The sequence below is a fragment of the Ixodes scapularis genome, unplaced genomic scaffold, assembly GCF_016920785.2.
Source record: "Ixodes scapularis isolate PalLabHiFi unplaced genomic scaffold, ASM1692078v2 PGA_scaffold39__5_contigs__length_11793443, whole genome shotgun sequence".
NCBI lineage: Eukaryota > Metazoa > Arthropoda > Arachnida > Ixodida > Ixodidae > Ixodes > Ixodes scapularis.
In genome coordinates this window covers 1910057-1982145 of record NW_024609867.1, presented here as the reverse complement: position 1 = coordinate 1982145, position 72089 = coordinate 1910057, and the positions used below count along the sequence as shown (strand labels likewise).

Sequence of the window (72089 nt, the reverse complement as noted above, 5' to 3'; positions counted from 1 at the left end):
CAGCTACAGCCTCTAGGGGTGTAGAAAGAGGAATCTGAGAACAAGCAACTCCACTTCGGACGATTATCGCTACTCCACCAGATGAGTTTGATGTGGAACGATCTTTTCTAAAAACTTGGTGACGACGTATAATAGACACATGATGATCATTAAGGTGAGTCTCTTGTAAAGAGAGAGCTATAGGACTGAAGTTGTCCATAAAAAAGTTAACATCGTCAATATTCCTTAAAAGGCCGCGGCAATTCTACTGCATAAAAGTAAATTTAGCCATTATTCTAAAACTAAGTTAAAAATTAGTAAATCAGTAAAAGTAGTAAGGTACAAGTAAAAGTAAAAACGTCAACTCTGCCGCGCAGGGCAATAAAGAATGTACAACATCACGTTGGTGGGATCACCGGTTTTTTGCTCTTGTGCTTACTTTTAGTAGTCTGCCACTCCAAGTCGTCTTGGTCAGACGCAGGAGTGGAGACTTCACACTCATCCATGGCCTCAGTTTCCTGAGGCAAGGCTTTTTCTGCAGGTTTCTTCGGGTTCGGGGAACGGGGCGCCATGCGCCGCCCGCGACCAGACCCAGCCAAAGGGGCAGAGGAGGTGCTGGGCGAAGCGTCGCCCAAGTCCACCCGTTCCTGTCCCTTAGGCGCTGCAGGTGCGGCACAAGAGCCATGCCGCTTCCTCGATGATGCTCTCTCCAGGGAGTGTGGGCGAGAGTATCGACCCTTCTCCCTGGAAGGAGATCGCAGAGGAGGGACGGTTGCGGCAGCCACCGACCCATCCTGGGTTTGGGAAAGAGCCTGAGAAGATACAGCCTGTTGCCCTGTTGGAGTGCAAGGGATCGCACTCTGGCTGGGAGGGTCCGTAGACCGTTTAGCCGAGATTGCATGCCCCGGAAGCTGAATCTTCAGCTGGGGCGTGGGGGACTGCCGTGGCTTCCCATAGTCCAGAAAGGACGTGTGGGTTGCCACTGCAACCGTCAGTGGTGCAGGTCCCCGCTGCACCACCTGCGCATAGCCACCCTTGCGCAAGAACGCAAAGCGACGGCGCGCTTCCGGGTAAGAGAGGTTTTCTTTGACCTTCAAGTTAAGCACTTCTTTCTCTTCTTTCGATGTCTTGCATGAGCGAGAATACGCTGGGTGTGGATCACTACAGTTGACACAATGGGCTTCGTTGGAGCAGGAGTCTGGAGAATGGTAATTTTTCCCACACTTGGCACAAGTGGTCTTACCACGGCAGCTCTGAGAGCCATGGCCAAACCTCTGACATTTAAAACATCTTCGAGGATTAGGCACATAGGGCCTAACCCTGCAGTGGAGATAGCCAGCCCTAACAGCCTCGGGAAGTGCGGTAGATTGAAAGGTTAACACCATGCGTTTAGTTTTCCGCTCTTGACCGTCCCGACGCATGGAGATGCGCTTCGCAGCTACAACTCCTTGGTCAGAGAGCCCTTCAAGTATCTCAGTGTCAGAGGCCTCAATCAAGTCATCTTCGGAGACAACACCCTGAATAGTATTGAGTGTGCGATGGGGTGAAACAGTCACTTTGTGATCAGACACAGAATTCAAAGCAAGGTGTGCAGTACTCTGCTGTCTGGATTGAATTTCTACGAGAAGGTCACCTGAGGGCATCTTTTTGGCTTTGAAGTTCTTCTTGACCACACTTTCTAGCACTTTCGCAACAAGAAAGGGGAACATCTTGGAGAGTGGTGTATCGTCTTCAGAGTGAATAAGCAAAAATTTGGGGAATGTAGGGGGAGATGAGGTCGTCTCTTTCAGAGGGACTTCGGTGCGGACCCTTTTCAGGGCCCGATCAGAGAGAGGTTTTGCTTTGGAACCCATGAGAGATGGGAGGAGATTCAGTGCCCGGGTGCACCGCTTACCACGGCGCCCAACAAGGGGGTAGGTAATGTGCCATAGCAAGAAAGGCTTGGCTGACACAATTACTCTACCAGTGCTGCCCGGGCACTATAACCGAGTGTGGATGCAGGGACAGGACCTGCTTCCACTCAAGGTTAGCCCTTGCCGCCTAAGAAGGTGAAAAAGGAAGGAGAGTGTAGAAGAAAAGAGAAAGAGGTGGAACGAAAAGTGAAAGAAGGAAGAAGAGGGTAGAAGAGGCGACTGACTGAATCATCCTGGTCGGGCCAAGCCTGGACACCCGTTTACGAGAAGCAGGGGTCGAAGCGGTGTATTGCCTTGCCCGGGGGGCCCCGAAGGGTCCAAACATACCCCGGGCTCAGCTCAACCACCAGGGTCCCCTTTTCCCCGGACACGGGTTAAGCCACGCACAGCCAGACGTGGGTGGGCGAACCCACATGGCTCGGGGTTCGTAGTGACGCCACTCACCAAGCACCTACCAAAGTAGGTGCCCCCTTTGTGCGGGTATGGTGGCCCACGTGGCGGGGGTCCGTGGTAACGCTACTCACCAAGCACCTAGCACCTAAGGTGCAGGCGCCCCCTGCGGGGTTCGGGGTCCGTGGAGACGCCACTCTCCAAACACCTGCTTTCACAGGTGCCTCCTGCGGGGTGCGGTTTATAGCGACGCCCGAACGTATACCCAAATCACAATGTTTTCCCAAGTACGTACCTAACAGGAACAAGTCTAGACATGTTTGGACGTGTATCGAGAGCTCGGAATGTGATTTTTTTTATATGCAAATTAAATACGTTGTGTTGGCAATCCGCTCGTTCGCTTTTGTTTTTCAGTGTCGTGTTTTTTTTATATATAGTGTCGCACGTGTTGATTCAAGGCGAGTCGTCATTTTGCAATCCGCTTGGTATAAATGTCGAGGGTTCATCCGCTTGTCTCCGTTCACTGCTTTCTCTCCGCGGAAGGAAAGGTAATGCGAGAAAAAGCTTTGCAGGTCCGCCGTGTACAAACGTGATTATTTTCGGACCTGTCATCTCACCTCGAGCCATCGGCGCCGCCCTCTCCGCGGTCAATTCAAGATGGACGGGATCCTGAGCAAGCTGTCTTCACTGCGAGCTTCGTCGTCCTCTGTCTTCGTAAGCATGACCACCATTCCATGTAATGTTAAGATACCCGTGCTCGATGTGACGCGAATGGACACACGTTACGGACCATCAGTTTGTGTTACTCTCCAACTTGAGAGCGACGTCGTAAAAGTATTTTTACCGAAACGATTCGCCGAGCTCAACGAGGAAGACATCCAGAAGATGAAGGCAGTGACCGGACTATTAATGGAAAGAAAACATCGGTGACGAGCGGTCACCCGTTGTTACATTCTCATGCTCTGACTAAAAACTTGCGAGTCACGCGGAACAATTAGAAAAAATGGTAACCTGCCACTTGTGCGATGCGCGAGAGCGGCAGCAGTACTCAAGCGCGGAGTCGCTACAAGTTTACCTGGCCCAGGTTCGCAATATCCCGCCGCAAGATTGCCTTCCCTTCATCAACTCGCTGTGCGCCTTTCGAAACTTTACCGCGCGTTATGATATGCATTTGCACGAGCGCGACGACAAGTGTCACGATGTATCCACCCTTTTACGGCTTCAGTCCGACGCAATGGCCAATGTTTTTAGGATTGATGAAATGCCATTCCGTTTTTTCACCACACTAACCGTGGAAATGACTCGTCTCAATGGCGACGACGAATTCGAATTCAGCGTGCACTACTTTCATTCTTTAGTCCACACGGTCTGGGCCGAAGGTAGCATTCGCGATGCTCTACAGACTGCATGCGCCGAGATTTCTGCTCGCCTCGAACAGTATCAAGAACGTGGGTCCGGACTTGTCGTCGTCGTCGCCATTCACACCTGCACCATCACCGTGGGACGTTTCATTCCGCCCGCGGTAGGTTTTGCAAGCTTCGTGATGCCCGGTGAACTCCCAAGCAGACAGTGCCTAGTGAATGTGACCGAGCAACTAATGACCCTGAAAGAAACATGTGCTTTGTGTTTTCTGTGCTCGCCGATCTCCATCCCGTACCCTCTAAACGAACGAGAGCTTCTTGCTACCGAGAGCACTTGACCAAGTATTGGTTCCCCACCAAGTATCCAGTGACGTTTTCGCAAGACGTGCAGGCTTTCGAGAGGAAAAACTCCGTGTCCGTGAACGTGTACAGTTATGATCGAGAACAAAGGATCGTCTACCCGCTCAAAGTCAACTATAGCGAGCGGGAGAAGCACGTGGATTTGCTTCTAATAGACGATCACTTTGTTCTAATCACCAACTTTTCCGGACTGTTCGCGAACAGCCGCAGTCAGCGTTTTCGCTGTAAAAGGTGTATGATGGGCTTTCGCTTACGCACTGCGCTGGGGAGTCATTTATCGCTGTGGAAAGAAAAGAAGGCAGTCCGAACAGTGTGTCCTGCAAAGGGGGACGCTCTGTATTCCGGAGCCCACACACAATGGGACCTTTCCCCTACTTTTGCGTCTACGATTTCGAGGCCATTCTGCAAGCGGAAAGCATGGGTCAGGCTTACAAGAAGCACGTCCACAGTTCATTTTGCATACTCGTAATCCGATCCACGGACTCGCGCATCGTCGAGCAGTTTTTGTACCGGGGCGAGGACTGCGTGGAAAAGTTCATTTCCATCCTTAATCAATTGTCAAAGCTCATTGGCGAATGAATTTGAAGTGAGGAAGTGCCAATGGTGAGCGTGAACGAAGAGGCTCATGCGTCGGCCTCTCACTGCGCGATTTGTGGCGAATGGTTTAAAAATCGAAAAAAAAAAGTCAGAGATATCGACCACTTCACCGGATCGTACAGGCACTCGTTGTGCCAGGAATGCAATTTAAATCTGAGAGTAAACAAGAAAGTCATTCCAGTGCTCGCGCACAACCATTCGTATGAATTGGTCTTTATACTACCGAAACTCGACTTATTCGAGTCTAAAGATATTAAAGTGCGCGCCGCTACCTGCCAGCAATTTAAGCGACTCGACGTGGGTAACCTGCGGTTTCTCGACAGTCTGGCATTTCTCCCCACCAGCTTGGACGCGCTGGTTCAGGACCTCCGTTTCAACAGACTAGAAAAACCTGTGCTGTCTAAAGCAGGCTTTTCCGCAGCACTTTGAGCTTCTGGCGCGGAAAGGCGTAATTCCCTACGACTACGTGTCCAGTTTCGAGGCTTACCGGGAGCCCGAGCTACCGCCGCCCGAGTCGTTTTACAACAAGCTTAACGACAGCCAAATTTCAGAGCAGGACTACCGTCACGCCTAAACCGTCCTTGAAACATTTAATTTCAAAAGTCTAGGAGAATACAGTGAGTGCTACCTGCAACCCGACTGCCTACTTTTCGCCGACGTGTTCCAAAATTTCAGGAAAAAGACTTTAGACACGTACGAGCTCGATCCGTTACACTACGTTTCCCTCCCCGCGCTCAGTCTCGCCTGCGCACTTAAACAAACTGGAGTGAAACTGGAGCTGCTCGACGACGTGAATGCGTATCTCTTCATCGAAGCGGGTTTGCGAGGAGGAATCGTTCAATGTGCCATTCGCAACACGAGGGCTAACATGCCAGGAACCGCATGTTTCGATCCGAACACGGCGGTTTCTCAAATTTTAGACCTTGACTTGAACGGTTTTTACGCTTCCACCATGCGACAATCCCTTCCATGCGCAGATTTTCGCTGGCTAGACCGCGAGGAAATCGACGCTCTCCATTTCCAGCAGGTTCCCGACGACGCGCCCGAGGGTTACATTTCGAAGGTGGACCTTGACTACCCTCGGGAACTACACGATTCGCACGCGGACTTCCCCTGGCTCCCGAGAAACGACGAGCCATCTCGAATGGCTCTCACCCTATCAAAAAACGCTCGTCGAAAAATTTCACCTACCCCAGCGAGAGTCTGAGCGAAAGTTGCTTCTCACCTCTTACCCGAAACGCAATTACATTATCCACTACCGAAAACTCAAGCTGTATCTGGAGTAGGGCTTAAGACTAAAGTTCATTCATCGCGTTTTGAAGTTTTCGCAGAAACCTTAAAGATTTCATCGACTTTAACCACAACCTCCGAAAACAGGCGACAAATGCTTTTCAAAAGAACCTATCTAAGCTCATTATGAATTCAATTTATGGCAAGACTATCGAAAACCCACGTCATTACAATAACGTTGTCATCAGCGTGAGCGAGGAGGAAGTGCTGACAAACCTGCAGAAACCTAACCTCAGACAGTTTGCGGCAATTAGCCCGACCGTAGTGATCTTTCAGTGTTCCCAGAGAACCCTACACTTGAACAAACCCGTGTGCGCGGGCTTCTCTATCCTAGAGATGTCCAAACTGGTCATGTACGAATTTTTCTCCAAGCAGGGCAGGCGCGTTTTCCCCGACGCTCGCGCAGCGTACAGCGACACGGACTCGTTCATCCTCCAAATCACCGACCCGGATGTCGACTCGAAGCTCGCGACCCTTGCCGAAACTCAGCTGGATAGTTCTGGGTACCCAGCCGATGACCCCTTGTTCTCTCCCGCAAACGAAATGAAACTAGGAGTGTTCAAAAACGAGCTTCCAAAAGATCACATTTTTGGATTTGTTTAAAACCCAAACTCTATTCGATGGAACTAGCCTCTAGAGAGCACTACGTGAGGGCGAAAGGAGTGAAAAGGTGCGAGTCCCGTAAGCTAACCTACGAGCTGTACGTTCAAACTCTCGAGCAACAAACTGTGCACAAGATCATGCAGCGGACTATTGCTCGTAAGTTGTGCGAGAACAAGACTGTCGTCGTGGAGAAGATAGGACTCAGCCCGTTTGACAACAAGCGCTTCATCGAGTCTGACGGCGTTTCAACTCTTCCTTTCGGACATTAAAGCCTTTTGCGAAGTGTTTCTTTTTTTTTTCTCATTTCAAGCTGATGTATTGGTTTGTGTGTGTGTGTGTGTGTGTGTGTGTGTGTGTGTGTGTGTGTGTGTGTACAGAGGGTATTGTAAAGAGCCATTTTTATGTAGCGCGAGGTTTTTTTTGTTTTTCACCAAGCGTTTGATATTTGTATCAAAAGCTGTCGCGCGCCATCTGTTTCTCCATGTTTTGAGAATATCTTAGATGCATGCATATTGAATAAAAAAGAAAAAAAGATCCATCCTCGCTTTGTGTCCTTTTTGTGGCTTTATTTCGAGATCAGGTTTCAGAGAGGAGCAGCAGGAGAGTTTTAAAGCGGGAGAAGGAAATTGCTTGCGCACTAGTATGGAGATGTGTCGGTAGTTCCGTCGGTAGTCGCTCGCCCAGAAAGCTTGAATGCACTCGCGGAGCGGTACACCGCAGCACAGGCGCGCATTCACGTATAGACAGTACGTGTGCGACCGAGTTCCATGAGTTCTTCTCTTGGAGTAGAAGAAACTCGCTGCGCCTCCAATGAAGTCGTAAAATTCCCCATGAATCGGAATCATTCCGAAACTGTCAAAATAACTAATTGCCTTGTCCTTCGGGCATACGTAGAAAAGAACCCAGTGTTCACCGAACGAAGACCTCGGTGCCGTATTCACTACGTAAAGACCGGGTGACGCTGTCTTTTGACCAATCTCGTCGCACGCGAACGTGCCACGAAACCAGGGGACGCGTGCAGTGATTTCCCGCGAACATTGGGTAAAATTTGTGTTCTTCCATTTCAAGCGGAAAACTTGACGTTTCTCTCCTTGTGAATTTCCAGGACGCGAGGCGTTTCTGACATAAAGAGAATGGTGATGGCTTTAGTTAGATCTTGCTTGACGGTCAAGGTGAGTCTCACGCTCGCCGTGGAGACTGGGCAAAGACTCTGCTCTTTCCTGTCCGGAGTCAAAATGTAGAGCAGAAAGGAGTCTTTTGAGAAGACACCTTTAGAGTAGGGGACGTCACTTCGATTGAGGCGGTGTTGGAAGCTCATATAGTCCTTCACGTACAGATCTTGACCAAAATCAAACTGCTCCGTCTGCTGGCAGCCACCCACGTCCAGGACCGCCGTTTTCAGGTTGAAGTGTTCGATCTTGAAGGGGTCGTGCTCGCGACATCTCTGAAACGCCTGGCTCTTCACGAAAGCGACAAGGAGCTTTGACGGCACTTGATGCGGATACAGATCGTCGAGGACAATGTGCGACACACCGGGAGAAACGGTTCTGGTCTTGATCTCCATCCCACGTAGTAGATAAGTCGCGGGAGAGGACTGCAGACGTCCTTCGATGCCCACAAGCACCGTCGGGGCCACTTGCACGCGTCGAATGTAGAGCACAATGCGAGGAAGTTGGACGACGTGTTTCTGGGGAACCGCCGAAGCGGCCAAGAGCCTGAAATCTTCGGTATTTTGCCGCAGCACGATGCGAATATCTACCCCGTTCAAGAGAAGCTTGTCCTGGTGACATATGTCACTCATAAGAGGACAAAACATATCACAGAGCGTACTTCCTTCGGTTCTTTTGAAACGTCCCATAAGGCCCTTAGCATCGGCGGGAAGTCGAGCTTTTCGGACGTATTTACCGGGTCTTTATTGTATAACATCGCAGAAAGAGAGTGATCCCTAGTCGTCTGGTTTACGTGCAGGAGAATATCGAGATAGGAACGATAAGCATAATTCTCGTACTGGCTCACCAAAGTCTGATTCAGATACACGTGTAAGTATTGAAAAAGGGAGCTTCCAAATGCCTAAACCGGTATGACCTTATCGTGCCTGACGGTTCCGTCCGTCGCGGTGGTGCTCGCGGGATTGCCATTGGTTCGCACGATTTTTGACTGGGTGTGCAGGAAGCTTGATTTCAGATCGTAGAAGTGAGGTCCTAGAGACGGAACGTGAAATTCTAAGACGGAAGTGGGTGTTGTCATGGCGACCGGGAGGAATTCGATATATTCGGACTTTTCCAAAGCAAAAGACGTAGGCGGAAGAGAGAACAGATCGGGCTCTCCGCTGGTGCACAGACAGGAACGCTCGTGCAGGGTAAAAATATCGCCCGTCATTTTTTTTTTTTTTTTTTGCTATTGAAAAAGTTATGCACGATCTTTCGTTTCTTTTGTCGTCCAGAAACTGAACAGCACTGGCTGGACGCCTTCCTTTTTATGCACTCCGCCAGACTGCAGCTTTTGGAGAAACTCGTCTCTGGAGCTTCGATACGTGCGGCCAATTCCATTCTTTACGGCATCCTTCAGCGAGGAAGCCTGCCTCATTCGCTCTGCGATATCTCTACCCGTGGACACTAGTTTTCGACCCAGGTAAGGGGCCACTCACTTTGTAAACACTGGCGATAGCCTCTGATAAATATCTGACAGTAGTCCGCTCCCAACTTCGAACAGGGGCCCGGACAAAAAGTGCTGAGCGGTCTTTCTCCGGAACCCGAGAAATGGTCTTAACAACACGGTGGGGACTTTACGTGCATTTTCTAAAATAAAGAGTGGCTGTAACGCGACCCGATCCGCCCAGAAATGGGATGTAGCTTCCTCTCTCGCCAACACGCTCGAGACAAATGGTGCTGACTTCTTTCACGATCACCTTCTTATATTGCGGTAGATTGGCACACGCGCATCACGAGGCGCGCGCATTTTCGTCTCGTGACGCCCGGCACGCGCACATCACGAGACGAAAACGCGAGGCTTTTGCACATCGCGAAGCTTGACGTTTTCGTCGCGGTATGCGCGTGCTGTGGAGAAATCCCTGGGATTTATCCCTCGTGTGAGTACCCCTTTAGACACGGCGCTAGCACTGCTAAAATAGGCTACCATCGAACACCGAGTCGTGGCTGCGACGTTTATGACCCACGTACAGATATCCTACCACACTATCTGTTTATGCAAGTGGCAGACAATCTGTCGCTGAGGGAAAACACTAAAACCAGACGACTGCGCACTGGGCTCGGTCGTACCACACTCATCGCCTAATCCGCTGATTTTCCGTAACATTCCGTTTTACTTTGCTATACTCCTTTCACTTGCAACTGTTTGTGAGTGATGCTAACTGTACAGAGACGACCTAACTCACCCCAGTGAGCGCCATGGCGCGGTTCTCCGGGTGCCAGCGCTGCGGGAGATCGGCCTTCGAAAGCTCGGCAGCCTGTTCAGCTTGTTGAAGAGGGCTGTTGCTACACTTCGATGCTTCACGGAGACACCGAGACACTTGCTGGCGAAAAGGGGTCTCCGCCAAAAAGTAGAAAGGACCACTCGCGTCGCATATCACCGTGCTGACGTTGGGGGGGGCTCGCATCAATATCCGACCGCCGGAGACCGGGACGCATATTGGTGCTTCGTATGCTCCCAGGGTAAATTCTTTCGCGTCAAACGAAGTAACGTACATTTGGAGGTATTTCCGGTCTCTTTTTTCCGCATGCTGCGTCCTCGTTCAAGCAATGGATTCGCGAGAGCCACAGAAAAGACGTTATTCCCTGGCTGGATAGCAGCGCATTCAGTGTGCGTGATGGCTTAGTCGGTAAAAGCCAACATGCAAAGCGAGTGAGCACCTCGGCGATGAAATGCGGCATTGTTTTATCGGCAGCATCAGGTTGTAGCGTCAGCTGCGTTGCGGCTTAAACTGAAATGGAGTATAGTCCCACAAACAGCGCGGTAGTTAAAGCAGCGACCGTGCGGTAGCTCAAAGTTCTGTCGAGCCAACGTATGTACAAGGTGTCCCTTAAAAATTGACAGTACTTTCACACGCAAAAAAAAAACTACGAATCGCCGCCCGCTCACTTTCCGTTTAAATGTAGCGCTGTAGTGATCCTAATCAGATGCCGAGTTTTCGGAACTATTTGTTATTTTAGTCTAAAGTTTAGTAGTTTTCAGTTTTAGCGGTAGAATCCGTTTTGACGGAACTTTCGAATATGTCGACCACAATAGCGCCAGTAACATAAAACGGGCCCATTTCCCTATTGATACTTTCAAAAAAATCACCTAAAGGTGTTCATTAAAATGACAGTGAGCTCTGAAACCTTGGCATCTGATACGAACCGCTAACCCTATATTTAGGCGGAGAATTAGAAATTGCACTCGTGTACAATTGACTTTGTTTGAATGTGCAAAACGGGGAGCTTATGTATATTTGCTTATTATAGAAGAGATCTAAAGAGGTTTATTTGTACAATTGGCACTTCTCACTTCACTGCAAACATTGACAACATAGTCGAACTGAGGTGAAAGGCAGTCGTGGCATCTGGTTCAATTGTTTGCGGAAGATACTATGCGACGAATGCTTGAAGGGAACAGTAGAGCTTCGTTGCTATGTTCAAGCTCACGGAAATATGATATAATATATATTACCAAAATTTTTGCACAGATTATTTTTGAAGTGCGATATCATTTCGCACTGCCTTCTTTCGCCTAAACGTCTATTTTTTAAATCTGCCTAGGAAGTGCCACTCAGATTTTAATATATTTCAACGACGTCTATGAAGTATTCGGTCATATTTGAATTCAATTCACATAGCTTCAACAACATTCTAAAAGACAAAGTAAAAATGACGTCTTTGCAAAACACATTGCAACATTCCCACGTTTGTGCGACAAACTCGTAAAACCCAATAACCTCCCACAGTATCTAAGACAAAAAAGAAAAGGGGTTGGCACCGCATAGCTTAGGAGCACGGATCATTCGTATTATCTTGTATTCATTCATAAAACTATTTTCTTTTTTTCGTTTTGTTTGAAATAATTATTGCGTACTGCAAGACAATTTCAACTACGTTCCAAATAACTTGAAATTGCTATATTTACCCAAAAGGAAGTTGGCTCACGTACATTAGGGATGTTCTTTAAATAAGAAAAGTAATAGCGGAGGCTGGGGATCAAGGGACTAAAAAAAGTGAGTCGGGTAGGAATAACCTTAATTCTTTTTCGGCGATGTTGCGTGGGCGGAACATGCTGAATATCATTCATTAGCTTAGTAATTAAGGCAATTCATCGAAGTAAAACTACCGTTTTATGGCTTGCTGTTCCTTTCACCGTGTCGTAACTGCTCCTGAGCACCATCATTCGACAAGAGGTAAATTAGCATCAAAAACTGTTTTTATAATTACCAAAAAATCTTGTCTTCTGTCCATTCCACATTGACAGGTTGCATTCCCAGTGCTAGCTGACAAAAAAAAAAGTATTCCAACATCCAACGCGCGCCCCCGAACCCGGGTGAAGCCTTTAAAGTTATCGCATAAATCATCTGGGTAAAGTATCGTGCTGGAATATACCACAGAGGCGCCTGAAAATAGTAAAAACATCCCTGAAAAAAAAAATAATTTGATAAAGAATAAACAAAACGATAACTGGTGTTCCGTGTGTAGAGAACACACGGCTCCCGCCTGCTAATCGCGCACCCTCTGGCTTGCGCAACAACCCAAAGATGGCGGCAGCGCGGTCGGCGGCTAACGGCAGCTCCGCAACCATTCGGTCGCCCCAAAAAAAAACAACATTCAAAAAAAAAAAAAAAAAAAAAAAAAAAACATAAGAGGCGCGCGCTTTTTGGTGCTGCAATGATCAGTGCCTGATTTCGTTTTTGTTACCAATAAGACCTATTAGATAGACACAACACGAAAAAGCGATAGTTCGTGAAGTAATCTCAGCTAGATGTCGTTTGCTTTTGGTGCGAACGGGCGTCTGCTGAGCTGCAGCCGCCGCAAAAAAGGCTCCGTAAGCAGCCGGGATCGCTGCCACCATCTGTACGCTGTTGTGCCAGTCGGAGGGTGCGCGGCAAAAATAAAGACACAGTTATGGCGTTTGTTTTTACTTCTTTTAATCAAGCAAGTTAAGTTTTTTTGGTACAATGCATTCACCACCTTTAGACACCACTGTGGTAAATTGTGGCTCGATACGTTGCCAGGCCGATTTATGCGATCACTTTAAATGCTTAACTTTTATTCAAAGACACGCAATATATCCAAGCACATAAAACAAAAGAGCATTGTGGCAGGTTATAAAATATATAATGTCTCAGCAGTCTACAGCCTTCCACTTCTGGAGTGCAACGCCCTAAGGAACCCGGGTGAGAGAAGAAACAAATCTTGCCGACAAAACGCAAAGTATATTTATCTTCTGTATCCCTTAAAAACAGTGGTTTTCAGCCATTGATGTTTCCGGACCCCTTGTGGATTGACAGAGATGGTGGAAAACCCCGTTCGCGGTTAGGGGAAGGAAAGGGTATAGGTTAATTAGGATAATGATTTAATATATGAATAAAACAAAGGACTATAACTCTATTGAAAAATCCGGCAAAAACTTCCAGTGACATTCGGTGGAAACGGGTTAATTTCCACTCATTTTCCCTGGAAAACAGCGTAGTTTACCAGTTTTTTGGTGAATATATTACCGGCCGTTCCTTTCAGTAACCAGATTTCGCTGGACCTTTTACCGGAGCCACTTATGGTTAAAATCCGGCAAAAACTTCCAGTGACATTCGGCGGAAACGGGTTAATTTTCACACGTTTTCACTAGAAACTAACGTAGCCACTTTCGCTCGAAGTTATACCAGAACCACTTTCGATTGATTACCCGCCGCTGGAATTCTACCGGAAGCCACTCTCGTTTGCCGGACACCGAACATCACTGGAAGTCGACGGAAGGGGAACGGCTAAAGTCAAGGAAGCCAAGACGAGCAGGGGGACTGAGTTTGTAACGGCGGCCGCCAATGCAGCGACATTCTCGTGAGTGCGTATTTTAGCTCGAAACGACGTTGCAATTCTGCAAGAAGTGCGTGCAGCGAACGGTTTTGACGATCCAAAAAGGCGGACAGCGCGATCCCCGGCAACTTGATATTTGCGAAAGGCAAAAGTCTGGGCCAGAGCAGGTACGAGACCACTCGAGCGGCATTCTCGTGAGTGCAAGTTTCAGCTCGGGACAACGTTACAATCCTCAAGAAGTATGTGCAGCGAACTGTTTTGACGATCCATAAAAGGTGGGAACTTTCAACCGTTTTCACCCGAAACCAGTTTACTAGTCTTTGGTAGATTATTTGCTGGCAAACAGATTTCGCTGGGACGTCACCGGCAGCCACTTTCGTATACCAGACGACCCGGTTTTCCTAGAAATCTAACCCGAAACGGGTGACTCGCTTCCCTGTTTACTGACCTGCACTCGTAGCCGACGCAGGGAGACGGGGTAGCCGAGACGAGCCGGGGACTGGGTGTGCCTTGCACCAAGACAACGCCGTCTAGAAACGTATAAGGCCTTAGCTCTCTTCCCGTGACGTTACACGATAGGGCGGATTGGTAAAAGTGCGGAGCGCTGTTCAAGAGAGGTTGTCGCGCCGATTGACCGCGCGGACACTTTTTTTTCTTGCAATAACGAGCGTGCATGTGCTGTGAAAGAAATTTCACTTAACGAAAATTATAGAAGCGAAACATGTATTTACACAATCCAGTTTCGTTTGTGTTTGCGCTTCATCAGGAGCAATATACCTATTTCTTCTGGAGAGTTGCGGCTTTCCGTTTTTTTACTTGTCAGCAGCGTCGAGAAGCTTGTCGTTTAGCTTTCCACAGAAGTTCTTCAGTAAAACGTTCGTGCTGCACCGAAGGATGTCTTTCAGCACACACTCTAAAAAAATTTGTTCTTGAAAGGTTCTTCGCCGCCCCAAGAACTCTTTTTCCTCGTGAAGAACTGTTTTCGCTCAAACAGTGTCGTCCCCTGGCGCAGCAGAAAGGCGACCGGGCGATGAAGAACGTTTGCCTAAAAAAAATTCTTCATAACGTTTTTTTTTTTTTTTTTTTTTTTTTTTTTTTTTTTTAGAGGAAGCGGTTGCGCGCGAAGGAGTGCCGGTGGTGCCGCTGCGCCGCGCCGTTTGCCTGCGTGAGATTCTGTAAAGGCGAAAGTAACGGCGGCCAACAATTCGGGGTTCGCTGTTTACTGTTTCGACCTGGTTCTGTCGGCGGCATTCAATGGATGGGGTCACGGTGCGAGAACATACAGATGTGTCTAGATGGAAGTTCCAGGACGCGTCAGATTGGTTGACAAAGCAAAACCTTGGAGACTTCGCCCAGAGATTCCAAGGTAAGCAGAATGCTCCGTCCTCTTTGTTTGTGTTGGTTGGCGGCGTCGGTTTCGTCTCGCGTTTTCAGTTTCCAAGTTGAGGGTAACGCCGGTAACGGTGGCTGATCGGGGTCTCGATGGTGCTATCCTTCCCTACTTCCATGTGCACGCGAATATTTTTTTATGAAACTTGTAGTGCAGTGTGGATATTTGGACATGTTTTGTGAGCGAGGAACTGCTTCCGGGTCTTTCGGCGATTGGTGAGATTTGTCGTCGTTTGTGCGATTTCAGCACGAGCGGATACGAGTGTTCAAAGTTTTCGCTGTGCTACCATATCGGGAGTCATCTGACAAATCATGTCCAGATAGCTCATGGTGACCCGGACTTTAATTCTGTTTGCAAGTTGGGTGAGTACTCTCCGTCTGGACGATATTTTATTGCATTTGAGAGCTTCAGGAAGCACATGAAACGTAAACATGTCGAGGGAGGATCTGGGGAACCAGAAAATGGAAGCAGTGTTGGGGTGATACATGCCACTGCTTTATGATTGTCCCCCCCCCCCCCCCATCTTCACTCTCTTTATACTATATTTGTGTGCACCATCAGAATAAAAGGGTAGAAAATTGTGGTATAACTTCTGTCATTAACATATATAACATATATGTATGATATAAACTGTATGTGCAATATTTTATCTCCTTTTATGCAGAAGAGGTTGATGGGAACACGTTACTAAACTTGTCAGTGTGGATGATTGAGCAGTTGCTCCCTGCTATGAAACTGCAAGTCAAACTGCTAAAACTGATTGAACAGCTAAAAGGAGACATAAAAGAAAGGTGGGGCACATTACTCAATTCGAAATTTGCGTTCCATTTGTGAAATTCGAGATGCACTAATTACATTGTTACTTTTCAGCTTGCCGGGACCCTCCAATGTGCCTCGTGCTAGTGACACAGCAGCCTCAGTTTGGTCTACAGAGGTTGTAAGGATCTATGGCCACAGATATATACTCTACCATAATTTCTGTCGCTACTGTTACAGAGGCTGTGTGAAAAGAGTGAACTGTTCTTTCAACCACAGCGAAATGAAGCACGAACAAAGTTGGTCGCTTCGTTGGCAGAAGACATTTTGAGCAAAAGTCCGAAAGCAGCAGCAATTGAAGTCCTCACTTATATATCTTAAAATAGAGGCTAACATTTGTTGTTTTTTCTTTCCAGAACGCCAAGTCGGTCTTAGCTAGATGATGTCATTCGTGCCCTCCAAGCGTCATACCCCTTCCTGGCCGACTCCACTGGACGCTGCGTAAGATTTACAAGAACTTGTTTTCATTCTGACAATTGAAATGCTTGTATCGAAGTTCATTATCTGCATTGTAACAGGCTTGCTACTCGTCAGTCTCACTGTAGGATTCACTGCGGCACAGCCTTATTAACAAAATGAAAAAAGAAAGGTTGCTTCTTATGCATCTGCCAGAAGTTCAGCAAAACAAGGAAAACTATGGCAAAGGTGGTGGGCGAAAGCGAAAGGAAAAACGTCAACGCAGTGACTGTATTCAAAAATACAAAAGGACAATGGTAAGTTTGTTATAATCTGGTTCTGATACAGTTAAAAGCAATAAAACTAACCTGGAAGCGGGAACTGTTCTTAAATAGTTATTGAGCTAAATGTAGTTACGTAATTGCTGCACCATATGCTTCAAAGTGCTTAGCCTGTTACATTTTGCCAAAATGAGAGGAATCTTTATACAGTTTTCATTTGCCCGTCCAGAGGAATGGTTAGAAGCTTGGGAATGACCTTACCAAATTCGGCTTGATTGTTTTTAAAAGGCATATTTATTGTTCGCATGCAGATTCTTGTTATGAAGTCTTAAATATACGACATTGATATCCACAATCAAATGACCAAATCTTTGATTTATTATAACCTTTAGAACTGCAACAAAACATCACTTTGAGTACTCAAAATGTTTCTAGTTTTACATTATTTTATTTTAGTGGTACGTACTGTTTGCTTTACTTTTGATTCCGTACCTAAAACCACCATTCACAGAAGTTCATACTATCCATTATCACTCAGAGTGTTGTTGCCATGTCTGGTGTTTCTATGTGCAACTAAGCAGATAGTGCTTTGTCCGAGAGAATCAAACTTGTCAAGCAATTGATGTTAACAAAAGGTTGCACAGGAGTGGGAGGGCAAAGTAGATAGTGTTTTAGTGGAGCATGCCAACACATTAACTGTATGATAATATTCACAGTGGTAAGAATAAAGACAAAGTTTTTGCTTACATGCCAATACATCTTTTAGCAGCTCCTTAACATACTTTTGGCTACTCCTAAATAGACTTCTGACTACTGCAACAGGTGCACCAAAGTGACTTGAACGAATCACATTGCTGTAAATGTAGTCTGTAAAAGTCACAGTTGCATGGCTTGTTAGATATATCAAATACTCTCTGGTTGTCTCTCGGTTAAATCTCTTTTGTTGCATTGAACTGCCTTATTATAGCTAAAATATAGAGTGCATATAACTTGATCTATTTGGACCCGTGCACCCACTGTTTAAATTACAATTTTTTACATAACATAATATAAGGATTGCTGGAGTTCGTCTGGTACACCAACTTTGTTCTTCAAATCTCATATTCTGTACATGGCACTGACTTTTTTTTTCAGGTTCCACATCATGACGTAGAAGGTACCGACGACTGTGCAGACCACGTAGTGACTATGGCTGCTGAATGCTCCGAGGCTGCAACAGATGTGAAGCTCTTACTTCAAATAATGGCACAGACGTAACAGGCAAGGAGGGCAGACATCGCTGGCAAGACCACCACTGATGTTATTTAGCTGTACCCGGCCCTCTGCATTCTCGAAATGGTCATTTTAACACCTTTTCCATTAAACTTTCAAAGCAATAGACAGCCTGAATGGCGGATCAGTTTTGTCTGGTTTTGAGTGACTTCAAACCTAAAAAGGGTATACTAAGAGACTTAGGCACTGTCTAAATTCAGCTAACAGCCTGGTTTGCAGCTGCCTACTTGCAGTGCTGTTGTGCTCTTTGTCTGGGTTTAACACCTGTTTGTGCTATGCGCCCTCGCAGTGTGTGGTTGGAGAGGGGCATCATGAGAAGGAAGGGGGCCAGATTTCTTGTTTTGCCGCAATTCCCTTTTTCCTGCTTCCACACCTGAGTGGTTGCCTCGTCCATCTCGTCCCCAAGATATCATTTTTATCCATAAAGTAGACCTCAACAAGAAAGGGTTTTGAAGTTTTTCCAAGTCAGTTTTTGTTTTCTTTTGTTAGTGGTCAAATAATAGATCTGAGCTCGTTAACGTGCCATTTATGAATTCAGACATCTAGAACGTTGTCTCCATTTTCTCAAGGCCGAAATTTCAGTGTCTCATTTCAGTGTTCCACTAGGCCGTGTTATATTTGATCTATATTTTAGGCAGAGAAGCATTCTAGTCATGTGCTAAGTTTCAGTCTAGTCGTGTTCAATAACGTCAGTATGTTTTTTTTTGTGAACCGCGGTATCTTGTCTTCATTTCACCATTGACAGGTTGGACATTGCAGAGCATCTCTTTTGTTTCTCCTACCCTTATTCCCTATACCTCATACTTGGTCTTGACAAGAGTATCAACGATGAATGTGTACTTGAATGCCCATCCAAGCCAGTGGTTCTGCAGTAGATGTAGTACCCCAGAAAAGGAGCCTTGTCGTTCAAAGCCTGTCTTGCACGTCTGTTGGCGTTTGCAAAACGTCTAGGTGATGTATATTGCCTCTTTGAACAGTTCGAGACAGTCAATAATGAGCGGTTTACAAAAGAGCTACTGTGCAATGAAATTGCTGCCCAAGTCGCTTTTTGCGAATAAGTTATTCAAGTTAACTCGAAAGTGGTCTTTGCAACAAACCTTTCATTGAAAAGGTTCATAATAAAAAGCTCTCTCGGTGAAAAGTAACTTAAAAGTTAGGGGTGAGCAAGTAGTGGTTGAAATGAAATCCTTTGTAGTTTTTTTTTAGTTCTCTCTCGGATGGAACGGTTTTTCATCAGATACCTTTGCAAGCTTCTTATAAGCTCTCTCAATTGACCAGTAAATCATGAAAAACCTTTATTGAGTTTTTGTAGGGTCTAAGGAAATAACAGTTCTAAATAACCTCTCAAGGGAACTTTACTGTTGGGGTGTGCGAATACCCCTCGGTTTAAATAGCGCAGCAATATTTCTAGATTCAAGAATTTCACTTTACAGAATGACTTTCATTGCAGTGCTGAACCTAGAAATATCGCTCTTCTTTTTGAACCGACGGGGTATTCGCACACACAACATAAAAGTTCCCTTGAAAGGTTATTTAGAACTTATTTCCTTAGACCCTAAAATAACTCATAAAGGTTCTTCATATTATTAACTGGTTAATTAAAAAAGAGCTTAAAAGAACCTTTTAAAGGTACTTGATGAAAAATCGCTTTATCCGAGAGAGAACTAAAAAGAACTGTTTCAGCGACAGAAGGGCTGGAAAGAACTTTCTAAACGTTCCGCACGAAGAACTGTTCCATTGAAAAGAGAACTTAAAAGAACTGTTAAACGGTTCTTCACCAAGAACTGTTTAAGCGGTAGAAGGGCTGAAAAGAACTTTTTACAAGTTCCTCACGAAGAACTGTTTCATTGAAAAGAGAACTTAAAAGAACTCCTTAAAGGTTCTTCATGAAGAACTTTTTTATAAAGTGCTTAAAAGAACCTTTTAAGGTGCAAAATATGGACAAGCCGAAGAACTCCAAAAAGTTCTTTTTCGATCTGATTTTTTTTAGTGTGCAGATTCACTCGTGTGGCCGTTCTCGCAGGCGTCGAAGTCAGATGGCTCTTCGTTGGCCAGCAAATGCAGCGTCAGCTTCGTGATGACCTGGCGCTGTTCGGGCATTAGTAGCAGTTCTGGTTGCGTAGCGAGCTGCTCTTCGACAACGTAGTTGTGAGCAACAGCATTAACCGCAAACATCGATGGGTACACTAGACCTCCTCGGTCTAACTGCTTCACGAGATCATAGTGTACATGGGCGGCAGACACTGTGATTGTCTTATCCACAGTCAACGCGTCCTTGCATTTTGCGCAATTCAACTTTTTGTGGGTCACGTACACGGCATATCCTGTAACGTAGACCAGGATCGGAAGGATGTCCTGTATCTTCGAAAGCATCTCGCTGCTTACAACTACGTTGCAGCTGGGATGCAATGCCTCTATCTGCTTCCGTACACATTCCCAATGCTGGTCAGTGGAAATAGTCGGCAAGGTGCTCTGCAGGCGCAGCTTGTTTTCGACTTCATAAATCTGCCTGATAGAAACATGATACTGCGCACCTGCCAGTTGTCTATACTTTCCAAACCGGTCTTCTAGGCAGTCTGTTTGTATCTTACCAAAAAGAACATAGGTCATTTTAAAGGGGCGGTGCAACGATTCTATGATTAAAACAATTTGCATCTCGCCATTTTTACCTTGCTTTATCGTGTCCCGGAGGATAAAGTAAACACATCCTTCATTAAAAATGTCGCGATTCCGCTGCATAATCGAAAAGCAAAAGTCGAGCTTTTCCCCCCACCTGCAGCCCAATGTGCCAGCCGAAGGAACTACGGCGAAAAGATTACGTGACCTCGCTTGGCTCTAAGCTGCAGCATAACGCCCGCTAATGTCAGCAGAAAGAGGGAGAGGAAGCGTCCTCCGAGATAACACACGGAAAGCTACACGGCACTCCGAATGACGTCACTAGGAGGGGGACCAGGTGTGACCCTGAAAGCTGGGAGTGAGTTGAGGGGTGCCCGAAATGCCAATATTCATCTTTTTTTTACGCAAAAACTAGGAAACGCAGGCGAAATCAGTTTTCTGTTCTTTACTTCCGAAGTTTCAGAGGACAACCTCCAGAAATCTTTGACCGATATCCGGAAATCTTTGCACCCCCCCCCCCTCCCCTTAAGCTCTTCGAAGCTGTACCTAGCGAGCTCCACAAGTGCATAGGTATAGTGTGCTCGAGCGCAGCGTGAGTCTCCTTTGTCAGAGTACCTTTGTCAAGGCCTTTGTTTTTCCACTCATCCAGCCATTTCAAAAGCAAGTGCAAGAAGTCAATTTTGGGATCGTTGTCCACGGAGAACACTGTTTGTTGGAACTGGTCTCTCAGTTTCTTTCCCTTCCACGGAGTTTTCACATTCACAATTTTCCACCACTTGAGTATGATGTCGATGAAAGTAGCAGTGGCCTCAAATGAGAACAGGTTGTGCTTCGCTCCAAGAGCACGCAACGCCACAGGCAAGGAATCACTGAAGATTTTCAAGGCAAGCTTTACGTTCTGCCTTTCAATATTCGACGGGTAAAGGGATTTTCTCGATAACCCATATCCATATTTCAACAGCTCGTCACATTCTTTGCTTTGAAGGTCCCTGATTGTATAAAATGACGCTGTTTCCATGCGCTCTGACTGTGCCGCATTTGTTTGCATCTCAGGGAAGTAGAAGCAAACTTGGTCATTCTTCAGGTTGATCCAGTTGTGTCGCAGGCATTTTAGTATGTGTACCGGGTCTATACCGGAAAACAGCGGCCTTGCAGGGTCTAATGGGTGTTGATACACAATTCTGTTAGAAGCGGGCGATTCGAAGTGGGACATTGCTTTTTTGTTCACAGAGTTGTTGTCACTCACGACGCACACAACGCGGTACCCAATCTTTTCCAGCCCGCAAATTACATCTTTCAGCATCTTGTGCAGGAACTCCGCGTCTAGTCTGTGCACTGGCACGATGTGCGCAACTTCTTTGAATTTGCACTTCAGGCTGCGCACCATGAAAACGAGCGCACAGTTTGCAGCTTCATTTGAGTTAAGCGCAGCTCCGGTCATATTGCCCCCTTTGTTTTCAAAGTTAAGTTTGATGTGTATTTCGTCTACCATTACGGTGACGAAGCGCTGGTCATCTTTGAGGTCAGAAATTCTTATCGCCATGTAACTGAGGAATGTTTCGTTCTGATGCTCTTCTTGAGGGCTCATGCCATAAGAGGAGCATACCGATCGGATCGTCATGGGATGCGGCAAAGGGACGCTTTCATGGCTACGTATATAAGCGTACGCATGGGGCGATATGGTGAAAAGAATGCAACAGAACACCATGAAATCTGCAGAGCAGCGTCTGCGCTGGTTTTTTCGCTTTGAACAAGCTTACTTGCTCTCGCAGAAATCTAATGTAGTCGGCGTCGTCTTCTGCGTGGGACGTGGACAACTGATCCAGCAGTAGGCAAATAGCCTCGCAAATTTCATCGACTGAGTTGGAAATCAGGTCCCCGTCCCACTTCTCAATGCCTTCGAGGAGTTCTACTATACCCTTCTTACTGTAAGCAATTTCTGGAACGACCAAATTTGCGCCTAACTTTTTTACCGTCGTTTTCATGACATGTAGCGTCACGCTCATGTCTCCTTTCACGCAGACAGAGTACTTCAGCCACGGGGCCTCATCGTCAACGATGTGGATAATAACAAGCCTTTCGTCCTTTTCTATTATGTTCCAAAACTTCATCTCCTTGCTCCGCAAGTGTACATTAGTTCTCCTAAAGAATGGACTTTGTCCTCGTCATGTGCCCTGTTAAACAGCTCCTCGGACTCCGCGATAGCTTTTTGCATAGCAGCATGCTCCATGCGCGCCCGCTTGGAGTCGGGATCTTCTCTTCTTGTGGCTTCCCTAGACAGGTAGGTCGGGCAGCTAGAGAACTTCGACGGTACAGCGTCAGGGCGAAGACGGACATGGGATAAGGGCACTGTGATGGTGCGGTCAGTACTTTCATCGGTATGCGATGCTTCTCGGATGATGTCCTCATGTCCGAAGTGAAGTTCGCATACCTAGAAAGAAATTTTGTGTCCAATGAACAAACCAATGGGTATTTGACATAAAGTGCGGATGGCGAGCCACATTTATACGAATGTATACATATTGTTACGTTTTTAATTTACAAAAAGGACGTCCAAAACCAAATTAGGCCAGATTAGAAGTGAGTCCCGTGCCGTCTGCCTGTGCTTCGTCTTCGTCTTCCGCAGTTCCCGGCACGCGCCTCAGCACGCCGCTTCACTATTCCCCCTGAGGACCTGTTTTCTTGGAGAGATGATCTTTGGATCATTTTCCTGCTACACAACCACGCCCCACTGATACGGTGTTAGACAGTTTGCTTCAACTTGTTTGTTTCGAAAATTTTATCTTGAGTGAAGTCGTTTCAGCATGCAGATTCTTGACATGAAATTTCGTGCTCATTTGCACACAGTCTAAAGTTCAGGCTAACCTCAGAGTCTGCCTGCAGCACCTAAGTCCAGCACGTTAGCGCTTTTGGAAGATTGATGCAAAGAGTCCTGATACCAGGGGGTCAAGTGGTTCACTTATTGTCACCCCTGGCGACATGTCAGAGAACAAATCTTATGCCGGCACAGAACATGTCGGTGCCTAAGTCCACAGCGCATTTGCGCCTTTTGAAAAGTTAACACCGATAACGATATGAACCGGCATTGCCTAATACAGGAGACACCATGACCTTTTGTGAATGCTTTTAACCGCAAAACTGACACAACCTGTCCGAAAACCACTCAAGCCTAGCGCGCACTTACGCGCTTTGTGGCGTGGGCTCCCGGGCGATTGTGACAGTCGGCTAGCGTTGCTTCAGTGATGGAACATGGCGAAAGAAGCTGTTCTGGTCGGTGGTAATCCAGGCAGCGCCGCGCCACTCAGCGAGGTGCTGACACTCGCGCAGAAAATGTCCTTGCGGCTTGTAAAATGATCTCTAGGGCCATCAGGAAAAATGCCGGGAATCCCCTTCTGACACCAAATGTTACTTACGTTTTTTTAATTTGCAAAACGACGTCCATAACCAAATTAGGCCAGATTAGAAGTGAGTCCCGTGCCGTCTGCCCGTGCTTCGCCATCGTCTTCCGCGGTTCCCGGCACGCGCCTCACCACGCCGCTACAATATATTGAATTTCCATTTGCAATGAAACAATTAATTGTCTACCAAAAGGAAGCTTTCCCTTGAATTCTCGGTGACGGAGAGGTCTTCCCGTGGCACAGCGCGTATTCATGCGTCCCTCAGTGTTTGATACTTTGGGAACTTGAACACGTGCACTTTGGTGTCCACGGTGTAGTTTCCGCGGTATCGCGGCACACAGCACTTGCCCGGCATCTCACCGTCGCTCTTTTCACATTTCTCAAGCTTGCGGAGACACGAAAAAACTCACAGCGACTCGCAAAACACGAGAAATTCGACAGAACAGATATGCACGTCGAAAAAGACACTCGGAAGCAGGCCGATTCTGCGAGGGACTGGTAGACCTTATTCTTCAGCCGCACCTGCAATGGGGTGGCATGCCTGGACAGGTCCGGACCCGTCGAGCCGCCTCTCGCAGCCGCCCCATTAGCTAATGTAGTAAGAGTGGAAAGGGGGCAGAACCGAGGCTTTCTCCCTTTCCAGTTGGTGTTGAACAAGGACGAGTCCCCACGCACTCTCTCTCCCTCGCATTGGGTTTGTGGGGAAAATTCGAGAGGGTCGTTTTGCTGGCTTTATTTATTTATTTTTTAACAAAACCTGTTTCCTTGTCCGTCAACGAGCAATACGTCCGGCCAGGAACGAACGCTCATTCTCGGCTTCTCGTTCCATGTGTGCGGCCTGTATCTTCCAAAGCAGCTGGGTGTGCAGATGAAAATAATATATTTTTCAGTGACCTGTTTCTTACGTCTCTTTGCCCGTCCGCCTTCAGAAGCATCCAGTGAGCGAAAAAGACTGTGCCCAAGATTTCTCAACGTCGGCGGATGTTCGTTTCGCGCGTCCGTGGTTTCCGCGAAGCGTGCTACTGACGCCTGGTGCACCCGCGGCGACGGCACCAGGGACGACTTTGTGAGCGTACCCGGGATTTCTCAACGGCAGCGGATGTTCGTTCCGCGCAGTCGTGGTTATCGCTAAGCGTGCTACTGAAGCCTGGTGCACCGCGGCGACGGCATCAGGGACGACATCGTGAGTGTGCCCGGGATTTCTCAACAGCGGCGGATGTTCGCTGTGCGCGTTCGTGGTTTTCGCTAAACGTGCTGCTGACAGTGTACGTGTGTGTGTCCGTGTGGTGCACCTGCGCGGTTTTATTAGTTGAACTTCCGTGCGTCTAGGAATTTACCCAGCGGCATAGTGAGTACCTTGAAATATATCTTTTGCGGCAAAGAACTTGGTTTTTCCTATTTGGTCTGATTGCTTTGGTCTACAGCTCTGCAAATTGTTTCACTGGTATCGACCTTGTTAAATAAATACATAGAACCTTCACGTCTATATGGACTAACCACTCTAATTGTTACCGAATCGTCCAGCCTCTGGTAAACGTACACCAACCACGGTTCACACGCTTCCTCCTAAGTGCCTTCCGTTGACGTCCGAAAAAAGAAAGAAAAACACGGTAAAGGTCGGCCAATCTGGTGATCTGCTGGTAAATTCTGGCTTTACTGGAAGTGAATCGAGTCCCTTAATCCCGTAAAATAGATCTTTACTAGAAATAAACTTCCGGTAAAAATACGGGAACATTCCTGTAAAACAACCGGTGATATTCCAGCAACAAATCCGGTGACATTCCGGTAAACTACGGTTTTACTGGAAGTGGAAACAGTCCCATAATCCAGTAAAATAGGCTTTTACTTGAAATGACATTCCGGTAAAAAATATGTTTCAATAGGGTAGTATGAAGTAGACCTCTCTCATTGGCACAAATACAAGAAAACTCACCCGAAAGTTTGAATGTTTCATTTTATTCTGAAAATAAGACAAATTTTTTTGCCGGGCTCGACTGGTGAGGCAGGCGTTGGCGGACCCCTAAAATTCCTTCGGGGACCCCCATTTAAGAATTACTGCCTTATAACATAAGATAACGTTAGGGAGACCTTAGCAACCCGAAGGAAAAATCCATCAATGTAACCCTTTTGGCAGTCAATGTTTTGTAGTGGACCGCTGACTGTGCCTGACTGTACGTCAAACATGTCTGATTGGCCAACAAGTTACTCTGACCGACAGTCAAACTCCAGTCAGACTCCGCTTGTCGGCTTTCTGGTGGTTTCCTGGTGGCCGTCGGCCGCCGCGAAATGCCATCAAGATGTCTTGGTGGCGATTCTGATTGTATATCGATTGGCTCTGACTGCACGTCAAAAAGCTTTGACGTGCAGACGTACGGTCAAAGGACGTAAAGTTCGTTCGGATACCAGTATTTCGTCAAATCTATGAATACAAAAAGTAGTCTATGCACAAGAAAACGATTTCGAGACGTGAGCCCATAAAACCGCTGATGTTAGAGATATGACACGCAGCCGACCGACAACCTTGATTAGAAGCCCGCCGAAACGCCGCCCAACACGCCACTTCGCTTCGCCCATAGAGTCTTCGCCGCTTCGCCGAGCTTTCATGAACGATCGCTCTCAACTCGTTTTGTTTTCCCGCTTGCTGCAACCTGTCGATCCTGGCCGGGCTCTACAATGTCTTATGTTTTAGTAGAATTTCTACTCGACAAGACCCAGCCTGTTGTGAGTTCCGACGATGTAAGGGACTTTAGCGGTGTAGTTGAAGACGACAAGGTGTACCACGTCTACTGGGCCGGAGACGCGCGAACAAAAGGATCGCTATAGGGCGGAAGTACTCTACATGGCAGGTGAGTAGAACTGAAGTACGGCGAGTGATGTACGAGTGCTTTGCATAACATGCTGAAGTCTTAAGTGCATTTGCAACCGAAGCATCCCGTATAAAACGAATGGTGAAATCGAGTTTTCTAAGCAACCGCGTAGCATAGGGCAATAAAGAAAAAAAAAAAAAAACCGCGTAGCATAGGGGTTAAGGTGTCCGATTTGTACGCAAGTGGCCGCGGGTTCGATCCACGGTGGTCGTGGTTTTTTTTTTTTTTTTGAACATTTTGTTTTGTCGAGGCATTTGGCGATATTTATGAGTGCATATAGCTTCACTCTTTCATAAATGCCGCCCTTGTTGATGAAATTCCCTTGGCAGTGGCAGTCAGACTTTATCTGATGGACCATCAGATGACGTCTGACGGTCCATCACGTTCCACCAAGACTGCTGACTGGCAGTCAGTGTCCCAAATTACGTATCTTGATGGAATTTTCAATAGGGAATGCAAGATTCTATTTGCAACTTAGCAACAATTCGACTAGGCCGCGTGCTGAATTTATGCACAAGAATAGCCAGCTCAAATAACAAGCTAAGAAACAAATCGCATTAGTACTTTGAAGTATTTACGAACCGAACCTGCCGTAATTAATTACTTGGTTTAATGCTATAGAAAATATTCGTAATAAAGCAATCCGAGCAGCTCTAACTTATTTGTGTCGCGATGAATCCTTACCGAGTCAATACCTAGTTTTATGAATAACTTGATACAAAAAATTGTCACAATTTCCCGTTGCATATTTTTGACAGATGTGCGACAGAAAAATGCAATGGAGGTGTTCAAAACCTCTACTTAAAAATTATACGCGGCAGAAGTTTTAATGTTTTGGGGGATTCAGCTTCAAAGTCACACGTTAAAAAAAGCGAAAGAAATGGCCGTTGAATAATTCATGACATATTCCCCCTTTTTTTAGTTTTATTGATCAATCTAGTCACAAACAATGACTATTTTAAACACTGAAACTACAATCTGACACACCAATGAAGTGATTTGAAGGAAAATTAGCCAAGTTGTGTTGATTAGTATATTTAGTGTAGGCGCTTACCCCCATCTAATTTACGCCGAGACACAGAAATATAGAAAAAGAAGGAATTGATATAAACACCTTTTTTCAATATGTTGTCGTTAAACAAAAATGACAATGTATAAATAAAATGCACCGAGGAAATTTTTTCGTAGGAATTTATTTACCAATTCCAGAAGTTCAAGAGTGTTTATTTACGGACTCCTACCATAGCCATCAATTAATTTCTCACAACATATATTTTTCCGTATTTGAGGCTATATTTCAAATCGAAAGCACTCGTCACAAACATTTACCTATGTTTTTGAACCTCCGGCAACGTCAATAGAAGCTCCGGTCATGTAAGACGTTTTGGGGCTGCACATGAACAGAATTGTTTCCGAGATTTCGATTGGCTGCGCGATACGCTTCATGGGAATCGTTGCCGCTAGCCTCGTGGTTATATCTTTGTCTGAGTACTTCGGAATCATGGGAGTGTCCGTAAGGCCGGGCAGAATCACATTCACCCGAATTCCCTTGGTCGCCAGCTCAAGGGCGACGGACTTGGTGAACGCAATGACGCCCCCCTTGGAGGCTGTGTAGGTGCCGAGTCCTGGAAAGCCACCCTTGCCAAGTATGCTGGCAATGTTCACAATGGCTGCTCCTGTTACATTCCGTGATAGCATGTGCTTGACCGCTTCTTTGGTCACCAAAAATGTACCCTGCAAGCAAAAAATGCTGCATTCAAGTTTGAGGTTGCCATGCGATAAGACCAGTCTAATATAAGACCTATTTTTACTTCGAGAGCCATTCACATTAAAAGTAATATTGTGTATTTTAAGTATATCTAGAGAATAGAAATAAAGGAAAATAAATAATTCCACTAAACACATCCCGATGCAGTACAATTTAACAACCTCAATATTTTTATTTGAGGATTTATCTCCTCGCTAACTAACCATCTCACAAAAAAAAAAAATATATATATATATATATATACATATAGTGCATTCACCTTGTTTTGGAGTCGCGCTTTAAGGATAGTTATCTGTACGATAACCTCTTGTTTGATATTTATCAGTTTATTATTTCATTGCTGATAACTAATCAGGATCTGCGACAGCTACTCGATGATATTAAAGACGATCTAAATAAATATTTGTCGGTCTGTATGATTTAATATTTAACACCTAAGAACCATATTTGTCATCGAAGAATAAATTAGCGAATTTATAAAGAAATACATGTTATCAAGGGGAAAGGTGAAATAGCAACAAACAGAAATCAGGAAAGGGTTCTTCAGAACAGAAAAAGCCTGTCTATACTATTGCTTATAAATGTACGAGACCCTATACGCAGGAAAGGTTGCCGCGTGCGAGCTGCAGTTGGAAACGCAGTAGACTGCCATGAGGTGGAACGGGGTTAAATTTTGTCCCGCTTGCCTCCGATCTTGTGGAAAGTTCAAACAACATGTCATTGGCTGCCAATCCGTGTTCTGTTTCCAAACTTTCGTGAACGCACCACGTACGTGGATGCAGAGACAACGCGCTACTTCGTAGCAGTCACCCCTCAGTAGACGGCACAAGATACGGTGGAACTTTTTCTTTTAAAGTTTGCAGGCACAAGTTTGCCCCGTTAAGCACTTATTTTGGATTCTACGTGTGTGCATCTTTTTCCATTCCTAGCAATATTTTGAGGAAGGTGAAGACGTCGACGGGGCAGCGGCGCTCATGGTCATCTCGGCGTAGGCTCCACGAGCTGGCTCGGCCTCCTTAAGTCATTCTATCATCTGTCATCGCGTGTCGTGTTTGCCATACTGCCGACGGTATCTTCGTAACACTATAGGTGCTTAAGGTTCAAGCAAAAATATTTTAGTAAAATAGTTTTTCCCTAGATGCTTGTGACCTATATAGCAGACCCGGAAAATAATTATTACATAAAAAATGGAGGTATGTTTTCACTAATAATTTTGGAAGAGTAAACTAAACAAAAATGCCTCTCATCGAAAAAAGTAAACATGCTGAATTTTTTTTTTATTTTAAGATAGCAGGTTTTGGTATTTATTTTAGATTTGTGTTAATCGCTTTGTATTACATTCGTGTAATGTAACAAAGTACGGTTGACCTAATAAAAGTTATAGTCCTTTGTTTTTACCAAGGTTATATCTGGGTTTCTCAAAAAAAGAGTTTCCCAATAAAAAATTATTTCTACTTCTGTAAGAATATCTGGTCGCAGGAATTACTGCATATGTCCGAGAAATAGGTGGGATTATGTCTCACGACTGTGTCACACGTATTTCTTCACATACCCGTTTGGTTTACCGACTTTACTTCCAAGAGTTTACTTAGCACATTATTTACTCTGATACACTTAGTGTTACTGAATGCAATATTTCTTTCTTTTATACTCTTCAAAAATATAGGAAAGGAAATTTAAAAAAAAAAAAAACTTTCTCGACGCAAACGTTGAGACAATCGTGAAAGTTTGTCGAAGTTTAACTCGGAGCTATTGCTGTTTAACACCCCCCCCCCCCTCTCTTTACGGACCTTGGAGCCCAGTGAGGCGACACGATCGCCTTTCGCACGGAGGTACAATTTCAGGGAGTATGTACCCCTTGAAAGAAAAAAATAAACTGATTGACTGATTGATTAAAAAATTAAAGAAATTTGTAAATGTGCAGGCTATTGCACGTGCTGTCTGCCCTCATGGTGAGCCAGTTAAAACAAACGTAAAATAAAATATTATCCAACTTTAAAACAACTCGATATCAGTATATGTAAGTTACGGGAACCTCGTCATAACATGCCGGATGTCATTCCACATCAATCTGGGGCTTCATCTTGTTTGCATTCATCAATTACGTGCCTGTTATATGTTTTCCCTAACAGTTCGCTTGGCGGATACTTTTGTAGTATTAATTAACAAGGTGGTTTGATGAAGGCTACTCCAAGGCACAGTAAACCTGTTTCATTTTTATCACTGAAATAACCTCGTTACTTGAATATATCTGTATGTCATGGACAGGAGCATTCTCATTAATAGAGGAACGCGTTTTAATCATTATGATACGTATTCGGATGCCTAACCGTCGGAAAGACATAAACTTTTCAATTATGTTTGGGTAGTCAAGAAAAGGTACAGACAAAACTAAAATATGCAGTGAGTTTAAAACAAGATGAGTCGCTATGCCATACCAATGTTCCTCTACCCTTACCAATATAAGGGTGCGAAGCGCGTGTCGTACGAAAATAGAGCAGATTACGACAAGACACGCAATTAATCATTTTTCCTGCTATCACATATTCAAGGCACATGTTCAAAATTGATCTACAGGGTCCGATTGAGAAAGGAAATTCCTGCTTTTCAGCCGGCAGAAAAAAAAACTATGTTTCGAAGAATGTTCAATTTTCGGTAGAATTCGACGCAACAAATATAAGCCCGAATGAAAAAGTTTGAGAGCATGAACCTACTTGGATCAAAAGATAAAATAAAATAAGTACTGATCTCTACCAGCCGATGACAACCCCGGAGAAATGGGGAACAATCGTGTCTGCTTTGCGTCGCATCACATAGATGGCGACATTAGTCTGTCAGTGTCAGAGTCGTATATACCGACGAAAAGGCAAACAGCGCACAGTAAACAGGGACTAAAGGAAGTGCAAACAGGACAAGCGCTGGCTCAATTTCAGTTGAGAGTCAGCGCTTGTCCTGTTTGCACTTCCTTTAGTCCCCGTTTACTGTGCGCTGTTTGCCTTTTCGTCAGTATGAACCAACTAACCCACATCGCCGCTCTTATTCGTATATACCGAGGGAGTCTGGCTTTCTTAAAGGGATTTTAACAGCCTGGTAACCACACCAGCATAGTCTGACAACTGGAGGAAGACTAATTCCGTACGCCATTTTGTGGCTCTGGCTCATAGGAACTCTATGCGATTTCTCAGGAATATACAAGACGAAAAAAAAATAACGCCCATTTGTGTTATCACAAAATCCGATGGTTCGCGGGCAACAGGCTCCGCCCATTCGCGAAACTCTTTCAGTATAAACGGCTCTGATCAGTGTTAGAGGTCGGTGTCGGAATAACCGCATGGTTTTGGTTTTGTTTTGACGCCAAAATGTTGTCGTTCAAAACTTTCGTGTGTTTTACTTGCACACTGTTGTTTTTTATTCAACAAAAATAAAGAAAAGAAAATGTACACTCTCGTCCTTGTGTGCATTTTCTGAGATAGAATATTCCTCATATTAATTATTCTTGCAGACGTCACCCGGGTTACTTTCGCTTCTGGAAGCCAGATATTGGCCCTCCTGGTGATAACGTTTATCTTTTGTCTCGTTCCGCTGAATTGTCGTGCCTTGTAAAGCAATAAACTCAAAAGCAACGCATGGTTGTCGTGATGTAGTATTCAGAAGAAAAAGGCCTCAAGAAATTTTGCTATCGATAGTCGATACCGACGCGAGCGCCGTTGCAGGCCACCGTCAAAGACAACGATCTGGAAGTGGGTTTGGCGTTCCGGGGAGGCGGGTGGCATCGCCAACAAGAAGCACCTCTTCGCCAGCAAGCCGGAAAAAGAACAGCCCTTCTACGGGATCTTGGGAGCGTTCAAAGCAGAGGGCCTGCATCTTTCGACGAAGAGAGCGGCACTTTTATTTGGCGTCGCTGTTTTTACTGTGCGTCGGATCATTTACGGGAAGAACATGCGAGCTATACAAGGCACAAGTGCTGTATAAGCTGAAGCTTCAAGCTGGATTTTTACTGCGACATCTGGACGTCTGCCGCGAAGATATTCCAAGGATCGAGTCCAACCCCTTTTCATTCCCCGCCAATTCGGACTTTCTTATCTTCAGAGACGAAGCAGTGTTTCACCTTGACGGACAGGTCAACTGACAGAACAGCCATCACTGAAGCGGCATCAACCCGCACTGGATAGTCGAGAATGGGCTCTTTAAATGCGGTAGCTTCCAATAGCGGTCAGATCGGCGGAGTCTGAATGTTTCAAATAAACATGTTATATCATCAACAAGAAAAAAATAGAAAGTCAGGATGCATGGGAACAGCACAAAAAGAGAGGAGCCTATTTTTGGTTAGAGTTCGATCAGGTGGCTATATATTTTTATATCTCTTCTTTTTTTAGATATACATATTATTTGCGTCCTTTTTTTCTTTGGTGGCAAATATAAAAGAAAGACTAAAACAATTGTGTACATTAAACAAATCGAAAACTAAATTGATTTTGTTTGTGTTTTAGCATTAAGAATATCAAAATTGTATTTGAGATTGATACGCCAAGTAGCCACAGCAGGGCTTTCGAAATAGCCCTCCAACCCCTCCGTGAACTCCGGATCGGAGCGAGGAGGATAGCATGGCGCAGACATCTTAACATTTCCGCAATGCAGATATCTAGACATTTCCGCGCTTTCCTTAAGCCATACCCGAGCATTCAAATTCGCTGCAGGCGTTCTGTAATAACCAGCACGCTCAAGGCAGACGTAACCTCTGGCTATGACGTCACACCCAGCGGTTATTTTTTTTCTCGCGTCCATTGATGCTTTGGGTCAAATGCTTCTAAAATTCAAACTCACTGGACGAAAATAGACTAAAAATCACCTCATACTCGCTTTTTAAGAGCTTTCTTAGCTTTGGTTCAAAAAAACAAAAATAGGAAGAAAAGGGCCAATTTAACAACGTAGTGAGTCTATTTACGTATCACGTCAAGAGTCGTGAGCATTCTTATAATTATTATTATTACTATGGGCAGTGGGTAGGTAAAACACTGGAAAATATTTAACAACGATCCCGATTCGCCGCCAAAAACCAAAAGTAAACCCAGTGCCTCTGACACTCACGGAGTCGCGCCGCCATCTATGGGATGCGATGCTAAACAGACACGATTGTTCCAATTTTCTTCGAAATCGTCGTCTCTATCGTTTTTAAATATTTGATCCCCGTAAGTTAATGACCTTAAACTTTCTCCTTCTGTCTTAATTTGAGTGCGTCACATTCTGGTAAACTTACAGCTTTCTGCTCGCGTAGTTTATTCATGCGTTCAATAAATTTGGGGTTATTTTTCTCGATCGAACCCTGCATATCTGACGGCAGCAATCGAAGAGTATTTATATACAAGATACAATTGTATAAAATACGTTATTTCCGAAATGCTTCGTTTGAAATTAAGACGAAATTCAATGTGCATTTATTCTAGATACAAGACGCAACGATCTCAGAAATTAACCACATAAAACAGCATTGTTATAAAGAGTGAAGGCTTTTAGTCGCTGGTGATCATGAAACAAGATAGATCCAGTATCGTTTGAAAGATTTAACTTTAAAAGCACTTGAAGCATAACAGGTGAAGGCCGTGGCGTAAATGAACGTTTCTATAAATGTAGTTTCCATAAACATTTGGACTCGTAACCACTACTGATTTACCTAAAATGTGGGTGAATGGAGTACAGTATACATGTTTGAAACATTGAACTGCTAATCAAACCGATTTTTTGGCTATTTGAAAGAACCGAATAATACGGCGTTTGAATGTAACGAGCTCAAATTTTGTACAGAGGTCACCGAAGAACGGGTATTAGGTGCATACAAATTACATTGGACAAAGTTTCTGTCGGTTACAAATCAAGAAGGTAGCGGCAAATGCCCCTCAAAGGGAATCTTGTATTCCTCCGCCACCAGTCGCGTCCCGTTGTTTCCGTGACGTCACGACCTGCCCGAGCCAATCTTGTTCTGGCAAATGTATATCTTTAACATGGCTGCCGGGCAGATTTTCTACGGCTCCAGTATCTTGCAGCAATTATTTTGTTTTTAATGGGGTTTTTCACTTACCCGAGCATACGTCGCTAAGTCGTAACCGCGTCCACTTTTATTCGCAATAGGTTCTGCCGACAGCGTGAGAATCCAGCGATGGAATTGCCATCGAAAATTTCGATGCTGGAGTAAGGCCTAGCGTCGTACGTACGTCGAACGCCGTCTGCTTCTCTGCCTCGGGTTGCGCCTCAACATCGTGACGGCATCGGCTTTTCTTCGCAGTGGTTTCCGTGGAGCGACGTTAAAATACAGCAATCACCAAACTCTTCTTTATAAGTGTAGTGGGCTGTGCAGGAGGGGCATAAGTGAACCACGAACACAGTAACTGTCTTCACCCGATTTCGACCGCATCTTTGCTGGCGTTAATAAATAGCCTGTCTACTGAAATGACGCCTTTGAAGCAGTATGTATTCGTAAGTGAAATGTGGCGTCCTTGTCAAGTTTCCGCGTCGCAATCAGCTGTACGGCAATCTATGACTGCGATAGTACCCGCGGGTGCATCCTGTTACATACATGTGGAATACAAATGATAAAGCCACTGATGCGTATGTTACAAAACATCTAATTGACATTGTTTTGGACGTTAAGAAGCTGATGTCTTCTTTTGAAAAAAAATATCAGAGAATATGAGGGAACCAGATTTGGTTCTCTCAAATGCTTCCAAACATTCTGCTTGCTCTTCAGAGGCCCTGTCCGTCGTATGTTTATGCTTCGTAACCCGGGTACGTGACGCGTGTACCTTCACTCGCGTCGTGTCGCGGCCTGAGGTATTACCGGTAAACACGCACCAACCTTTCCAATTTACTTTAGAAGGAAAAGGTGTCCACAATATCGGATCGCAGAGTTGGTTTGATAATTTCTGAAATATGAAAAGTATGTAAATAAAAATTTATTGCAAGGGCAGCTTCCCGCTCCATGAATTGTGGCTTTCTTGCGTGCGAAATATTTTTTTAAATCAAGAATTGAAAACATACCGAATACTCAGATGTCCTGATCTTGGTCCGAATGCAAGTGGCAGAATGATTTGTCTTTATAAAAATAAAATCATCAATGTTTGAATCAAGCAACAGCTCAAACCGCCTAATTACATTTCTGATGTATGTTTATCTCTGCATTATACCAGGCCGTAGCCGCGAACGAGCTCTTCAGATTCTGCAATCATCTTCCTGGTCTGCCTTGACAAAGACAGACTCGTGTAAAAAACATATTGAGCTTCTTGGAGGCAACTTTGCCGTCCTCATTGTCAGAGCCTCCTTGGAACCATCGGAAAGAAGGGTTTCTGTGTTTTCATCGACACCTTTCAACAACTTTTTACGACTCTCGTTTCATCGACACAGATTGTTTCATTGATACTGCCAAACCGTGGTGTGAAGTTTCATCGACACACAAATTGCACGCTGTAGGAACATTTTTTGCGTTTTTCACTGGGCACATGTTAAACTATCCGACCCACCCAGTTCACGACGCTTTGTGGCGACAGTCTCCAGCAGTTCATTACAAAAATGTGGACCACTAAGCACACCCGTACATGCCACTTCAGAGCAGTGTGTAAGGGTGGTCCTCCCCCCGTGCACGTACCCGTACCCTTGCTCACCAACAAACCAGCGCACCCCCAACCAAACAAAAATCTTTGTCGACGAAACATAGCAAGATATGTCGATGACCGAGTGTCGATAAAACAACCTGTTGATAAAACGTCGCAGCGTTGATGAAAAAAACTGTCGGGGAAATGTCATTTGATGAAATGATCAAGTGGCACCGCATAAAAATTCTGTTTCTGAGGCGCGTTACTTAAACACTACCGCAGGCGTCCTTTTTAGATAGCCATTGCCAGACAAAATGCACTCTATACAAAAAAAACGAAATGAATTTTACGCCCCTCTGCTGTTAAAGTTCACGACCTGGAATTGGATAAGGAGCCATCAGGCAAATTTGAAATGGTTCTGGACTGGACAAGATGGACTCGTTATCGGCGTTATTGGTGCAAAATTATGACGAGTACAGCGGGCTCGGGCCCGAGAGCTAAGGGTTAACGTGGGCCTCCCCAAGCCGATGGGTATGGCGAGTGCACACCGCCAGTGGGAAGCGATCACCTACCTACCTGATCTCGTTGCAAGCCTTAGATTTCAGCCTTCGAAGGGTTCTGCATGATCCGTCGTATGGGATAACTTCTTAGCAGCCCATTAGACTGATCCTCCGATTCCGCTCCAACAGTACATCCCCAGGCCTTCCAGGAGGCGAACCACTTAATCTGGGTACGAGAAGGGACCCCAAATTGTGATGTGCACTATATATTTGACCTCTGGGCCAGCTGATGGGGGCACTACAGCAGCACCATTAAAAATGGGGATTACGCCTGTTACAGACTATAGCATCACAAAACCCAGAAATACCTCCATTCATTCTAAACCAGCTTTAGAAGCCACCCAAGCACTCAAAAACAACCTTTCGGTACTTCACGACTCTATCCTCGGCAACAAGTCTGGCTGCAATCTGTGCATTGTGATTCTTATCGGCTTTAAAAACGTTTAATTTAATCCTCTACATTGCACTAGTCCGGAAGGCTCAAAACTGAGTTCTCTATGGAAGACCGCTTCACTTCATCACAGCGTTTCTGCAAGACGAGCAATATCAAGCTTGAGTCGAACTGAACTAGGCCCAGTTACTGGCATTGGCATTCCCCAGATCCCCGTCCCCTCACCAATCCTTCATCAATGTTGTAGCCGACGTTTCCTCACGTCAAGCAATCGGTGCTGTTTTTACGATATATTTCAAGCGAGTACAATGGCGCCTCTTAAATTCAGGAAATCTATGCCACACACCTTCAGACCGCACTTCGGCGCACAGGGCAGGCAAAGTTGGCTAACACCTCATCCATCACGAGGTGTTAGCCAACTCGCCGAAGTGCAACCCAAGAGTCATAATGGCCGTCAACTTCAAGGGAACTCTCGACGTGTCTATTATGCTTCGAAACGGAGCACTAGCACTGTTATTTTGCTCTCCACTGTGCTAACACAAGGTATTGTTATTCCCAGAGTGGCCTCAGTCATGTGAATGGCCACCGACGTTCAGATTATGCTTCGAAACAGACCATTGGCTGTTATAGCTAGCTGCCCGCAGTGCGGACGCACGTTTTTGTTATTCTCAAAGCGGCCTCCGTCGTGTGAATGGGGACCGCAATCCAGTTTATGCTTCGAAACCGATCATTGGCAGTTAGAGTTGGCTGCCTACAGTGCTGACGTACGTTATTGTTAATCTCAGAGTGGCCTCGGTCATGTGAATGGCCACCGACGTCCAGTTTATGCTTCGAAACAGATCATTGGCAGTTAGAGCTAGCTGCCCACAGTGCGGACGCACGTTATCGTTATTCTCAGAGTGGCCTCGATCGTGTGAATGGCGACCGACGTCCAGTTTATGCGTCGAAACAGATCATTGGCAGCTCAAGTTGGCTGCCCACAGTGCTAACGCACATTACTGTCATTCTCAGGGTGGCCTCGGTCATGTGAATGGTCACAGGTGTCCAGTTTATGCTTCGAAACAGATCACTGGCAGTAAGAGTTAGCTGCCCACAGTGCTGACATACATTATTGTTGTTTTCAGAGGGGCCTCGATCATGTGAATGACCATAGGCGTTCCTTTTAGACTTCGAAACAGAGCACTGGTACTGCGATGTCGCTATCCACTGTGCTAACACACGGCTTTGTTATTCCCAGAGGCCTCAGTCAGGTAAATGGCCCCAGACGTCCCATTTATGCTTTAAAGCGGATCACTGGCAGTGATCTGTTGTGTCGTTTATCTTAGACAAAAAAAGAACTTATTTGCAATCAAAATTCTATTTGTTGCGTAGCAAAGATGTTTAGACAGCGGGAAGGGTCAATATGGCATCTGATGTCTTTGCCGTAGATGGGCTGCAAACTTCTGTTTTCGTGAAGTTGATATCTATACTGGTGATTCTTGGCACAGTGCAGTGTATAGACTAGCTTAGACATTATCGCAACAAAAATAAAAATTTTGTCTGGTGGCTGCATATCGAAATGCTATACGGCAACGAGCAGAGAAGCATGATAACATGAGACACAGGAGGTTAGTGGTGGTCAAGAACAACAGTCCGATTTTAAAGCATATGAGTGGTCCTTAAAATGACCGTTTTGTGTTCCGAGATGTTCCACGCTTTCTCATAATGGTGACGTTAAGCTTCGTCAAGGGGCTCGACACCAGACAGGTAACTCTCGGATGGGGTGTCCTCTCCATCCAGCTGGATGACGATGGGCTGGATGTGGGCACTTGTGGCACCGCCTCGTCGGAACGTTGCTTCAATGTCAATAACGTGCCTGACAGCATTAATCCAGTTGTCAGTGGTGACCTTGTCACCTTCTTCGTTAAGGAGCCTTTCCACGTCGACAATCTTGAACGTCGTGCTTCGGGCGGCAACACCGTTCTTGATCTGCGCCCATATCAGTTCAATGGGGTTGAACTCGCAGTGATACGGTGGGATCCTGACCACAGTGCAGCCAGCCGTCTCGGCAGCAGTGTCCACACAATACTTTAGGTGCTGTGGCTTCACCAAGGCCACAATGTCGAGCAGCTGGTTCTTCAGCATCTTGGGGTTCCATGAAATTTTTTTAGACATCAGCCACTGTCGGATGTCGTCCTTCTGGGAACTCGTCGTCGGCACTGCTTCCAACCGCCGTGAATGGTAAGAAGCGTTGTCCATGACGATAACGCTTTCTGTCGGCAGTTTGTCGAGGACACCGTCGAACCACTTCTCGAAGCGGGCGCCATTCATTTGCTCGTTCTAATCGCCGGTCTTTTGTCCACGGAACACGTCCAGGAAGCCGTCGACGAAGCCTTCATCGCTGCCGATGTGGGTGACAATAAGACGCTGGCCTTCCCCGACGGCTGCTTGAGGCCAGTCGAAAGACCACGCATGAAGGCGTCGTGAGACGCGGCCGCGGTCGTGTCTACCCACACACTTGAGACAGTGTGCCCTGCCGTCACCCACGTCTCGTCCAAGTAGAAGATCTTCCGACCATCTTGTCGGAGACGTGCGATCTCATGCAGGTACCTCTGCTGCCAGGCGAATATGTCCTCTCGTTCAATCAACCGGGAGTTTCGTTCCCTCTTGTCATGCTCGAATACGATGTCGTGGAGAAGGCGACGCACAGTCCAAGCCTTCAACGAGGGAAGTTCAGTGCTCGCGCAGAATTCGGCCGTTATCTTCTTGACCGTGGGGACCTCGTTCCGTCGAAAGAAACGGTGGACGCACGATCTCAGCGCGCACAACGTGAAGTCGCCGTACCTGACTTTGCGCCGCCTCTTGCCTTCACTTGCTGGGCGCTTCCAAGAAGGTGTCACAACTTGTCCCTCGGTTTCTTTCGCCTGCTTCCTAATCTCGAGGACGGTGCGTACACCAACGCCAAGCAGTTTGCTGACTTTGATGCTGGACTCCTCCACAGTTAGGCCGGGCTGGCTGGGCTGGGCGGGCGGCTCGTGTCGCACCTGAACGTACGCGTTCATTATCAGCTGCTGTGCAACTCGGTTGAGGATATCGCCGCTCTTATGCTTCTTGTAGAGGCGCTTTGGCGTAGGCGGCGAGGCTGCACCAGACTTTCTTGACGAAGAAGAATCGAAGGAATCGCATTCCGCTGTCTCCACGTTGAGATTCATAAGGGAGAAGGAAAGACGACTTCGGATTTGTCAAAAGGCGTATCGTAGCAACTTTCAAAACCCGAAACGCAATTTTTTTTTTGACAAACGCAGAAAATACACGGAATGTACCTAATTCGAGTGGGAAGGTCATCAAACTAAGACCAACAACCATATATGCATTACTTATAAAAGTTACAATTTTGTTGCACTGAAGCCTTCTTTTTACGTCAACCTTCCGAAGCGAGTAATTTGCCTCGGCTAGGTGGCGCAAGCTGCCGCCCGCTACAAGATATGTCTGTAGTCAATATCCATCCATTGAAGCAGAAGGGCAACGAGGTAGAGGGGCTTAGAGCGATAAACCGGGGTTCCGGTCTGCACTCGAAAGTGACCCCCATAAGGAGGCTGCCATTGTACGCAAATTTGACCACACGTCACATGACCAAACCAAATACGTGACGTCACAGGAAAGATGGCAGCGCCCATGCAGCGGCTGGCCCCAGCTGGGCCGGAGCTTGTCGGATGCTTTGTTGGTTGTCGTTCGTCTCGGCGAGTTGATTTCAGACGCGGAAGCCGTCATATGAGGCCGGTCGAAAGCGAGTTCAGAGTTCAGCGTGGTGTTTGACGTAGGTATAACGTGAAAATACGGAGAAACGGTGTGCATTTCGCTGGTGACCGACCGGGATATTGCCACGGAAGAGACAATCTGACCTACGTTGCTCGGACCTCGGATTGATTCGGATACCGCTAGGATAAAATTTAAGGCGACGTTTCTGTGCTCTCGTTGACCATCGGAATCTTCGAGGTTTGCAGTGAAGCGTGTGCAATATATTTGGATACACAGTTTAGCGACGGAAATTGGGTGAGTCGTGCTTGGCGGTGTGCAATCGTGGTGCAGCTTCGATCAAATGACCGAGGGCTCACTTCGGTTGTGCGGCGCACCGGAAGGCTGCCTTGAAGCTGGTAGTTCCCGTGCCGTGCTGAATGATGCTGTGCTGCTTACAAATTGTTCCGGTGTAGAAGTGCACTTTCACGGAGCACAGGTGTGCGGCGCACCGAAGAGCTGCCTTCAAGCTGGTAGTTCCTGTGCCATGCTATAGGTGATGCTGCGCTGCTTCCGAAATTGTTCCGGCGTAGACGTGCACTTTCACGGAGCACAGGTGTTGCAGTTGGCATTGATCCCGCTGGTCTGTCGCACGTTTTGTCAACACAAACGTTTCATCCACACTCGTTACGCGAATTGCAAGCTGTCCGGACATTTCACCGAGCGTGTTACGTACCCAGCTCACGCCGCTTTGTGGCAACAGTCTGCAGTGGCTCATTACCAGAAAAGTGGTCCCACATCCATTTCAGTTCAGTTCGTCCACGGCAGTCGCCAAACCCCGAAGAAGAGGATTTATTCGGACAGAATGCAACTAAAGCAATGCAGCTTCTTCAGTGGTCAGGATAGATTCTCTTCTGCTAGTTTTGTTATACTGTCACGGATCCTTGTTCCAGTCCTATCTTCTATCAATATTCACTATTCTGGGACACTGCAGGTCATGCTCAGCTGTAATCGTATGTTCAGGTGGAGGTGCTGAGCACTTTACCCGTAGCCCTTCACTCTGTGTGAACCCGGCTGCTCTTCAGCCGAGTTACCCGATAATGGGACACGGCTGGCGGACTATTCTGCGTCTTATACCCCCGTCGAGCCGTAACCAAAGTCCTGACCCGAGCCTGGCAGAACAACCGCAAGACGACCGAGTACCACAAGGAGTAACCTCGGAAATACACCACGAAGCACCTGAAATCCGAGCCAGTTGCTGCTACCAGGAAAAACCACCGGAATTCGGTCTCCTGTCAGAAAATCCGAAGCTGACTAAGCCAACAATGACAAACCTGTAGCAGCAAACCGTGTCCCCTCCCACCATTGTTTGCATGCCCGTCGCAAATCACACTCCGACGCTTTTTCACGCAAGCTGTATGAAGATGTCAAGGACTGGATTGAACAATATGACAGTGTCGCCTGCCACATTGGGTGGACAGACAACCAGCTCCTGCAGAACCTATACTTCTCGTGGAAGCAACTGCCGGCGCTGGTCTGAGAACCATGGATCCTCCGTAACGTCACGGGAAGTTTGCAAGATCAAGCTGAAGCGCGCATCCGTCAGCCAACATTAACGAAGGAGAGCCGCATTCTTGATTCTGTCCAGGACACTGCCCCAGTGAGAGCGCCACCGCACTCGTGGAGGATGTTTTGCGCTTGATCGAGCGCCCACGCCCACGCCGACCTTGATGCTACAGAAGACAAGAACCTAAGAATCCCATGCGCCTCACGTGAGGGACAACACCCTCGGCAGCCTTGTCCGCAACCCCCCAACAACAGTCGAAGTGTTCATATCACTGAGGCTTCCAACATGGAGTGTTCACTGCATGCCCGAGCCTGCCACTATGAACAACTTCCCGGCGTCTCGACACTCGAGTTGTCCAGCTACTACTTCGACGCCAGCCTCACAGGCATCCACGACATCACCCACGACGTTTTTTGGGAGGAGATCAGGAAGCTACTTCCTGCCATCAGTTGCCCGGCTTTTATTTTGATTGCCGAGATTGTTTCGGAACAAGTTTGACAGGTATTTCAACCGAGACTTCTGCGAGCGAAGCGGCATCTGACAAACCAAGGGCAACTTACGCCACAATGGCACGACGACCGCCACCGGCTTACCCTTAGTATCCAATGGCAATTCAATGAGACACTCTAACGCCGAAGCATTCCCGACATCGTGTGTAGGACTGTGCTCAACAAAGTACACTGAGGAAAACGTAGGTGATGCGAATGTGCGACCGAAAACCATTTTGCTACCACTGCATGAAGCCGACCATGTTTACCAAAGCAGCCCGTACCAATGAGTTGGCCGGCGAGGGTTCGTGCCAAACGACCTTCGATTACGTCTCGAGGAGCGACCACGGGAGATTAAGGATTACCTTCGGCGACCTTTGTCCCTGATGCCGAAGGTGCTGAATCGAAGAGTCTGAATCCCTGATTACCCCAAAGCTCCTCATGTCCATCACCTCAACAAGAGGTAAGCACGACAAAGCAGGTGAGCGGCGATGCAGTGACAGTGGATTTGGTGTCGGTTGTCGTCCAAGGACAATACCTAAAAATTTGCTGACACCAATTTTCTGTGTCCACTCCACGAAGCACACAATTTCCAACTTTGAGGGAGAATGCCCCTGAGTGACTTGAAGGAATAGAATGGTTGGTTGCTCTCAAAAGTGAACTGCAAGCATCACCAGACTTGGATAGCAAACAAAAATTGTTGCCAGCTTTCAAGTCAACGGTACAGCAAAAGGCACAGCCACGTAAGCAATACATGCCCGAGCTTGCTACATTGATGCCGAAAACTACCAGGAAAATTTTTGGATTAGAAGCCAGCCCTGCAGCTTCAGTGCACATGACGTATGATTACAAGACAGCATCAGTCGGTCAAAGTTGCCACTCGACCAAACTGAATACCGACGTGCCAGGAGCGTCATCCGACAACAAGGTCCACAGGTACTACGACTGAACGCCTGACACAAGACTGTCGCAGAAAAAACTCGTTATGGAACCATTTACTAAGAATCAATAATTATGTAATCAAGTGGAAATAAACATATTTGATACACTAACCAGATAAACATATTTCCGCTTGCCTTCATGCCTTGAGAGTCTACACACCAAGAATTGTGTCCATTGCACGCTCTGGACCTTACGAGGACACTCGCTTCTCTGACCCTTCAATATTAATTAAGGGGTCATACCAGACTGGCAGACTTCTTGTAAGGGGCTGCATTCATTCAACCTTTCCTGAACATGTGGTGCATCCGAAAACCAACTCCAGTGATGTGAAAATGTTATTTATTAATTTATTCCTTCCAGGGGCCTTCGTAGGCATTGCAGAGAGGATACGTAGAACTACATACATGATAATAGCATTAAAGCACACTGCTGTAACTTGTTAATTGGAAAAAGAAACACACCTCTGAGCATATAGTTTAATAGTATGTGTTGATGCATTGTTATATAGCATGACACTTCCTATATGTATGACACAATAGACCCTTTGCAGAACCTTATCAAGCAACACAACCGTCACCATTTTTTTCGGCGCAAAGCACACGAATGGGCCCCAGTTCACGTCGAACGCCAATGCAGCATTCGAGTCCAATAGGTGCTGAGCCGAATTCACAGGGATGGCGGACATAACATTCTTGTCGAACAAATACCCAAAGTATGAAAGCCTGGGGTAATTACAGTAGTAGCTACTGTAATTTGTTTCATCAGAATTTGGCAGACAGCAAAGGCTACGGTCTCGGTGAGTCAATACACACATTGGAGAGAGGCACATGACAGCATATCACCAGAGTGCTCGTCTGCACAGATTTGTCACACACCTTCGCTCCGTCTATCTGATTGACTCGAGGGGGCTGTGGCGGTTGGCCTTTTCCAGGTTACGGTGATGCGAAGTATAGACAGCCCACACTTTTAAAAAGAGTCTATTGAAGAGCCCGAAAGGAATGGTAGTCAACATTTTTCAACAAGACTGCTCTCCAGGCAAGGGATGAACACAAATATGAATCATCTTATCCAGGTAAATAGAACAATTAAATAATTGACCGACTAATACAATGCACTCTTGATGGAAAAGAGTATAGCTGCAATAAATCCTACAAAACAGAAAAAAATGCGCAGTTAATCTATGCATGCACCAAAACAGTTGTTCTTATAGCAAGTCGAATAGCTTTGAAGCAGGTGCCTGCAACGATTTATTCTTCCCCATACTCAATAAAACGCCATCCTCGTAGCTGAAAATAAGGGTGCACATCGCACTCACACACACACACAAAAAAGAAGGAAGAAAAGCGATCGAATGTAGAATCGTGGATTAGCACAAAAGGTTAAAATCGCAGGAGCTTCCTCGCTAAAAGTTGCTATGGTTGTTCGTTGACGGAGGGCTGAAACAACTTCCCTTAGGCCCTAACGCGACGTATACATTTCGCGTAGATTCTCAGATATTTCAACGTTCAAACAAAGCTCAGAGAATGCGAAAATTTCATGTTAAAAGCACTCAAAGTTCTATCGATCCTCGGACACATCCCGGAATCCAAGCACCGATACGGCGATGCAGAGCTGATGCTGTCTCACAGGCGTTAATATCCAGATGATCCAGAGCGGTCTTGCGCAAAAACGGTATAAAGTCTCATTCCTTCATATTTTCACATTATACCTGCGTTAGCGAGCACGAAGAAGCCCGAAGTCATCGGAAAGCAGCTGCACATCACGGCTACGGCGCACCGAACAAACTCGCATCCGCCAGCTCTGGGCGCTGCCATCTTACCTGTGACGTCACGGCTCTTGGGAGGTCACGTGACGAGTGGTCACATTTGCGTAAAATATGGCGGCAACCGGGGGGGTGCCACTTCCGAACTTCCGGTTTATCACTCTAAGCCCCTCTACCTCGTTGCCGAAGGGGCGTTTTCAGCGAACTATTTTCTTGACTGCGGAGGCGTCTGAAGCGGGCGCATCACGTTTATGGGGAGGGGCTTCTACTACCTCCTTAACTTGTAACCGACTATAATAAGAAGTTAGAAATCATGCACTTTAAATCCCTACCTACGGGGTCCGCTGCTAACAAACGGCGTCTGGTTGGCACAACAGACGTCAGATTGCGAAACGTAATATTGCAGGCGGCCACAACGGGCACTTATTCCATCCTCGGTAATATTGACTTGAAGTAGATAGTTTTGTTACTTTGTATAGAAGCGAACGCGAGCGCTATGCTTTTCCGTTTACATTTTGTGCTCCATGCTGCGCGTGCACGTCGTTTCCATGCGCGAATCAAAGACCGCATTCCAAGAGCGCGCACGTGCTGTGTGCAACACACAATGCTAACGCAAACAAGCAGCGCCTGCGTTCGCTTGTATACACAATACTAAATTGAATCTTGCGTACACGAGCCAACGCAAGCGCTGTGCCTTTGCGTTAGTGCTACGTGTACCATATTGCGCATGCACGGAGCCCAGCTGCTTTCTGAATTGCCGCATGGGGACGACACGCATGCGCATCGTGAAGCGCAAAATGCTAACGCAAACGCTCACAGGTTGCGCTTGCTCCTGTACTCAATAATAAAACTCTCTAATAGCAGACGGCTGTTCTTAGTCAGAAGTGATGCGTTCTTTTTCTGAGCGCATTGTGAGTGCAGGTTATTTTTTTTATTGTTTTGTTGTTCCAATAAAATACACAAAATTAGGACAAAACGAGAAAACCTAAAATAGGTTAGCTGTAGGATCTTGTCGGAAAAAACTTCTTCGGCTGCATGCCGTCGTTTTCTTTGCACTGTCGTTGTTACCGCGTCCATACTTTTTGTCTGCAACTTCGGTTTGTGCTGTTTTCCGGTGTAAGATGCGGGTAACGCCCAACATGCGAGTCAAGGTCGAGTTCTTGTACAGGGGGTGGCACAGGACGAAAGAGGTCCGCCGACGTTTTAGGGCAGAGTTTGGGGAGCCGACCTCCGAGCTCCTCTTCAATGCTACGCTGAGTGAGGCGCTTCACCGAGAAGAGAAAGCTACAAAACAAACCACCGACAACAGTGGTGCGACCACTGAGTTTGGCACTTTAATATGTGGTACCCCCTGCTTTTGCCACCGACCCTCACCTGCCTATGCGGAGGGGACAACCGAGATCTGTCGGCTGTTGCGCCAATCAGACGCCTTTTGTTAGCAGACGGATGCCGTAGATAGTGGAACGAAGTGATAGATTTCTAACTTTTTACTCAGGTATTTGTTCAGGGAAAGCCTTGAGCATCAATGCACATTCTTCGGTCAACTCTGTGCATAGTTTTAGCTATATACGTTCAGAAACTCGCAATCACATTGGAATTACACGAAAATACAAATATTTTTTTTAATTCCAGCCTCCAGTATACGAGGAGAATTTAGGTGAATACGTTTCATGAAAGTTACGCCAAATATCACGTTTTAGGAAGCACTAAAGCGTAATGGGGAAGGCATTCATGGACAAAGATAGACATTTTGAATGCACACCTCTTATAACAGAAGTAGAAACCTCATTTGGCATACCGTTTTTTTAGCTTTATAGATTTTATTACTCTAACATTGAAGAGACCTGATTCTTTTTTGTACTGCGAGTAAAGATTCGTTGGGATGTTGGGAATGGCAGATTTGCATAGATAGAGCAGGTTCCAATTCCTCGGTGTCAATGATAAAGTGGTGTACGGGGACGAATTCGAAAGATTTCAGATTGTTATGTTTAACAATATTTAATTGGGAGACTTTAGTTTTAGAAACTACGCACCACTAATTATTTCTATAAACTTTTGGGGATTACGGCATAATTGACATTTGATAAAGCGTCCAAGTCGACACAAAAATCGCCCTTTTTTTGCGTGTCTGTGGCATTTTGGGGCTTTTAGGAGTCCACCATGTTTTTTTTTTTCTGACTTAAACAAGCCTATCAAATAAAAGATGGCCCATGTCGTGTGGTGAACTCCCACCTAAGAAACGGCAGGCACATAAAACCAAGACCTCTTGAGCCCTCAACTCACACTACCGAATTCCTCGAAGATTTGGTGCGTGCACTGCTCGCCCTCAATGAGGCGCCAAGCCGCGACTGTACACGAGTGAGATGGCTTGAGTTTCGAGCGAGAAAGACGACGGCGACCCGCATTTTCATCCACACCTTTTCCGCGACCACTCCCTAGACCTGACAATACCATAGGGTAAATAGTCAGTGCAAGAATCAGCTGGCCTCCTCCTCTCTACAGGGAAAGGGGCCAAGGCCATCGTAGTTGATTCCGATCTTTACACCGACCAAGCACTTTAGCTCTTGAAGCCAACACAAGTTCGTGACTATGCATTTCTTAGAGTTACCCACGTTAACGGTAACTTGTTGGTATTAAATAATCGCATATTACACTTACCCTGCACGATACATTTACATATATTCGTGAGTGTGTATATTGAGCAAAATAGTTTTGTATGTTATCTCTATAACACAACTAAACCCGTAAAGTACAAGGAAGGACAACTGGAAGCAAGCTCAGTGATTCACCTTTAGGTTGGTGTTGATTACCACTGTCGAATATTTCTTCACTTAGATTTACGAGCGGAGAAATATGATGCAGAGCCCCAGCACTGTTTACCATAATACTGATGTTCATTTCGTATTTAGTTTCGATGCCTTCGAAGAGATCTTTTACTGAAGTCGAATTCTGAACATCCACGTACAGGGCCGTGTGGTTAAGGTGTTGGTCTGCAAGTAAAAGTAAGTTTACTGAACAATTGAATCAATAGATTATTAATTTGAAGAAATGTAGAGGTTGTTTAAAATGTATTCGGACAGTTTTTTTAATGCTTCAAAGGTACATTAATGCAGCCTATGCGGGTAAGTTATACGCCCAGGGCTACATAATATATAGGTGGCTAATTGGTAAGACACGTCGGCTAATGAACTATCACCACGCGCGTCACCGTGCGAGCATGTGCGTGGGGAAATGGTTGCCATGCTTGGCTTTCACGCGGAGTCCCCAGGTTCGATTCCCGAGAGTGGACACTTCTCATAATTATATATATACATATTTTTTTTTTTCACTTTAGCGTCCTCCTGATTGTCAGATCAAGTTACGAATCGTCTACGCTCTAAACGTTCTACACCGAAGTATCTAGAAACCCACGCGGGTACAAGAGATACTCCGCGTGGCGGTCCGATGTCAGTCTATGCGCAACATCGCCACTCCAAGTCCTCCTATATAACAAAGGTGTAGTGCTCAGTGAGATGGCGTCATCAGAGAAGGCCGACGCCGGACAGAGATTGGACACGAGTACTGGGTCAATCTCTGTCCAGCTTCGAGTTTAGTTTGAGCCCAACATTGACGCAATCATGCCGTGTCCATCGTACATGTGTTCAGCACTGGCCTTAGCTGATGACGCCATCTAATTCAGTAGTACGGCTTTGTTATCTAGGAGGCGTTGGTATAGCCAACACCTCCTAGATAAAAAAAAAAATGTCGTGCTGCTGATAGAAACGATTGCGTCAACGTTCGGCTCAAACTGGACTCAAACCCGAGTGCTTACGCAGCACTGTTTCCAATTTGTATCCAGCGTTGGCCTTGACTAGTGTACGCAAAAACGTTGGACGTATACGGACTTGTCTTCTAGGTGGTGTTGCCTACACATCGATAACTTGAGTTAGAGCAGTAGAGAGCGCATGATGGGACGTCAGAACGCCGAGCTCTGGTTAAAATGATTAATGCTCTCTGCCTTTGTCTTCACTACACTCGTCAAATCCGTCCGAATGCGAAAGCCAAACGCCGGTCACCTGCGTTTCCAGTTCTATGGCATTCGACGCGTGATACTGGAGTCAAGGGCGGCTAGATTTAGGTTTACCCACTGATCATTCGAACCAGTGCCCGACAATCTGACATCCCCGCGCTCTTTCGTCTCCTCCTCGCCCTCACTTATTCGCCGCATTGCAGCACTCGACTCTGCTGTCACGCCGACATTCGACGCCTGCAACGCTCATATTTCTCTTTTGTTTTTGGCACAAATTCGCCACATTAAACCTCTAAATATTTTGGTTATTGTCTGTTTCTCTGCCGGTCATCCGTGACACTATATTATATCATTTAACTTTCTAATTAGTGAGAATAAACATAAGGTTCAAATTAGAAGCTTCCTGCGCGTCACTAAAACAGCTAATGTATTAAATTTTAGAACATTTTGAGGCACGTGGGAAGTGCTTGTGGGCGCTCTAATTACCACTCGTGCAACCGGCACAAAACTAGCTGTGCCAAAACGCGGATGATAATCTTGTCATCTGGGTTCTGGCTCCGCTAACTTTGTGCCTGTTGCACTAGTGGTAATGTTGGCGCACACCAGCACTTCCCACGTGCCGGAAATTTTTCTGAAGTTTATTTAGTAACTTAAGTGACGCTCAACAAACATTTAATGGGAACTGTATGCTTTCTTTACATAATTCGAGACATAATTAGTAAATTTCAGTTAATTATTTGACGCGGCGTGAGGAATATTACAAAATATTATGAACCACACATTTCTAGCATGCGCCGCCTTTTCCACCGCTTGTTGGCGGGTATGTCGACGGGTCATTTCTTGATAATGTATTTCATAAACTGCATTTGTTCCTTTTCTGACCTAAAATACTGAACAAAAACTACTTTTCTAAATAATTGAAACAGTTCGCGCCACTTATATTTTGTATTTCGACAAAAAAATAAGCTTTTAGCGGCTCTGCCTCGGCTAAGTCTAGGACCAAAGACTTCACATATCGCGCGCTTTCGGCACTGCGGGTCGCCGCCGTAAGTGGAGGAGGTTTCCGCGTCGTCCGCTTAAATTATGACGCAGGGATATTTAGTTGCTCTCTCCATGCCCGCTGGTTTGCCCAAACCCCAAGAGACGTAGAAACCGCAAAAAAGGTTGGCGCTTAAACATGATTGCAGTCGCCCTTTAAGGAAGGCATCCAAAAGACTGCGCCACGTCATAATAACTCTCTTTAGGCTTTACTGCGTTGATTATAGTGGGACGAACCCTGTAGCGTGAAACTGAGTGTCAAATGGCATTTGGATGTAATAAAGATGGTCAGAGTGAGCACGTCACCGCTTCTTTTCAGCTGTCTACTGCTAAGTCAGATCCCTGGTCTGCAAAGCATTCCGACCACTGCGGCACGTCCAGCGAATACCTCGCCTTCAGACCCGCGCATGCGCGCGATAAGAATAGAAGATTGTAACATAATAACTGTCGCTTCACAAGACTCCCCGTCGGCATATCGGGTGCGTGTCGTGGTAAAAATCCTAAGTCCTGGAATCAATCCTTTTTGAGGGACGTTTGGAATTTCGTTCTTTCTTCTCTATTCATCCATTTATCACCCTACCGCCCATGCGCATTTGTTTCGAGTAATGGATTTGATTTTCGTAGAGAAGGTCGAAGAGAAAGCATTGCTATCGCATAAAAAAAGAAGCCGCAAAGATGTGAATAGAGTATAACGTGTTTATCGTTTTGCAAGGAACAAGGAAGGACGAGGCCAGTAGGAAGGAAAACGTTGTTAATGCCCGTATTTACATGACAAGATTTTGACACAGCTAAGGAATGTGCGCACTATTCTCTGTGTGAATATGCAATGTACAGGGGTAAACGGACGGATTTCACTAAACCATTTGAATCGGGCGATATCTTGCGCCACCTATAACCCTATAGGCCGCCTCATCTTGCGTCTGACCGCAGAGAACACTACGGATCAACCCAGCCAATCCAATTCTGTAGACTTAGCACGTGACTACACTTCCCTTGCAACACGTCGCCTTCTCTTGAAAGCAACTGTAAACTAGTACGACCTTAGATGGGCTTCGATGGCTCATAACATCCGCTGTGGCCTAAGTAAGGTGAAAAGGGGGAATAACACCTCACTCGAACGCCACGGGGAGCGACGGATTGTCAGAAGACGTTGGTTCACTTGTCGCTGTTACTTCTATTTTCACAATAATTTGCCATGTTATGGACGTAACAACCGAGAGTACGTTTACGGTCCACAGATCGGGCTGCGGGTGGGACAAGATTCCACACATTCAAAAAAGCGATGCACGTAAGTTACGGGTTTCTGTCGAGTGCATCCAAAAACCTGGAAGTATGACTGCTTCGTTCAAAAAGCATGACGAACTTTATTCTCCAGAAATAGCTCGTTAGACTGTCCTTCTCATGCCGCTGCTTGCTTTTGATCCTAAAACTTTCATCTTTTACTTTTCTCAACACAGTTTAACGGAACTTCAAAAAAAGAAAATACAACTTTCGTATTAGTTCGGCACTTGCATCATGTGTCATTGGTTTTTAAGTCGTAAAACTCCTACTCCGATATTTGTAAGTAATCTTGTATTGCCCGTTAAGATAAACTGGGTTCGTTCATCTATATCAAACGTTTTGTGGTTGCCAAGAGACAAACCACTGGTGTGCTTTGCTGCTTTTGGTAATTTTTGATTTGGTTGTGAAAAAAACAGGAACAACAAAAAAATCCAATTTCGAAAGTCGCGTATGCTGTTAATATGGTCTACTTGGAGACTTTGTAACGGTTTCTGGTCCTCCGGTTTTGTTGATATCAGCAACGATTACGGTGACATTTTCCCGAGCGAGTACCATAGCAACACTCCGCCCGATGCCACTGGCCGCACCAGTTACAAGTGCGAGTCGACCGCCCAATTCAAGTGAGGATGTTCCAGCATCGTTCTGTGGCTTTCCGACATCCGCGTCGCCATCACAACTATCAATATCGCCGTTTAAGCTACTTCCAGTAGCTAAGCAGCAAAGAAAGAGGAAGCAGGCAAGTTTGTGATTATTTAACATGCTGCTATCGTGAAAGAAACGTGCACAAGTCCTTGCCGCCATGTTTTGTATATAGCAATGTTTTTGTTTAATATTTTTTTTATATCTCATTCACACATGTGCGTAAAAGAAAACTAAACAAACATAAATTCTCGTCTAACATCCGATGTGGTGAAAATGCCAAGAGAGGTTTTTGCGCGACTACCGTTTTTGCGTAAATTGTAAAAAAATCTTGCTTTCACAGAGCAGCTGCAAGGCCTTAGATGTACACAGGCAATAAAAACAAATGCCGAGGTTGCATTTCCCTTGCGACAACCCGCTTCGGCAATTGACATGACGCAAACACGTAGATTCAACACGTAGTCAAATGTAGTAAGGTGGTTAGCTGGGTGAGTTGGTAAACGTTTAATCTGATGAACAATTGCGCACAAAGAGACGAAAACAAACGAGAAAAGACACAGAACAAACAAACAAGCAAATTGGTCGTTAGTTTTTTTTTATACTGCAATAGTTTAGTCTGCCAGAACATGGCGACCTTGTTACCCACTGTAGATGAGCAATTTCGCCACTGCAGTACGGCCGCTAGGCTGGGGACTTTAACGTGTGCCAAGCAGTAGGGATACGCGACCGCACGGCGGTACGGTGCTCATTCAGTTAAAAACGGGCAGGGCTGAGGATTGATCCTGGGATCGCAGGCTTCTGCAGCGCTAGCTTTCGCGCCACGTGCCCCGAGCTAGTTTGCGCTAGCCCACTCGGCCACCGAGTGGGCTAGCGCACACCAGCATACCCCTGAACACAACATCAACAGGCGCCTACTCATAACTCTGATATAATATGTTAAGAAAAGAAAGGTGAAGGACTCGTAACGGGGGACACCGGCACCAGAAGGGAATACAGTTCAGTCGCAACGAACGTTACTAGGGGGGGAGGGGGGGGGGGAGGGGGGGGGGGGTGTTACTTTGAGAACTCGAGCGCCATTCACCGGAGAAGCGCGGGCCGCTGCGGTAGCTGGCGAAACGGTGGCGCTGCCGTCGCCGTGAGATTAGGGTGCCTACATATCTGTCTGCCTTAGGGTGAAGACATCCATTTTTGCCCTGAACATGCCAGCGCGTGACGCTCTGGTACACTCGGTGCGTGACTTGGGCGGTAAAATGGCATCTATGCATTAGCCAAAGCTACGCGCACGAGCTGAGCGCCACCGGGTTGCGCGCACTTCAAAAGGCATAAAAAGATGATTGGGCGGAAAAATGGCAGAGATGTCACCACTCAAGCGAAAGCGCGCGTGTGTATGAATTCACTCTACGTGAGATCAAAGTTCCTTGATAAAGGCGATTTTTACAAGTAGAGCCCACCATTGTTGTGAAAACGCGCAAGACTCGTGACACGAGCGGGTACTCCACCGCCATTCGCTTTCAAGGGCCGCTAATTTCGGTGGTACGCCACCATATGCATCCAAGGGCTGCTCGAGACACCGCCCTTGTGCACTGGCGCATTTGACGCTACTTGCGAGACAAGAGGAAACATATCGAGGGGCCTTACGGGAGATCAGTTCTCGCCGCGCAGCGTGGAGCGATCCACCAAACATAGGCGCTCGTGTCTGTTCGGGTGACTTCATCATCGTCTGCTTCGGGTTCATCTGCAAGTGTCACATCATGGGTGGTGAAAGAACTGGCTGCAGCCCGAGCAACGCTTCGTTCGGTGGGGGCTTTAGGTTTTCTGCTCTTCGTCTTTGGTTGCAAGAGATGTGCGGGGAGATTAGGGAACAGACATGGCAGCAGCTTGTTTAATGCCCATTGGCTCCTGATCATCAAGACTTTTTTCTTTTTTAGATCGGAAATAAGTTGATATGGTAATTCTGTATAAGTGAGTGGGCCTGGCAGTATCTGCGCTATTGAAATGCCTAAGTTGTTCGACAATTCGTTTGTGCTGCTACTCCGTTTCCTGGTTCCGTCATGGCCTACGCCAACCGGCGACGGAAACACTATCATCGGCTTCAGCATTACATCGTCTATTTCCCTGGAACCCAGTGAAAAAAAAAAAAAAAACGTACTCGTTATCAGAAGCCCACTTTTTGTGGGTTGCGCCAAGAAACGTAGTTACTGCTCCGCCGTTCCCTGCGGTGCCGTGGCGAATCAGCCTATCTACTTCTACCATCACTGCGACCTCAGCGCCTCCGAGAAGTACAGAGCCTACTTTCGTCAACTTTGTCAGTGGGCCTGGCAGCATCTGCGCCATCAAGATGCCCAAGTTTTTTGTCGCCTCGTTTAGGGGTAATACATTTTACTGTCTTCAATTCAAATGCAATTACCTGTGTCCTTTTGTGCTGCCGGGCCCCAAAGGCATGCCTTGAGCTGTATTTCGAATGTATAGACCTCTGCTAGATTGCCTGTGCATCCATTTGTACATATGCCGACAGTGTTCGATTAAGGGTGCTCTTACTCCTCGGCGGGGATATTGAGCCTAAACCTGTGTCAATGTCAAAAGAGCGACAAGCTCTACTAAATAAAGTTCTTGATATTGTAACGACACTGCAGGCAGGCCGAAATAACATCTTTCAGGAAGTTAGAGACCTAAAAAGAAAACAAAGCGGCATCATAAAATTACTAGGTGCGCTCACAATACGGGTCAACCCGTTGGAAAATGACGTCTTTCCGCTACAAATTCAACCGGCGTAAACAGCAGCGTCAGTTCTGTTCACCCGATGGAGTCTGCCGCCGACGAGATAGCTCAGAACACGCTGTGATGACGCTGAGAGCCGTGCGCGCCGGGCTAACCTTCTTCTCTTTGGTTTCCGCGACACTGAGACCTTGGGTACAATCCGAAATGACTGTCTTTTATGTATGCCTCAAAAGATTAGGTTTACAACTTCTAGCGTCGTGTATCTAAATTGCTCAACTTCTTGGCCAGTTCAATCAGCAATAGGGTCGCCCAAATATTGTTAAAATGGCCTCTTACAAAGCTAAAGAGGCGGTGATTTTTAATGCTTATAAATTCAAGGGCACCAACTTCTCAGTAAATGTTTTACCCCCTCGGTGCGTCTCGCTCGATGTAAACTGCTCCAGGTAGCGAGGGCAGGGGGAGATCCTTTTAAACTGCGGTTTGACAAATTACTCACTGGGAACAAATGTTATATCTATGTACCTGCCTCTGACTCTGTTATTGAATCGAACTCCTGGGAGCCAGAGCAGACTTCATTTGAACATAATACCGGAGCTCCCAACTCTCGTCAAGTTCATTACCGTACCTAAATTTGCCTCAATATAATGCCTCTAATCCCAATCAAGCTCCGCAATAAGATGCAGTGATGGGTGGGAGCTGTGAGGTTATCAAATTTCCTAATTTTATTTCTGTTATTTTTATTAACATTAGAAGCGTCAGGAACAGGAACGGTGACTTATCTTCTAATATTGGTTCTTCTAATGCTGACGTTGTTGTTCTTACTGAGACCTGGTTATCCGGGAAGATACGTAACAGCGAGATCTTAAATTGCAGAAACTTTTGCATATATATACTGTCATGACAGATTTGAAATGAACATGGTATATGATTTTGATATCGTGTGGGTCTGGCTCAACCTAAAAAAGAAAAAAAAAACAAGAAATACATTTTAGACGCGTGTTATCGCCATCTCCCTAGAAGCGACACTTTTTCTAAATCTCACGATGCAATCAACAGAGTCATTGCTCACTTCCAAATGCTCCAGGCATTCTTTTGGGCGATTTTGAATTATCCTTCCATAGTTTGGTCAGATGTTTCTACTCAGCTTAGTACCTTCTCGTCTGAGTGCAGGGAATTTGTGAATTTTTGTATTGATTTTAATTTCGCAGAAGTAGTTACTCAACCACGCGTATTGCTGCTTCAACCTGTTCTGTTTAAGAACTCATCTTAACAACATCGCCTCAGCTCATCTCTTCGTTAACTCATTTGCCAGGTTTTAGTGATAATTCCTTATTGCATTGTTCTTTTGGATCTACCTTCATGCTGTAGGTCGAAAGAAATTAAGCGAATTTCTTAGTATGCATGAGCTGATTTTCGTTTCATTAACAGGAACCTTTGACTTTCTCCTGAGACATACTTGGATTGTTTTGATGAGCGCTCAGTTGAGATTAACTGGTGTTTATTTAAAGAACAAGTTGCGTACCTCATGGAAGCGCACGTGCCGCTTCGCTCTATTTCGTCCTCTCATGAATCGCCTTGGTATAACATGTTCTTAAAAAAGGCTAAAAAACAACAACAACAAAACGAATATTTCGTACTGCAAAGCTATCGGACCACAAACAGCGATGGTCAGCGTATGGTACTGTAGCTAGTGTGTATAGAAAAGCAGGTCTAGATGCAAAATCTCGTTATTTTAATAATACGTTATCCTCCTTGTGGTCAAATAACCCACGTCAATTTTGGAAGGTTATCAGTCCCTCTTTCTCTTCGAATATGACGCTTAGGGATGCCGACGGAGACGAATTGTCCAATTTACGGTGTTATTTTGTTCTAAATGATGTGTTTACTTAATAGTTTTGTATTTTAGTTAGGTCATGTTGCCCTGTATTTACCGCCTGTGATTTTTGCCTATCTATCCTGTCGTTGTAGATAGTGAAGAAATTGCTAAGGTTAATGATAACCTAAAAATGTCTTTTACGGTAGGTACTGATAACATCAACAGAACATTTTCGAAAATCACTAAAACGCATTCTAGCATTATCCTGTCCAAGATCTTTTCCTCCGTCACTTCAACATGGTGTCTTGCCATTGGATTCGAAGGTGGGAAAGGTGGCGATCAACAAAATCCATTTAACTACCGTCCTATCTCTATAACGAGCATACCATGCAAAACTCTTGAAAACGGACTTTACGCTCATCTTGATAACTGTCTGGATTCTAACTCTGTCCTTAACTCATCACAACCTGATTTTCAGAACTTTTACTTATGCAAAACCCAAGTTCTTGCATTTACTCATAATCTCCATGTCACACTCGGCCAGGGTTCCAGAACTGACTGCATGCACCTTAATTTTTCCAAAGCTTTTCACAAAGTTCCTCACGCCCTTCTTTTTCATAACCTTAGTAGCCTTAACATATGCCCATACGTTCTCGCTCGAATAGACGCCTTTCTGACTAACCGTCTACAGTTTGTCCATGCCAATGGAGTTCTTCATACTCTCCTGTTAACTCCGGTGCCCGCAAGATTCTGTACTCGGTCTACTACTATATCTTATTTATATTAATGATCTCCCTACCTGTGCCTCCTCTTCTACAGGGGGCACCTAGTCAGGGAAAATGGCGGACGAAAGGAGGTCATTTTCGTCGTTCAGCACGTAGACCACCATACATTTCTTGCACTGCAGCGTGAAATCTGTGTTACATATGAAAGCACAGCAATTTTTCGTCTGGATAAACCTTCTTCTAGTCAGTGCGTAGGAATGACACGGCGGAAGCCTAAAAATACTTACGGGAAAAAATGTTTATTTATGTGCTGCTTACGAGAACCAAGCAGCGACAGCAGACGACAGAGTCGAAACGACCACCTTTCTTGAGCTTCTCGGCGTTGCCGCTACGCGGCATCGATTTCGCTCGAGTCACCAACACACTAAGCATGATTTACAGGCGTCTTACGGTGTGGTGCATTTATATTTGATCTGCTATAAACGTTTTGGTCTTACTTGTTCCGATCCTGAGCTACTGGCTCCAAATAATTCGGGCGAACAATTTTAACTTGGTCGTGCGCTATGCTCAGCAACCGCACATGCAAACATACTGGCGGAAAATGTTTGTTTTCTTTGACACAGCTTCGCAAGTTTTTTTGTGTGATTTTTGCCATGGGGTCCCTGCAGCATTGCTCCTCCTCCTGGGGGCAATTTCCACATGTGCATCTGAAAGAGGATACATTTCAGTTGAAAAACCTTTCTTTTATACTTATGTGTAAAGGAAGCTGCAGGTAGATGTTTGAGCGGCATTCCGGCGTTTTACTAAGAGACCTACCCTCTTCAGGAGACCTAGCCCTGAAGGGACTATAGGTCCCCTAGTGAAGCATCAGCACGCCGTTCTGAGGTCTACCTCAGAGGCTAGGTTTTCACGTTTTTCCTGCCAACTTGACCCCCCTTGTTGTTATGCTTAGACTTTTTATACGTTTTAAACGTTTTGATTCGATTCGAGGCACGACACCGCCATTGGAATGCTGGCCTTACGGTTCCCTCTACTTCAGGTGTTCCAGACCACCTTGCTGTCCACCTTGCTGTCAACGGCGCCGAGGGCACTACGAGGAACGACGACTACCATCGCTCCGAAACGCCCGAAGCGCTGAACAAGACGAGCACCTACCAGCCAGCCTTCTTCGCGGCGACCATTTCGCCAGGAACGGACGTCCACTCGGTTTTGAGCGTGCAACCATGGTCATCGATAAGAGGCGCGGGACCGCTTGACTGGCTTCCACCAAACCGTCATTCGAGGCACGACACCGCCATTGGAATGCTGGCCTTACGGTTCCCTCTACTTCAGGTGTTCCAGACCACCTTGCTGTCCACCTTGCTGTCAACGGCGCCGAGGGCACTACGAGGAACGACGACTACCATCGCTCCGGAGCCCGAAGCGCTGAACAAGACGAGCACCTACCAGCCAGCCTTCTTCGCGGCGACCATTTCGCCAGGAACGGACGTCCACTCGGTTTTGAGCGTGCAACCATGGTCATCGATAAGAGGCGCGGGACCGCTTGACTGGCTTCCACCAAACCGTCATTCGAGGCACGACACCGCCATTGGAATGCTGGCCTTACGGTTCCCTCTACTTCAGGTGTTCCAGACCACCTTGCTGTCCACCTTGCTGTCAACGGCGCCGAGGGCACTACGAGGAACGACGACTACCATCGCTCCGGAGCCCGAAGCGCTGAACAAGACGAGCACCTACCAGCCAGCCTTCTTCGCGGCGACCATTTCGCCAGGAACGGACGTCCACTCGGTTTTGAGCGTGCAACCATGGTCATCGATAAGAGGCGCGGGACCGCTTGACTGGCTTCCACCAAACCGTCATTCGGGGCACGACACCGCCATTGGAATGCTGGCCTTACGGTTCCCTCTACTTCAGGTTGGTCCATCACACCTTGAATGTTACAAAGACGATAACCTATTTTTGATTGCGGTGTCGTGCCCGACCCAAGCGTACACATTCATTGTTTCTGTCCATTGCTTTGTAACTCAGAAGATTAGAGCTCTACAGCTACTCCTTTCCGGTGACATCGAGGAAAATCCTGGACCAACGTCAAAAGAACAAGAAAAGCAACTAAATCTTGTAGTGTCCAGTGTTCAAGGCCTCGAGAAAGGTCAGGCTGAAGTGCTTGTCACTCTAAAACAACTTCGAGAAGACTTAAACAAAAGTGACGCTATTGTTGCATCATTATCAGCTAGGGTGACAGCCCTTGAGACACACCAGACTGTCATACCGGATGTAAAAGAAGAAATCACCGCAGCTACTCAAGCACTGTCAAACGTCAGGCGTGAGTTGACTGTTCTGGGGACGCGTTGCGAGGATAGCGAGAACAGACAGCGGCGCTCAAACTTGCTTTTTTATGGATCATCAGACAAAGAGGGGGAGACCTGGGCTGAGTCAGAAAAGCTTGTTCTCGATATCTGCTCTGCGCAACTTGGTTTACCATTAGAACCTGGTATCATTGAACGCGCCCACAGGATCGGTCGTTTCGGCCCGAATAAAAAACGCCCCATCATTGTGAAGTTTTGCTCAACAAAGCAAAAGGACCTAATACTAGGGAAAGCTTACAAATTCAAGGGTACCACGTTTTCTGTAGGCGAAGACTTTTCCCCTGCCGTGCGTGAAGCTCGTCGAGAACTTCTACAGTTTGCCAGGCCCCAAAATAAACCGTTTAAACTAAAATTTAACAAACTTTCAATCGGAGCGCAGATTTTTATTTATGACCCTGAAAGCAAGAGGGTTGTGGAAGACAAGCATCCATAACATCTGTGTGATCGAGACTCACCCCAGTGCCCCCAGATTAAAAAAAAAAAAAAGTTCTTTTTCTGTACTTTACACTAACATAAGAAGTATACTGCCAAAGCGTGAAGACCTTCATTTATTAACTGACTCTTGTGCTGCCGACTTTGTTTTCCTAACGGAAACATGGCTAAGACCTGACATAAAAGACTCTGAAGTGTTTCCCACGAATTTTAATTACAATATTTATAGGTGTGATAGAGAGTTCCGACGTGGGGGTGGAGTACTAATTGCTGTACGGAATCATATTGTAGTTTCTTTTGTTCAAATTCCTACTTGCCTTGAAATGGTATGGCTACGGCTGCATTCCCCCTCCGCGTGTATCTTCCTTGGGGTGTGCTATAGACCGCCCGACTTTGTTAATGGTTTTTTTGATAAGCTTCATGACGCGCTCTCTTTCATCTTCAACCAATCCCGAAACGCATCATGCATTCTCTTAGGCGACTTCAATTGTCCTGACATCATTTGGGATACTCTTTCGTTCTCGACTCATATTTCAGGAGAACTCGTCGACACATGTCTCACATTTAATCTATCGCAGCTGATTACTCAACCTACCAGATCAACCCAAAGAACAAGTCATATTTTAGATCTATGCCTCACTACTGACACTACACTTGTTAAAAATATAACATACCACCCACCCATTAGTGACCATGACGTAATTCATTTCAACATTGAATTTGAAACTCAGCGGAAATCACCATATTTTAAAACCATTAAAGACTATAATAAAGCTAATTACACCGCAATTAACAATGAGCTTGAAATATTTTTCGATAGTTTTCAGCATGGCTGTATGAGCAGGACAGTTGATGAAAACTGGATTCTCTTCAGAAATAAACTTGCATACCTTGCCGACACTTACATCCCATCAATAAACATAACTTGCGACAAATCAAATCCCTGGTTCACAAAAACGCTTAACCAACTAAACAGAAAAAAGAAACGACTATTTAGCCGCGCCAAACAACTGACTACCGATCTCGCTTGGAAACAGTACAATGATATTGCTAAAATTTATAAGAAATCTATTACAGAGGCGAAGGCGAAATTCTTTAACAATGACTTAGTAAACATTCTTCGCAATAAACCTAAAAAGTTCTGGGAGGTAATTAATCCAAAAACGTCTAGACCTGTACAACTAATGAGCGATGATCGGTTGCCATTATCGGATGAAGAAAGCGCCAACTGTCTTAACGACTATTTCACCTCAGTCTTCACCACAGATGACCACAGTAACATGCCTCATCTTAACAACGCATATCACACTCCCATGGCTGCCATTGAAATAACGTATGCAGGTATCATAAGCTCTATAGAAAGGTTACAGTTGTCGTCGAGTTCTGGGGACGACAAAATTAATTCCAAATTACTGAAAAACACTAAATTACACTCAGCTCGTTTTTTGTTAATAATCTTCCAACAATCTTTGTCTTCCGGCGAGCTTCCTACAGATTGGAAAATTGGCAGAGTGGTCCCCATACACAAATCTGGGGATCGAACTTCACCATCAAATTATCGTCCTATTTCTCTAACCAGTGTCCCCTGCAAGCTACTTGAACACATAATATATTCAAATGTCATGAAGCATTTCGAAAATAACCTCATCCTCTTTCCAAACGAACACGGGTTCAGACAATCATATTCTTGCGAAACGCAACTTGTACAACTTGTTCATGAAATACACAGTAACATCGATAATAACATACAGACAGACGCCATATTCGTTGATTTTTCTAAAGCATTCGATAAGGTGTCCCACAGTTTACTCATGCTCAAGATAAACCAACTTCACATTCATCCACTCGTAACATCATGGATAGGACAATTTTTAACCAATCGTACTCAGCATACTGTTATTAACAACCAGTCGTCAGCTTATTCTCCTGTGTCATCCGGAGTCCCCCAGGGGAGTGTTCTCGGACCTCTGCTTTTTTTAACATTTGTAAATGACCTACCAGATCGCATAACATCCTGCATTCGACTTTTTGCTGATGACTGCGTAATTTACCGATCTGTATCTAACCTGAACGATAACATGACCCTACAAGCTGACCTTAACCTAATAGCCGACTGGTGTAAACAGTCGAAAATGACAATTAACTTTTCTAAAACAAATCTCGTTTCCTTCACGCGTGCTCATAGTCCTCTCTCTTTCACTTACACCATGTGCAGCCAGGTAATTACCAAGTGTCCATCTTACAAATATCTGGGTGTTCACTTATCTGACGATCTCTCATGGAACACGCATATAACACACGTCCTGTCTAATGCTAACCGCTCTCTTGGGTATCTTCGACGGAATCTGAAACTAGCACCATCATCAGTTAAACAACTAGCCTACACTACACTCGTAAGATCGCAACTTGAATACGCGTCACCCATCTGGTCCCCTTGGCAACATTCATTGATAACAAAGATAGAGGCACTTCAAAATCGCGCAATCAGATTCATTTTTTCAGATTACTCACGAGACACCAGCATCACTTCTTTACGAATGAAAGCTAACCTTGATCTCCTCTCAACCAGGAGGAAATTATCACGCCTTTCTCTTTTTCACAAGATTTACTATCATAACCATGACATCAGAACTTCACTATTATCCCCAGCCACTCGTATATTTCCTCGCATTGATAACGTCTGTAAAGTTTGTCCAATTTTCGCATCGTCAGTTTCGTTTCTTTACTCCACCTTGCCATTCACAATAACGGACTGGAATAGCCTGCCTAACAGTATCGTGACCCAGACAGATTATAATACTTTCATATCCCAACTGACCATCCATCTGCATTCACACTAATAGTAAAGTCAACTCGTGTTTATAGAAATGTTTTATTTGGGTATTTTTCTGTTTCATCAGCTGTTTTTCCCTAAAAATGTTTTAAGTGTTTTTTTTTTCTTCTGTTTTTGCTGCTTTATATAACAATGTTTTCCAGCATGTAACCCACTTTTTTGTTTGTTCCTTTATATGTTTCTTCAGCAGTTACACCCACCTTGTGTAATGCCAGCAATGGCCTTCAAGGTTTTAATAAATGATGAATGATGATGACTTATGGTCACCCCAAAGCATGAAGGTTGAACAAGTTGTAATGTAATGTAGTTCGTACTAGAGTTGGGAGTGGTGGCTTTTGTGTTGCTGGCTGTCGCGTCGTTCCCTCTCAGGTAAAGGGGGATCGAAGTTGTACGGATCAGGCACATAAATAGCTCCTTGCTGCAGGCCTGTCTGCTGCAAGCGTGAGGCTGTCGTCGTCGGATATAGATACTAAAAATAAAGTATCTGGGTCAATTAAACATGCCATAATGCATGATCAGTAAGATTTATTTTTTTCTGACTCTTGCATTAGCTCTTGCAAAGTTTTGTAAACAAGTGTGGTTACTAGAGAGTTATTTTAAAACTTTGTTGTGCTGTTTTGTGGGAATTCTGTGTATTTGATTGTTCTGTTACGAAGCTACAGTATCAATAAACAATGAAACAACAATTGCACACTAATTTTTGGTCCTTGACATTTGCATACGTGGCTACATTTGATTGCTTATGCTCATGTCACTTATTTACTGTTACCTTCTAACAAAAATATAACAAAACAACGTGCGTGCAAATATGAGTTACTCTGTGAAGCCAAACAAACGTGCACTGGAGCGTAATTCTCGCAGCATTGATCATTTACGCTGACACTTTTGCTATTGACAACAAACGTGTAGCCTGTCGCACAGCTCTATAAAGGTGCACAATTAGGCTACTAAACTTGGAAACATGAGCGGTCAAACCTAAACCACGCGGGCCGCACTACGCGCCGGGTGTTTCCGTGCGTACGAGTAAATGTCTCGCGCCTGTAGAAACAAGAGGCGCGAGAACTTCGCTATTTTCGGGAAAAGATATGCAAATTTGGGGGTTTATGTGCCAATCCAACGAGGGCTACCTAGTATGTCCCAACGGAGGTCTGATCATTAATTTGTACGATGCATCCGATATCTCGGTTACACGGCGCCATGTCGGCAATAAACTAGCGTAAAATTACGGACATCTCGGTCGATATTCTGACCCGTCAACTGGGGATACGTAAGCTGAGCTATGTTCCGGGACAACATTTTGTGGCATTTCGTAAAAATTTGGGAGCGAATACACAGCTTTTATCGGCGCTGAAAACACTTCCTACCGATATGTTTCTCTTGCCGAACTTTCGGCGGCACGTAAGCGATTATGTGACATGTCACCTGGCAGAGCAGAGCTTCGTGGGACGCATCAACCTCTTGAGGACAAGGGAATGCACCACACTGTTGATTATACTGCAGCTCTTTCTTTTCCTGCGGACATTGGCCGTGGAACGGTCGTATCCACATATACACCTTTCCAAAAAACACTCGACCCTAGGGGCAACAAACTGTTTTCGAGCCCAGTCACTGAGTTTGAGGCTAGACTCTCACCGGCGTCCCTCCTAACCCTAACCGAGGGGACTGTGATTTCAATAGGCGCAGCCTGCGTAGGCGCAGTTTCAAACGCTGCTGGCGGCTAAATTCTTGTCTTTTCCCGCTATATTTTGTTTTTCATGGTACATGTATTTTCACGGGGACATTAAGAAAGCATTGTGCCACATTTAAAAAAAAAAACTATTTTTGTTGGGTACGCGCCCAACAAAACGAGTGCGACTGGAATGTATAGTTCTAGTTATTTTTTTTTTCTTACGATAAGCTTTCACGGCACCGCGGGAATCGCCGCATGTGAAACGACAAAGCGCTTTCCTTACAAAAATAAATTGCAACAGACGAGGGCCGAAAGGCATGCATTTTTCACGCTCACAAATAACGTGTTTGCCAATGGACAGTACACGGACATACAATAGAGGAAGTGTAAACATTCGAACAATATATCGTACGTACCACACGATGCAGCGTTATCCAAAATGAATTTATTTGAGAAAGATCTCAAATAACACAGTCACAGTCGACGACAGTCACATCTTGACGATCGGACGGAATCCGAGATGACTTCGTTTTGGGGCACGTTTCTGGGGAGAGCTTCCTTTTTTCACAACAGCACCAAGGCAAAGAAACAAGCGCGACTGACCTGTTTCTCACCCCAATCCGGAAAACTATTTTTGGAGATGACTGAGGATTCTACGTGGATTATCTCTGGGAGGGGGGAGAACAATGTTCGCAAAATCGCGTCGAGGGTCGTTCGACGTCCTTCACCTCCTTCATTTTCCGTGAATGTCGAGCAGAAAAGCTTGAATGGCGGCACTAACCAGCCTTATTTCTCACAATGGAAGATAACACAAAAAGGGTACACAGCACGCATAAAAAAATTAAGTGGAAACTTTCAAGAGGGGCGAGAAAACGTCGAATGCAAAACCGCAAAAGCGCAGGTAGAGAACCGCGCTGAGCGGGTCTTCACAGTCCCAGAGAGTGGCAGAAAATTTCTAGCTGATAGAGGGCGCGAGAGTCGTACCAGCCGCATCAGCATCAGCAACATGGCGGCGGCCTAGGAGCGTTTTTTGCAAAGGTGTATACAGGTATTGTTTACTATACATCATCTTCTTAAACGCTTACAAAATATACGCTTGAGAAAACTTGCTTTTTCTGTAAAGAAGCGCAAGATGGGCCCATTGGTGAAGACGTCGTTGGGTAATGTAGAGAGCTCAGCTGGTGAAAAGTGCGGCGCAAACGACACTTGCGCTTTGCTCAACGCACGCCCGCCTACACGTCCACAATCGTGTAGAGAATCACATGACGGTTCGGACCATGTGGTTAGTCATAATGTGGACATGAATCTGAGGACACCAGATCATTGTTGCCTGTCGCATTCAAAGTTTTGGTTTCGGTTGCCGCTAATGTTGAAACTACGATCACACAAAAGAATATTTCAAGTTTTGCGAATCCAAAACGTAAGGTTGTTCATTATTACTTTGGGAAGTGGATTCACATGTAATTCCATTTTTTTAGAATTGAACGGACTGTCCCTTTAAAGAGGGAGAAGTGTGGGAACCACGTGTTTCCCGTCTCCCTGTCTAGGCCTAACACACGCAGGCCGGGAGAACAGCTAGAGTTGCGGCTTCTCCGATACGAGGTAAGCCCGCATTCATCATAGAGGTCGGTATATCCTTCGTCCTATTGGGTGAATATGCCTCTGGCACACACTTGGTAATGATTGTGGACGCCACCCATCCACGACCCTGGGGGTATCAATTCCCCGTAGACTAGATAATTCAGCCACGAACGGTGGCCGAGGCTCTTTCGTTGGGGGAGGCTCGGGTCCTCAGAGCTTCTTTCTTTTTTTCGCTTCCCCTTTCCCACGAATCTGCCTAGTACGGTAGCGTCGGCCCCCTCCAGGTGAATCTGTCTCAAACGACAGCACAGACATCTTTTCCGTTCTTTGCATTTATTAGTTTGGCCGACGATTACAGACATCTCGTTCGCTAAACGCCAATAGACGCCGATAAACCTGCTTCTTCAGAATTCTTGTGTTTCGGAGTGACTCTTCTCCATCCAAGACCACGGCAGCCTTTGGACGGACCTGGCCGTAGCAGTCCTCAACATCCAGCTGTGGAGTCGGATTTATCTCGTGATGCAGTAAGGTAAGTGGAATACCACAATGTATAAATCAAGTCATTTTGTCACCAGGCTACCCACATCAAAATACTACCCTGGCAAAGTAGCGCAGTCAACCAAGCACAACACCAGGAAAACAAAATGCGCGGCAAAGTTTTGTTTTTATAGGCAATACAAGCCACATCATTAATAAAAAAAAAGACAGCATTTTTTTAAGATAATGTTCTGTGGCGTTTGGGAGACGACGTATGGAACTACGGCCACTGTGAATGAGGCGCTTGAGTACCTCTAGTCGTTGAGACAGAAAGCTTCAACGGTAATTGGCTGCAACATAACGTGGCAAAAAGCTTATTTATCTAGTTTAAACAATATAACGCACCATTCTTTTGTGTATTCTAAATTACTGCTTCAAAGCGTTCATCGAGGGAAATTTTGAGAAAATCGTAGATGGTTATATTGTTAATTTCCGCACAAGTATTGCACATCTAAACGGTATTAGCGTTTAGATGTGCGTCTAGGTATGTGCGCTAATGCCGTCTAGATGTTGAAATACCAACTAGCCCATTTATCAACCCTTTTAGAAATATTTCAATTTTTTTACTTTTTTTCATATTTCAAAAACTTCCGGGCGTAATGCAAAAAAAAAAAAACTTTGAAGAGTTGGTAGTTCAGTTTTTTGCTAAAAGTGAATAAAGCATAAAAAACTCCGTAAAAAACGTTTCAGCCTAAGACATCAATTCTAAGTTGTGGTAAAAAAGGCGCCGCGATGATTTATTAAATAAGAAAGAGTGGCTCAAGAGTAAAGTTTGTAATTTTACTTCATTAGAAATATAAACTTGCATAAACCATGTCTAACTGCTCGAGCTAGAGTATAGTTGTCTTAAGAAAGGGTACTTTGTAAACTTTAACCAATTTCTTCAATGTGCCAGACGTTTCGAAGCCGGCTCGGCTCGTTGTTCACGGGTAACTGTATGTGGGCGAAAAGGTAGCAATCTGTCGTTGTTTTCTTCTTTTCTCTCATAGCATTGTTTTCTTCTGTGTTTGTGTGTGGCGCATCGTAGCCCATGGATATAGCTGCTTGTAAGCGTTCCGGTGAATAGATTCAAATTGTTGTTAGTATTTTGTATGTGCCATGATTCTAATAAGAGCCGCTTTCTCCAGTTTCTTTCTGTGTCGAGGATGGAGCTGTTGTCAAAGCCAATGACGTGGCCGGTCTTTTGAGCATGTTCCGCCAGCACGTTGCCTTGATGTGGGGCCTCGCTCGTGCTATAGAAGTGCGGGATGCACATGCGGCTGGAGGTGTTTTGGTTCTTGGATGTAGGAGCGTGACGGAGTTTTTTGTATATCTTGTAGACGAATCTCGTGGGGTAGTTGTTTTTATGAAGATCTTTTTTTATAAGATCGACTTCAATCTTAAGTGACTTCTGTATTGAGTTGACCGTGAGGGCGCGTCGAAAGAGCGCCGACACCAAAGTGGATTTGCGAGTTGTGGGATAGTCTGGCGAGAAGTTTAGGTAGCCACCGGTGTGCGTTGCTTTCCTCTATACTTGGACGGTTAAATGTTTTTTGTTTTTTTCTACAGACACATCCAGAAATAGAGGGCAACCGTTAGACTCACGTTCGACCGTGAATTGAATATCTGGATAAATAGAATTGAGGTGTTTGTGAAGGCGATCGACTTCGCCCGTCTTGGCAACACAGAACCAATCATCCACGTAACGTACAAACAGAGTGGGTATGGGAGACAACGTGCTTAGGGCTTTTTTCTCGACGACTTCCATTGTGAGGTCGGATACCGTGACTGACACAGCGGCACCCATGGCTGCGCCACCATGCTTGTAGAAGCGACCAGCGAATGTTCACTTATAGTTGTCTTACGTTATACACTCTAAAAAAAAGGTGTCAAGGGAGAGTAAGTGCCCTAACTTACTCTCCTTTAATTCTATCTGCATGGAAGTTACTCTTTCCCGACCGCTTCTTTCGATGATACTCTCCCTTAACCCTCCCTCGACCTCGAGAGTAACTGTAACGAGAGTTAGTATCTCCTCGCGATATCACAGGCTGTCGATAGATGGCGCCGCTATGGGTTCGGCGCAAGTTCGACGCTGTTCGGCGCAGGTATTTTTTTCGTTTTCTCGGGGAAACCTTTTTTTCTTTTTTTTCTTCTTCTTTTTTTTTTTTTTTTTTGGGGGGGGGGGGGGAGATGGGCAAGGATGTTTTAATAAATGAGTTGGTACAGCCTGCCTTGACGGGTTTATATTTCAGTATTTATTAACTTAATTATTACCTGCGGCAGGAAGATCATTTGAGCGGGGGACACTCCTTTATCCAAGCAATAGGCAATTAATGTTTTTGCTACACAGATATATTAAACAATAAACATATAGATCAGCGTGTAAACGGGTGTATGAGCGGATGCTGACGCGCGTGTGCGATTATGTTTCGTTACATAAGTGCCTAGGGTTGTTATGTAGCCCAGGGATGTTTTTGGGGCATTGTTATATTTTTGGGGGGTCGTTTCAAGTTACTGCTGAGCCCGACCTCACTGATCGTAGGAACAGGTATATGTATAAAAAAAGTATTTTTTCCACATTCGCATTAAAAGCAAGCCGAGAGGAAAACCTCCCTCCGTGACAGAAGAGGTCGGCTTCGCGCGGTCTATTGTATACGCCACGTGACGACCATTTCATGAAACGTCGCCCTAAACACGGCGTTCGTTTCGAAGCCAAGTATAGGTTTAAAAAACCTATGCATGGCGGCAAGCCAGGTTTATGGTACGTGACACTAGGGCCTCCCTTATTTTCACCGCCGTGGAGAAAATAAACGACGGAGCCAGAGCGTTTGGAAAAGTTGTTAGCGATGATTTCCAAACTTGTTATGCGGTCTTTGTTTTGAGTCATTAAATAAACTTGGCTTGACTACTACTTTTTTTTCAATATTTACATTTTATTTTCCGAAGCGAGGGAGTCGATTAGTCTTCTGCTCTGTTCAAGAAAAGCTCTGGGGGGTTAAACCTTTAACTCTGCACAGTTTGCTACATCCTTTAACTGTTTTGACCTCACTCTCCGAAGCTCCCTTGACAGGAAGGTTTTCGATATAAGGGAACATTCAAGATCGCTGCTCTTTTCCGCGGTTCATCAAACAGTTCCTAATGTACAGCGGAAGCACCGTGTAGCATTCCGGATATCGATATTTGTGGTACGGATCTCACTGGCTTTAAATATAGATACATTAGTGTGTATTACAGAAGTCTTATTTTGCTGTCCAACAGAGCCACATTTAAACTGCCATTGAGGGGTTCACCTTACGTTCAGCTGATTCTACACAGCAAGCGATAGCTCAATTATTTGGGGGAGAACGTAGACTGCTCTATGTCGCCCTACGATATGTTAAAAAGTATGCTAAGCTTCTTATGTTCAATGTCCCCGAGGTACGAAACACGGACGACAGAAGCTCAGTTAAAATGAATGAGCGAAAATGTCTATATGTTCTGTAACTAGCGGTAGCTTCCTCCATCTAGCATGGCCTTTGAAAAAGCCTGTGTCTAGAGTGCCGTGGTACTCTTGCCAAGCGTTCAAGTGCCCACGTCCGATGGCACTCTAAGCACGCATTGGAGTGCCGTCCGAATGCCCTAAATGGGCTGTACAGAAGACGTGGGTCAGCGCGTCCCGAGAAGCATAGCCTGCCGCATCCGTGAGCTAAAGAAATCCGATTCACAAAAAATTTTTCACCATCGAAGTGCTTCGGAAGTGAGGGAAGTGTTGCAAGCGGAAATTTAGAGGACCCAGAGGAAATTAGAGAGTAAATAAATTTAGAGGAATTTAGAAGATAAATAAATCTGTCTTTTAGAGACAGCCAAATTTACTTACAAGCTTGGTCTTGGTACCAATCCAGCCAGCTGAAAGTCATGATGTGGAAAGATTGTGAACTTTAATTTGGTCTCCTGTGTTTGTTAGTTACCAAATCGACAACAAACCAGCACCGACCAACCAGCTCTTTTACGACGGAAATATTTTCACGAAAAAACTTTTTAAAAAAAATCTTCAAAAACCAATTAAATAAACACAAAAAAGATAGTGTGGAATGGGCATGCTGCGGACACTGAAGTTCGTTAATAATTTTCTCTTATTTTTTTTTTTTTTTCATAGAGCATTAGTGCAAGCTGGGTGCAAGGTGCGCAAGGAACGAGCGAGGCGCCCGTTGAGTCCGGATTCCCTGGATTACCGCCTTCGGAAGCACACGCTGTCCTCAGTTGCCACACAAAGCCTTTAGTCATGGATCGGGGACTTTATCCCCTGTAAGCTGATAGCGCGGTGGAAACTACGTGCTTGTTAGACCGTTTGACTGTCAGTCTCGCACCACGTGATCACCCCTTCTCCGCATACACACGCGAGGCGAGCGAAATCAAGCGATAGGAGTCAGGCCACTGAATGGTTGGCTAACGCTTAGCTTCACCGCATTGTCAACTTAGATATGAACGAAATAAGAGCTCACCTCTACAATCAATTTCCGGCCTGTTATCGCCTGACATCACTTTCTGCGTGCGAAACCTCCAACCTTGAAAGCAACAAGATCGTTTTGCCCACGAGCAAGCTTCCCGGAACTTTAGAACGGATGCCTTGCGAACGATGGGGCGTAGGAAGAGTAGCGCTGCCATATTTTTTTTTTAATTCTGTTTTTGATTTTACGAACGGTTTCGGAATATATGACCGAATACCGTTTTGGCATCTCCACAGAATTAAGATTTAGTGACACTATGAATGTGTCATTGATAGTAGGTATTCCATGCGCAATTATGCATAAATATATAGGACAACGATAATTTATTTGTTATGTTTGTGAACACGGAAAATACATAAATGAATTAATTAATATATTTATAAAAGTATCTGTTTCACATTTTTTCTCAAGAAGGTCTTTCTTGCGGGCTTCATGGGTAACAACACAATCATTTAAGTACTGACCTGTGTACTTATATGGCAGAATATTTTTTATTTTTATACAAAAGAACTTTACGTTAATTTACCTTAATTACTTTTCTCGACTAAATTTTCCCTATAATAAGGGACGTGCTTAAATGCATATATGCTTCTGTGCAACTCTGCTGTCATTGCTGCCAAAAAAAGCAAACATCTTTTTGATAGGACAGGTCAGGAGTGCTTATA

The 72089-nt window shown here is 45.5% G+C and overlaps 1 pseudogene; it reads right to left on the bottom strand.

Annotated features, from left to right (window-relative positions):
• Positions 1-27868: 27868 nt before the first annotated feature.
• Positions 27869-52401, bottom strand: LOC115327107 (annotated as a pseudogene).
• Positions 52402-72089: the final 19688 nt, after the last annotated feature.